General features: G+C 43.0%; 1 protein-coding gene and 2 long non-coding RNA genes across 3 annotated transcripts; 1 reads left to right on the forward strand and 2 right to left on the reverse strand.

Annotated features, from left to right (window-relative positions):
* Positions 1-26,149: 26,149 nt before the first annotated feature.
* Positions 26,150-32,088, reverse strand: LOC311041312 (uncharacterized protein; the record flags this gene model as incomplete). Its single annotated transcript, XM_084086214.1, has 9 exons — positions 26,150-27,009; positions 27,335-27,490; positions 28,452-28,611; positions 28,893-29,083; positions 29,249-29,715; positions 30,144-30,249; positions 30,374-30,562; positions 31,321-31,454; positions 32,069-32,088. The coding sequence occupies 8 exons, from the start codon at positions 32,086-32,088 to the stop codon at positions 27,339-27,341; spliced, it is 1,419 nt and encodes a 472-aa protein (XP_083942340.1). The 3' UTR covers positions 26,150-27,009; positions 27,335-27,338.
* Positions 32,089-33,406: 1,318 nt separating this feature from the next.
* Positions 33,407-36,813, reverse strand: LOC311041306. The gene is made up of 3 exons (XR_014600393.1): positions 36,775-36,813; positions 34,763-34,810; positions 33,407-34,159 (listed from the first exon to the last, which is right to left on the reverse strand). It is a non-coding gene; the product is annotated as an uncharacterized lncRNA (long non-coding RNA).
* Positions 36,814-63,818: 27,005 nt separating this feature from the next.
* Positions 63,819-64,920, forward strand: LOC311041304. Its single transcript, XR_014600391.1, has 3 exons — positions 63,819-63,922; positions 64,192-64,368; positions 64,792-64,920. It is a non-coding gene; the product is annotated as an uncharacterized lncRNA (long non-coding RNA).
* The last annotated feature ends 7,169 nt before the right edge of the window (positions 64,921-72,089 follow it).

The raw sequence follows: 72,089 nt of genomic DNA on the forward strand, positions 1-72,089 counted from the left end.
GGTGTGTCTGGACCTTTGCTTTGCATATTTCCAAGATGGACGCCACCCGAAAATGAGTTTTACTATGACTTTTACAGTGACAGCTAACTGTTATGGCAAAAAGTCTGCTTTTTAAGCAATATGAACACATTTGGTCAGTTTCAGCTTTCATTTCTATGTTGTCAATATGGCTGCAGTCATAAATAATGTATGGTATTACATTTTTGCTCAGATTCTATCTATAGTTGTGGGGATGATTGCAGTGAAAAATCTGAGAAAAAGCCCACAATGTATCCTATGTATCATTTTAATAAACTAACTACAATATAAACAGACACACTCCAAGACTTGCCAAAAACTTCAACTTTAGGGCTATACAAATTAACATAGTGGTATGCATTCAAGTAACATAACAAAATATAGACTACTTAGTGACAAACAGAGTAAAAGCGGATTTGAGGTTGCCTACAAAAGGTTCATTTTGACCTCTATGGTGCTGTCTTGCCTGCTTCTAAAGCCAATGATACTATGGTACAATGCTATTCACTGTCACTGTTGTCACGTGTTGCACTGATCCTGCTGCATCGTGTCTCCAGTCCCTGGCAACGGCATCCTAAGTAGCATGGAATTTCCTTCTTTGCACAGGAACAGTTTTTCTGGCAGCCTTTGATACAGCTGCATGATATTGCCTTGTTCATTGACACTGGCCAGGCTGGCTCGGTAAGGGGGACTGCATTGCTAGCACTGAGAGACCATCCATACTCTGTGAAAGAAGGAATATCCGGCTTGGCGATGTGTGCACATTTATCTATTATGGTTGCTAGAGCAGCTCTTCTCAGGTGTCGGTCAAAGGCATTCTCTGTCGGGGGCAGCAGCTTTAAGAGGGTTGATCTATTATTGAGGAACTTGTACACTCTAAGCTTACTCAGGTCAAAATCCTCCGGGTGGTCCGCTTTGGATGTATATACAGCAATTGTGAGGTCTTGTGCCTGATTGATGACGTCATCTGAGAGGGAATCAGAAGAGTTTTCACCAAACTCCTCAAGTGCAAGGAGATCCAGACACATGCTGGCCTTGAACCATGCCTTCTTCCCAGTGAAGAAGGGATAGCTGGTGGTATCTCTGCCACTTAAACTATGGATAAAGGGCAGGGCACGACACCGTGAGAACCCCAGTGCTGATACCATTTGATGGATAGGAAGGTATGAATTTTGCTCTGTTCTCACCCACAGCTCTGGAAGGCATCTGAGATGGGTTGCTTTATAGTAAAGGCACATGATGGTGATGTCTGTGTCATTGGCATGGATGACAACTCTGTCAACTTTGTCATTCTGGACACTGTACAGGGTGTGGAGTATTATTCTTGTATCAGCCTCCTGTTGTGTGGATTCTAGTGCAGGGACATCTTCAATAGACCCCTACTTGATCACCACACTCATTGTCTCTTCTTTAAACCCCCCCACCCAGGTAAAGATGTGTTGGACCAAGGGCCGACTTAAGTTTCTCATTTTCACACCATTCGTCACAGAGGAAACTCAATAGGTTTGCCTTGTTAGCTGACACAGCAACAAACCCCTGAGGATCTGGAGCTGTGTAATGCATACTGACTTCATATTCCTTGGATGGTTTTGGTCGAGCATATCTGTGTTCTTGCTCAGCTGTCTTAAGACTAGGTCCACTGTACCGGTCACAACAGAAGTGAATGATCTCTGTGCCAGCAGGCACATCATTCAACAGCAGACGTTGGTATCGTTCAGCGATTGTTCCAAATGCTTCACCTTTCAGGAACGACCAATGGCGTATGGCATACATGGCATCAATAACTACTGCTGTTTTTCTGTCTTCTGTAGGCAGGTCAGGGATGCATGCAACTTTGGTCTCCTCTTTCAGGACCTTCAAAAGGCTTGCCTTGGTACCTGTTCTCATCCTGCCATCTTCCTGGAAGAGGGAAGGGGGGGAAGTCACTGCACTCGTGGTTGCCTATAAAGTCAACAAGGTTGAGTTCTCCACCACTGGCTATGATTTGTGTCATGCGCAGGAGGGCAGTAATTTCATTGCTCTTGCCAGGTGCTGAGGTTTTCCCCTTCGATTTTTTGGATTTTGTGTTTTGAGTGTGGAAAGTGTTAAGCTTCATTATGCTTGTCTTCTTCTGATCACTGGACAGTGATTCACACAGTGCCTTCAGACCCAGTTCTTTCACACTCATCAAGTCGTCCTTGACTGTGGAATCAGCACACTGTCCTGTAGATATGTTGATCATGGATGATGTGCTCACTGTAAATGGGTTAGTCTCCACTGCTGCCATGACCTTGACTACCATCTCTGCATCCCGGGTTACACGACTCTGACCAGACTCATGGAGTGGAGGTGGAGCATAGACTTGAGCTCTGCAGAGACAGCTGCAGTGAGTGGTTTTGTGTAGACCCATTTTGTCCGGGCAGCAGGGCTGAGTGTAATGCCATCCAGACCGCTTGCTTCCTTGGCATCAGCATTGTAGGTCTGCTCCAGTAGCATGTCAAGAGCAACACTGTTGTGGCTGCCATCTGCTCGTCTGCCAACAAATACACCTGCCATCAGTGCTTCATGTACCTCTGAAGCTGTTTCTGGTAGTTTCTTCATCTCAGCCAAATACAGAGGTAATGATTGCTGCCCGTACTTGTAGTGGCCTGCTGGGGAGCGTACTCAAGTTCCCTCAACCCTATGTTCCCTCAGCCCTATGTTCCCTCAGCCCTATGTTCCCTCATCCCTATGTTCCCTCAGCCCTATGTTCCCTCATCCCAAATTAGACCCTATGTTCCCTCAGCCCTATGTTCCCTCATCCCAAAATAGACCCTATGTTTCCTCAGCCCTATGTTCCCTCAGCCCTATGTTCCTTCAGCCTTATGTTCCATCAGCCCATGTAATATTCTAATGTTTTGTCTTGTCTGTCTGTCTGTCTGTCAGTATCATGTCAGTATCATGTCAGTATCATGGTCAGTATCATGTCAGTATCATGTCAGTATCATGGTCAGTATCATGTCAGTATCATGTCAGTATCATGGTCAGTATCATGTCAGTATCATGTCAGTATCATGGTCAGTATCATGGTCAGTAGCATGGTCAGCATCATGGTCAGTCATGGTCATGGTCATCATGGTCAAGTTTTCCTTGTGACATAATGTACACGTATACGTACCCCCAGAACATGCTTTCAACACGTACAATTTAAGGTTACGCGGCGCGGCTCCGACGCCCCGCGGGTCCGAAAGCCGAAAACCGGGCTCAAAAAGGGTGGAAAAAGAGCAGATCCACAAGCTTGTAAAAGCCTGTAAAAGCCTGTTGTCGTGGGGCGCAGTACCACCGCTGTCCCTGGTCCATGGTCCCCCAGGGGTCCATGGACCACCTCAGTGCCCGGGACGGTGTCTCCCGGGGCGGGTAGAGCGGGCGAGTGTGAACCCGGCACTATGCCGGGAGGCACTGGGCTCCCTGGCCTTTCCCCTGTGTGAAGGGGGAAGCCAGGGAGAAGGGCCGACTGGTGCCATCGGATAGGTAGGGACCATGCCCAGAAAGAGGCACCTTCCTGGGGGAAGCGATGGGGCTAAGTGTCCACATGGAGCCAGGGACCCCCGGGGGTCCCCGGTCCACCTCCATGCCCAGAGACGGTGGCTCCCGAGGCGGGTAAGGGCGGCCGGCGCGGACCCCCGGGGGTCCCCGGTCGTGGGTCTGGAAAAGGGACAAAGTCCTGCCGTGGAAAAAGAGCAGATCCACAAGCCTGGATAGGCCTGTGGTGGCCGCGGGGCGCAATACCGGCCGTGTCCACAAGGCGGCGCCCACCCCAGTCCATGGTCCCCGGTAGTGATGAGCGGGTCGACCCGTAACCCGCGGGTCAACCCGCGGCGCGGGTGGGTCGAGTCAGAATTTCAGAGGCAATTATGCGGGCTGTGGGTGAGCGGGTCAGCCGCTCTCACACGCAAAAAAAAATAAAATGATCACATGCTCTTGTTTTGTCTTTATTCCTAATAAGAATAAGAATAATAACAATAAAACAGTTTGAATACACTTGGGGATTATTTTCTAACCATGATTTTACAGAATTAAAAAAACATCGCGGGTCGCGGGGCGGGTTGAGCCATAGATTTATATATGGGTTCGCGGGGCGGGTTGAGGCGGGTTGGGTTCCGTCGCGGGGCGGGGCGGGGCGGGTCATGAAAAAACCCGACCCGCTCATCACTAGTCCCCGGCCCACCTCCGCGCCCAGGGACGGTGGCTCCCGGAGCGGGTAGAGCAACCGAGTGTGAACCCGGCAGTCTGCCGGGAGGCCCAGGGCTCCTGGCCTCTCCCCTGCTGGAAGGGGGAAGCCAGGGAGAAGGGCCGACTCGTGCCATAAGATAGCTAGGGATCATGCCCAGGAAGAGGCACCTTCCAGTTCCTGGGGTAGCGACGGGGCGGCGAAGACCCCAAAATCATGGTTCTTTGAAAAATTTCGATTTTTTTCCTAAGTGTCCGCATGGCTCCAGAGGTCCCCGGGGACCCACTGGAGGACCCCCGGCCTAAAATTCCAACTTTTTTTCGGCTTGTCGATCTGCGCTTTTTCGGGCTAAAACGGCCCGTACCTCCCGGTCCGTGGGTCGCTCGGGGCCGGCGGAGGGCTCGTTGGATCTGGGCCGGGGGTGCGCACGTGTCGGTACCCCCCCCCCCCCCCCCCGGGCCCCTGGGTGGCTGCCCGGGCAAACGGTGGCCGAAAAACCCGAAGAAAGCTCCGGAAGGCTCAGGAGCTTTAGGGCTCGCTGCCTCTCCCATGCGTGAAATTTCGCATTGGGGGGAAAGTGGCCACTTGTGCCATAGGGTAGCTAGAGACCATGGCCATGGTGCACCATATTCGGGTGCGTCCCCGTGCCTCGCAGGGCCATGGATCCTGGAGGTTGCAGCCTGAAGTGTTGCAGCCTCAGGTCGCCCTGGCTCTCCCCTGGTGGAGAGGGGGAAGCTACGGACAAGGGCCGACTGGTGCCATAGGATAGCTAGGGCGACGGAGCCTCGCCCGACGTGAGGCTCCGCCTGTGGATCTCCGCGTCGTACCTCCCTGTCCCCTCCCCGTGGCCCAGGAGGCGTCCCGCTCGTCCCTGCCTCCCTCCTGTGAAAAAGTCTCCACGGACCGGCAACCCCACGGTGCGCGCCTCACCTGGGCGCGCTGTCTCTGTGGTGGAACAGGAGGCCTACCTGGTTGATCCTGTAGCATATGCTTGTCTTAAAGGGCGCTGCAGACTCGTCTGAGTTGGGCGCGCAGTCACTGCCAAGTGACCACGCCGGGACAGTAACTGATATGGGTGTAGACAAAATAGGTGGCGCACGCAGGAGTTGAGTAAACCAAAGTTCCCGATTGTGGACCCACAAGGCAAGTTACCTTGATGGGGTTGGGGGCGGGGGAACTTGACATGAACCTGCGAGCAGCTACGTATCTATGTGGGTTGTGCCCGGCGCCGCGGTTGTCCCGCAACTCAGCAGTGGCTGCACCCGAGTTAATCGAACGAGATTCCCACTGTCCCTACCAGCTACCTAGCGAAACCATAGCCAAGAGAAATGAAATCAGCTCAGACCATAGAGGAAAGAAGACAATCTTCAGCGAGGAAACAAGACCCTGCTAATGGGCGTGATAACTATTGCGGCACCCCTTGTACCACCAGGTACCTGCGGTCTGTAGGCCGCGGGACCCCCCCCCCCCCCGACTTATCGCCCGCCGAGGGGTGCTTAATCGTGGGTACGCGGGACCGGCCGGTGAGCCGGGCCCGACGCGCTAAGTTCAGAATAGTCCCAGGGGCGACTATTCTGGTTTGTACCACCAGGTCCCCGCGGTGCTTGGGCCACGGTCTGTAACTTCACTTAACGCCCGCTGAGGGGTGCTTAACACATCGGGTGCCAAACACGGTCTGAACCGTGTGTTTACATAGTGGCGGTTCGGTGCCGAACACGGTCTGAACCGTGAGTTTGGTCTTTTAGTTTTTTTCGTTTTTCTCCGCGCGGGCGGGGCTAGAGCAGCTCTGGGAGCACCCATTGTAATCCTGCGAAGGAAGTGCCAGATCGCTCACCGGAAACAAAACAAAAATTCACATCCGCTTCCTGTCTATTTCCTACTTTGAAACGCCTATATCTCCGAATCTGTTTCCTGTGGGGAAAACCGGTCATGCGCGATGCGCGATCCCCCCCCGTTGTCACTCGCAAGGGTAATGTTATGGTTCCAGGCTGTAGCCAGGCTCATGGCTCAACATGAATCGATGCTTTTTTTCGTGTGGATTTGCTCATCGCGGAGTCTACAGATTTAAACAGTAAAGCGCAGTCAATGGGGAGAATGCTGGCACCCAACGTAAGTTGTTATGAAAAAACGCTGGCACCCGATGTGTTAAGAGTGGGTCCACGGGACCGCCTGGAGAGCCGGGTGTCCGTCGAGGCCTCCCCGGGGGTCCCCAGGGGTCCCTGGCTGTAGAGGCCTGACCCGACCGACAGACCGGTCGGGTTAAGCCTCCGGAGCCAGGGACCCCCGGGGGTCCCCGGTCCACCTCCGCGCCCAGGGACGGCTGTCGGACTGGTGGGCTTTCGGAGCAGCGGGCCGTCGGAGCTGCACCACGTAGCCACAATTTAATGTTGTGGTCACCATCATCATCGGTGTAAAGAAAACTTTATGAAGTCTTATAACTTATAACTTACTAATAATATATCTATATATAGTCTTATACCTTTGGGGGATACCTTGGGGAGCCCGGGGGAACCCAACAGGTGACCCCAACAGCACATTATGGAAGGGCCATATGTGACGCTGAAGGAACATACGGATGAGGGAAGATAGGGTCTAATTTGGGATGAGGGAACATAGGGCTGAGGGAACATAGGGTATGATTTGGGATGAGGGAACATAGGGCTGAGGGAACATAGGGTATAATTTGGGATGAGGGAACATAGGGTTGAGGGAACATAGGGCTGAGGGAACATAGGGACTAATTTGGATAAAATAAATTTGTTAGGGATTGAGGGAACATAGGGCTGAGGGAACATAGGGCTGAGGGAACATAGGCATGACCCCGCCTGCTGCAGTGAGGTAGGGTAGCATTCTTGCTGATTCACAGAGATGTCCTGTCGAGTCACCTTCGCGATCGTAGTAGATAAACCTTTGGAGAATATCTGACATCTCCAGGAAGGTTGCCCAGAGGACTGCAGTTGGTTGCCCATTCAATGATTCCTGAAAAAGCAGCAGCTGCTCTCCTAGGACTGCCATCTCTGGACGCCTCGCCTGGATAGCAATGCAGTCCCCCTCGCATCTACCGAGCCAGCCTGGCCTGTGTCAATGAACAAGGCAATATCATGCAGCTGTATCAAAGGCTGCCAGAAAAACTGTTCCTGTGCAAAGAAGGAAATTCCATGCTACTTAGGATGCCGTTGCCAGGGACTGGAGACACGATGCAGCAGGATCAGTGCAACACGTGACAACAGTGACAGTGAATAGCATTGTACCATAGTATCATTGGCTTTAGAAGCAGGCAAGACAGCACCATAGAGGTCAAAATGAACCTTTTGTAGGCAACCTCAAATCCGCTTTTACTCTGTTTGTCACTAAGTAGTCTATATTTTGTTATGTTACTTGAATGCATACCACTATGTTAATTTGTATAGCCCTAAAGTTGAAGTTTTTGGCAAGTCTTGGAGTGTGCATGTGTCTGTTTATATTGTAGTTAGTTTATTAAAATGATACATAAGATACATTGTGGGCTTTTTCTCAGATTTTTCACTGCAATCATCCCCACAACTATAGATAGAATCTGAGCAAAAATGTAATACCATACATTATTTATGACTGCAGCCATATTGACAACATAGAAATGAAAGCTGAAACTGACCAAATGTGTTCATATTGCTTAAAAAGCAGACTTTTTGCCATAACAGTTAGCTGTCACTGTAAAAGTCATAGTAAACCTCATTTTCGGGTGGCGTCCATCTTGGAAATATGCAAAGTAAAGGTCCAGACACACCTAATCATAAAAATAAGTATTCCGTTGAGTTTCTCATGCTCTGAAACCATGAAATAGACACCAAGTTTGCATTTCTAGCCCATCTGGTTCAAAAGTTATCGCCAAAGCTATTTTCTGATAGGGGCCAATATTGAGGCGGCCATATTGGATTTCCAGCAAAAAATTGACCGGGTTGTCCATATAGGTTGTGATCCTACTGGGTCATAGATATTATTTCTGGTGGCCAACCTTTGATGGCAGGGCAAATGCAGCACACCCCCCTTTGCCCCCTGGGTAACAGGTACTTTCACCAGCTAAGCCACAGTATTGAAATTATAGGTGTCTCATTGTTTAACTAACACTCCCAGTCAATCAAATAGCCATTGTCTGCGCCCGATGTGGGGCCCGAACCCACGACCCTGAGATTAAGAGTCTCATGCTCTACCGACTGAGCTAACCAGGCCTATTTTAGCTTTTACACTGCTTCATTCTTTCACACAGTATTCATTTCGGCGTTGGAATTGAACTTAATGCACCCTAAAAGTGTGTGCAGCGTTGGGCTGCCATTAAGTTACAGTGTCCAAGTTACAAGACACAAAATCCACAAAACACACCAAAACAACACTCTTCAATGGACTACTGAGTAGCATTGATAACATTTACCACACTAACGTTCATAAAGTGTGTTGATAAGATGTTTACACAGCTGTTTCAGTCTGGGCAACAGGTGAGCCCGCCTAGGGAACCAGAGGCCCTGGTTGCCCCAGGTACGATTCCAGGCCAGGCCAGCAAATGTGTCGATGAAATGTAATTTGTCCCTGAGCAAGACACTTAACCCCTAATTGCTCACAGGCCCTCATTGGAAACAAGACCGCAAGGACTTTCATGAATGGACCTGTTAAAAGAATTATCCTATCCTTATCCTTACCTAAAAGTCTTGACACTCACCACCATGGCCTTTGCTGTGAACGCCCAAGGCAACAGCACACCTCCGATGTTCATCTTTCCCCGAATAAAATTCAAGCCATTCATGATCAACGGCGGACCTCCTCGTTGTATTGGCAGAGCCAATGGGTCAGGCTGGATGCAAGGGGAGGATTTCCTCGTGTTTCTCCGGCACGTTGTGAAACACAGCCGTCCATCACCAGAGAACAAGGTCATCCTCCTCCTTGACAACCACGGCTCACACCTGTTGCTCGATGGGATCAATTTCTGTAAGGAAAATGGAGTAGTGCTCTTGTCTTCCCACCCCACTGTTCCTACAAACTCCAACCACTTAACAGAACCGTATATGGGACTTTGAAGAGATACGTCACCGCTGCCATCGACTGCTGGATGAAGAACAATCCAGGTAATGATTATGTATGTAGGCTATATATGTGTGTGTGTGTGTGTGTGTGTGTGTGTGTGTGTGTGTGTGTGTGTGTGTGTGTGTGTGTGTGTGTGTGTGTGTGTCCTGTGCAGCCTATGTTAAAATGCAACTGAAAAACTTGATTTAAATGTTTTGTTTTGCAAGCAAGACGTTTGGTATATATGATGTCCCAGGAACCGTGGCAACTGCTCTGCCATTTGCCGCGACCCCATCTAACATAATGTCCGGGTTCAGATGTTCCGGAGGTCATACCTTCAACCCGCAAGTCTTCACGGACCAAGAGTATTCACCTTCTTCTGTTACCGACAGGCCTGATCCCTCCAGTTCAGTGAGTGTTGTCCCTCTTGCAAATAATGCCCCACCTCCTGGCTCTCCTGCCACTCAGGAGCAGGCAGCTGAAGCTCCATCTCCAACTCTCTACCCTGTGAGTCTGGTCTCTCCTGGCCCAAGTTCTGCGCATCCCACTGGTTCTCCTGCCATTCCTGCGGTGGAGAATTTGTCTCCAATTCAGGTACTGTAGGTCTACATACCGCACTGGATACATACAGTATAGCCTAGCCTACTATGTGTAACTATTTAGATAGGCTAGGCCTACTTTGTTTTTTTTATTAATTGATCTTTCTATCTCTTCCCCTTGCTCCCCCTTATGGAAATAGGCCTACACGATGAAGCTTGCAAAAAAACAATTTCACCCTCTGTTTCACACCTGTAAACCTGTGATTGTGATTCTGATTCAGGAGGAGACAGCTGAGGCTTTCAGTCTTGTTGCCGTTCGCCCTTTCCCAAAGGCTGGAGACAGAAAAGCCAACACCAAGGGAAGAAAGAAGAGGACAACAGCTATTCTAACTGATATTAATTGTGTGTGTGTATGTGTGTGTGTGTGTGTGTGTGTGTGTGTGTGTGTGTGTGTGTGTGTGTGTGTGTGTGTGTGTGTGTGTGTGTGTGTGTGTGTGTGTGCATGCGCACGTGCGTGCGTGCTTCTAGCTGTGTGTGTTCTGAAGCTTAATTATAGGTACAGTAGCTGGTTGTGGGGGGTGATTTAGTCACTCTAATGGGATCAAAAAAGGGGGTACAGAATACAGAATAATTACTATTAATGTTAATCACGATTTGTATCTCTCTACTTGAATCTATAGGTCTTATCTGCTTTCAACTTAGCTCTATCAATGTACTATCTGAGGAACTGAGGACCCCTGCTGCTGTGCTATCGCTCGATGCGCTTAAGGCGTTTGACCGTTTAGAATGGTCCTATTTATGGGCTGTATTAGGTAAAATGGGATTTGGGGCTACATTCATCAATTTGATTAAAGTGCTGTATTCAAATCCGATAGCGATGGTACTGACAGGCAAACTTTGTTCTCCGCTATTTACGATTGGCAGGTCGTCCAGGCAAGGATGCCCCCTTAGTCCACTCCTTTTCGCCATTTCTCTCGAACCTTGGCTCAGACGATTCGACAGTCTAGGGAGATATGTCCTATTTCAATCAAAAACACACAGCATCGCATTTCTTTATATGCTGATGACATTCTTCTGTATATTGAAAATGCCCCAAGGTCAATTACGCATGTTCTTAAAGTTTTTGATCTGTTTAGTGCCATTTCAGGCTACAAAATTAATTTGACAAAATCTGCCCTTCTACCGCTGAATGATGAGATGAGAACTGCCACTTTGCCGGCCGTAAACCCAGTAGTGAGCCAATTTAAGTACCTTGGCATAGATATTTTCCCATCTCTACAAGCTATTGTGAGAAACAACTATGGTGACACTCTTAATAAAATAGGTCTTGATCTGGAGATATGTCCTATTTCAAAATATGAGTGTACAGCATTTTCCGAACTTCTCCCTGCCGACTGCACTTTTTTCAGTTCCCCTCGTACTACTGGTTCTGGTGGGGGTCTGGCATCAGTGTTTAAATCCAATTTACACTGTCAATTGATCCAAGGTTCCACCAGTTACTCCAGTTTTGAGCTCCAACAGTTTCAGTTGAACCTGTCCTCACCTGTGTTCTGTGCTGTGATCTACCGTCCCCCACAGTTTAACACAGCGTTTATTCAGGACTTTGGCAATTTTCTTTGCATAATTATGATTAAATATGATTATGTATTAATCTCGGGCGATCTGAATGTGCATGCATGCTGCCCGTCTAAGCCACTAGTCAAGGACTTTTTTAACCTTTTAGACTCTTTTAACCTAACTCAGTCAGTGGCCGGCCCCACGCATGATTTGGGCCATACTTTAGACTTGATTATATCCCATGGACTATCCATCGCTGTCAATGATATCTGCTCTTCATTCAGGGTATCAGACCACTTCCCAATTTTATTTTCGGTTTCAGTCCCCTGTTTACCACTCAAACCTTGTGCCCCTGCTCGCCGTCAGCGTGTCATAACGTCCACAACGGCCTCCCAGTTTTCCCTCACTTTTATTAAATCCCCTCCTTACCCGTCCGACAGCACTCATAGTGCCGAGGAACTGTATCGCCTCTTTGTTGCCACATGCTCCACAACACTGGATTCCGTCGCTCCTTTCAAATTAAAGACAAAAAGCACCAAAGCACTTTCAGAGCCTTGGCTCAATAGCTCCACTCGCTCTCTCAGATGCGCCTGCCGGCGTGCTGAGAGAAAATGGAAAAAGGATAGGCTTCAGATCTCGGTTGAAATCCTACGTGGCTGTCTCGTTGACTACCAGAATGCAGTTACATTGGCCAAGACCAACCATATCTCCGCATTAGTCTCCAAAAATAGCCATAAACCCCAGGTTCTATTTAATATTCTCAACTTCAATATCATCATCAATCCCAGTGAGCCCTCTCCTGTTGTGCCCTCACTCGCCCTTTGTGAAGATTTCCTCACTTTCTTCACTGCTAAAATCATCACCCTCAGGTCAGCTCACACCCCTACTAGTTAGGGAATTTTAGCAATATGTGTGGACCATCTGTGAAAAAATTTACTACCAATAGCTTTCTTCACCAATGTGTTCTTATAGGTGTCTAGAATCACCTCTCAATTAATGCAAACCCAAATCCTCGTGGAAAATCCTGGAGAGCCAATCAAAGTTAAGGAGCCCAGAGGGCTTGGGTGAAAAATATTTTAAAAAAATAAAAGTCTAAAATGAACCTGTGAGGTGTCTAACTAGGGGTTTTCAGGGGTGCTGAATCCATTCCAACCATTATTTTTGAGTAAAAATGTCTCCCTGGCCATCTAATATTGGTATATTGGTTATTGTTAGTGTATAATCAATGGTAAGGGATTGGGGTGTTGTTGAATTGATTCTATTCTGAAAAATAAGATAAGAAAATATTGCTAAACACTTGATAAGAGTGTACACCTACTGTGCACATGCTCAGTGGGATACACTGTCTGCATGTGGGGAAGGAGCGGGAGTGTTGCATCCTGGCAAATATGTCTGGACGATTTTAAGGTACGGTAGTTTATCTACTTTTTGGCATTTATTTTCCTCTGCTGGCAAAACTTTTGATTACTGTGAATTTAGATGTCAATTTTCTCTAGCCTATTGCTTACATTGAACAACCATTAGTTAAACAATCATGACACTTGTCTTTTAGTAGACAGCATGGAAGAGGATTCTGTAGCTTGTGGCTTAAGGTGCTTCATCTGTGGTGGTCCTGAGACTGAGATTCAAAAGTCACCCAAAAAGGCTATGCACATGTTTTGTCTTATTCTGAGAGTGTGGATGATGCAGCATTAATCAGAAGACTTCATGAGGACTGGAAAAACTGAGATGACCCCAAACTAAGATACCATTTGGAATGCAAAACCGAGCTATTGCAAGAAGTACAGTATATCCACTGGATATCGTAAGTTTTTTTTCATTGTGATGAAAGTTGCCACTTGCAGATTTCAATCCTATTCTATGTTGTGAGTGACATCATAATTTAATAAAAACTTTAAACATAATCTATTCTTTAGAGCAAGATGAGCAAGTCCAACGGCCAGACAGGAAGAAAAGACGCAGGGCATTGTCTGGGTCAAGTAGTTCAAGTGCTAGCTGGCACACTTGATCTACCATAATACTTGCATCCTTTGCAATGAAGGTATCAATGTTGGCACATTGAAAAGAAACCCTGGTAAGTCTTTTGTATGTAAGATTCAAATGAATTTTGATAATTGTTTTTCTTGCTCCTCATTGTAGGCTTCCACTCAAAGTCAAATAATTTAATCATGCACATACTGTATGTGGCTACCTTTTATCCAGACAGACCTTGGCAGTTGTATCGTGCACCTGATAATGTCTACCAGGACCGACTGAAAAGGAGTTTGATGCAGAGAGCAAAGCGACGAGGTGATGACTGGGGACTTGAAGTCGCTGGTCGCCTGGTGGCAGAAGAGGCAGTATATCATATTCGATGCAGAAGAGACTTTGAGAACCCTGTTACAAAGTCTGAGGTAACATTATATGGATACACAATACAGCTGTACAATACAACTCACATTTCTTATCCTTTATTAGTCCCCCTCATTCCTGGACCCATATCAATCTTGCAGAATAAATTCTTTTGAAGTCAAAAGTTTCACTATTAAAAATTATATTTCTTCCCTCAGGATAAGAAATGTGAGTTATATTGTACAGCTGTATTGTGTATCCATATAATGTTACCTTAGACTTTGTAACAGGGTTCTCAAAGTCTCTTCTGCATCGAATATGATATACTGCCTCTTCTGCCACCAGGCGACCAGCGACTTCAAGTCCCCAGTCATCACCTCGTCGCTTTGCTCTCTGCATCAAACTCCTTTTCAGTCGGCCCTGGTAGACATTATAAGGTGCACGATACAACTGCCAAGCTCTGTCTGGATAAAAGGTAGCCACATACAGTATGTGCATGATTAAATTATTTGACTTTGAGTGGCAGCCTACAATGAGGAGCAAGAAAAACAATTATCAAAATTCATTTGAATCTTACATACAAAAGACTTACCAGGGTTTCTTTTCAATGTGCCAACATTGATACCTTCATTGCAAAGGATGCAAGTATTATGGTAGATCAAGTGTGCCAGCTAGCACTTGAACTACTTGACCCAGACAATGCCCTGCGTCTTTTCTTCCTGTATGGCCGTTGGACTTTCTCATCTTGCTCTAAAGAATAGATTATGTTTAAAGTTTTTATTAAATTATGATGTCACTCACAACATAGAATAGGATTGAAATCTGCAAGTGGCAACTTTCATCACAATGAAAAAAAACTTACGATATCCAGTGGATATACTGTACTTCTTGCACGACTGTATAGCTCGGTTTTGCATTCCAAATGGTATCTTAGTTTGGGGTCAAATCAGTTTTTCCAGTCCTCATGAAGTCTTCTGATTAATGCTGCATCATCCACATTCTCAGAATAAGACAAAAAATGTGCATAGCCTTTTTGGGTGACTTTTGAATCTCAGTCTCAGGACCACCACAGATGAAGCACCTTAAGCCACAAGCTACAGAATCCTCTTCCATGCTGTCTACTAAAAGACAAGTGTCATGATTGTTTAACTAATGGTTGTTCAATGTAAGCAATAGGCTAGAGAAAATTGACATCTAAATTCACAGTAATCAAAAGTTTTGCCAGCAGAGGAAAATAAATGCCAAAAAGTAGACAAACTACCGTACCTTAAAATCGTCCAGACATATTTGCCAGGATGCAACACTCCCGCTCCTTCACCACATGCAGACAATGTATCCCACTGAGCATGTGCACAGTAGGTGTACACTCTTATCAAGTGTTTAGCAATATTTTCTTATTTTATTTTTCAGAATAGAATCAATTCAACAACACCCCAACCCCCTATCATTGATTATACACTGATTATACACTAACAATAACCAATATACCAATATTAGATGGCCAGGGAGACATTTTTACTCAAAAATAATGGTTGGAATGGATTCAGCACCCCTGAAAACCCCTAGTTAGACACCTCACAAGTTCATTTTAGATTTTAATTTTTTAAAATATCTTTCACCCAAGCCCTCTGGGCTCCTTAACTTTGATTGGCTCTCCAGGATTTTCCACAAGGATTTGGGTTTGCATTAATTGAGAGGTGATTCTAGACACCTATAAGAACACATTGGTGAAGAAAGCTATTGGTAGTAAATTTTTTCACAGATGGTCCACACATATTGCTAAAATTCCCTAACTATACAGCCTCTACGCCCCCCCCATCTATCTCCTCCCATCGCCACCCTCAGCCAATTTGACCCTGTCTCTCTAGCCCAGCTCGCTGAAGTTATCTCGCACCTGCGCACTACAAATAGCCCCTCTGACAGCATTCCCTCTAGTCTCCTCAAGGATGCGTTTGACACTGTTGGTCCAAGTATCTTGCTGCTTTTCAATACCTGCCTCCGCACAGGCTCAGTTCCAGCTGCCTTCAAACAAGCCATTGTGCAGCCTCTCCTCAAAAAGGCAAATTTAGATCCCTCCTCCCTTTCCAATTTTGGGCCAATTTCACAACTCCCGTTTCTTTCCAAAGCCCTGGAAAAGGTAGTATACCTTCAGCTGCAAGTTTTTTTTTAACCACTCACGGTATTCATGACATGTTTCAGTCCGGTTTCAGACCTGGACATAGCACAGAAACTGCACTCCTAAGAGTCCTAAATGACATCCGTCTAATTACTGATACAGGCTGTCCTGCAGCCCTGGTGCTCCTTGATCTGTCAGCTGCTTTCGACACAGTGGATCATCGGATCCTGCTGTCCAGACTGGAGCACCACGTTGGCATTTCTGGCACTGCTTTAATTTGGTTCAGGTCTTATCTCACCGACCGCAGTTTTAAAGTTAGACTAGGCGATTTTAACTCCAGCGTGGCCCCTCTAACCTGCGGCGTCCCTCAGGGCTCCATCCTTGGTCCCATCCTCTTTCTGCTCTATATGCTCCCATTAGGCTCACTCATTAAACAACACAATCTATCATTTCATTTCTACGCTGATGACATCCAGCTTTACTTACCGCTAAACACGACCAGCACCGACCCTGCTCAGCCACTGTTGAAATGCCTCTCTGAAATTAAATCCTGGATGAACACAAACTTTCTCACCCTGAACGAAAGCAAGACCGAAGTCATCATTTTCAATAATAACCCTAGCTTACCCATGACCCCACTCGGCCCCCTCAGCGTTAACATCCGTTCTTCAGTCAAGAGTCTCGGTGTCATCTTTGATAACAACCTCAAATTTGACAAACACATTAGTTCTGTGGTCAAGGCTAACTTTTTTCAGCTTAGGCTTTTAGCCAGGGCAAAGGCCTATCTACCCCGTATCGACCTTGAAAGAGTCATCCACGCTTTTATCTCAACTAGATTAGATTATTGTAATTCTCTCTATGCAGGCATTGACCAGTCAGCCATCAGACGCCTTCAGCTTGTCCAGAACGCCGCCGCTCGCCTCCTCACCAGCACTAATAGGCGGGACCATATCACCCCAGTCCTCGCCTCCCTTCACTGGCTCCCTGTCCGCTTTAGAATTGATTTTAAGATTTTAGTGTTTGCTTTTAAAGCCCAACATGACCTGTCCCCTCCGTATTTAGCTACATTGATTTCTCCGCACGTCCCAACAAGAGCCCTTAGATCGGCCAATCACTCTCTCCTGATTGTGCCCGACACACATTTCAGGACCAGAGGAGATCGTGTGTTTGCCGCGGCCGGTCCCAACCTCTGGAATGCCCTGCCGTTCCATGTTCGTTCTGCCCGCTCTCTGACGACTTTTAAATCCCTATTAAAGACTCATTTTTACTCTATCGCTTTCAATTCAATTTAATTTGTAGCCTATGACGTAGATGATGTTCCCATGTATTGTTTATTGTATTTAACATGTTGCTCTTTTATATATTGTAGTAATGTAATGTCTATGTTATTCTGCTCTGTAATGTGAAGCACTTTGGTTCGACCTTGGAAGATGTAAATGTGCTATACAAATAAAGTTTGATTTGATTTGATTTGATCTGGGCAGATGGTCATCACTGCCCAACTCTCTTCAAGCTCGAGTATCAATCATAAAGATGAACGTTCTCCCTAGGGTAAATTTTGTAAGTTCTATGCTTCCATTGCCACCGCCACCACAGTATTGGACTAAGCTTCACTCAGCTGTATCTAAATTTGTATGGAATGGGAAACGTCCACGTCTTAAACTTTCTTTATTGCAGCGAGCCAGGGCTGATGGTGGTCTTTCATTGCCCGATTTCAAATGATATTATTGAGCCTTCACCCTTCGTCCCCTCTTAAAATTGTTTGACTCGGCAACTACTGTTTCATGGCGAGAGCTTGAGGAGAGTTTAGTACATCCTATTGGGTTGAGAGATCTTATCTATTCAAATATAACTACTAATCAATGCAAAGTTCGCTTTGGGCCAATAATATCTCAGCTGGTGGCAGTGTGGAGGGCAGCAGAAAAAACGTGCAGGATTGACTTGAAATGGAATCTATTTTCCCCAGTGTTTAATAATCAAGGACTTTTGCTGGAGGGACGTCCCATTCGCTTTCCTAGATGGAGTTCAAAGGGGATTCATACGTTGGGTGATCTATTTGATGAGAATGGTTTGTGTTCGTTTCAGAATTTATGTGACTCATTTAATTTGCCAGGGAACTCATTTTTCTTTTATTTACAACTGAGAACAACCATGAGGACTTATGGAGTTCCGTGGCAGATTTCCCTTACAATGCACCCTTTACATAGACTCATCTGTGACGTTAGTAGATCAAGAGGCCTCGTTTCCGTATTGTATGCATTTTTATTAGAATCTAATTATGGGTCCCTAGCTGTGGATACTTTGTGGAGGAACGATATAGGGAATTTGGATCCTGATTTTGATTGGGACTCAGTTTGGTCTAATATATTGCTGTCTTCTAGGAATCCAGATCATCAACAGATTCATTTAAATTTTGTTCACCGTACATATTTGACTTCCCGTAGATTATGTGCTATGAGGTTTATAAATGGCCCCAACTGCACATTTTGTACTCCAAATGTTATTGGTACCTTTTTTTCACATGGTTTGAGAATGTCCAATGGTTTCCTCTTTTTGGGTTGTGGTTGCTGCTAAATTGTCATTACTTTTGGGAGCTGATATTACACCTTCTCCATCTGTATTTATCTTAAATGATGTGTCCCTGCTACACCTGAACTGCACATACAAGCGCATCTTCTTCGCCGGCTTAACAGCTGCAAAGAAAAAGGTAGCTACAAGGTGGAAACCTCCTCATACACTAACATTTCGCCAATGGGTTTTAACGTTTTTGGATATTGTTTATTTAGAACTGTCAACGGCGAGGTTACATGGAGCAAGTGAGAGGAACATTGATATGTGGTCTAATGTTGCAGATAAGCTTAAAGATTTGGTTTAAGTGTTGTACACAGTGTTTTGACCTTGCACAGGTATAGGCATGGTGTTTGGCACTTACATTTCGAGAAATTGTTGGTCCGGGGAGGGGTGGGTCGGTTTATTTTTATTATTATTTTGTTTTAAGTTGTTTGTATCTTGTTTTTGTTGAAAAATGTATTCATGTGAATATAATTGTATTGTCAATTTGACAATAAAAACAATTGATAACAAAAAAAACTTAGATAGTACAGAATAAAGATTATTAACGATAATCTGGTTATTTGGAGTTATGGAATCCTAAAATTGAGTTGAATACTGAATTCTAACACTTGAATCTTCTGTCTCTAGTGTATGACTATACCCAGCCAACATGTCCATCTGGGCCCCATGTGGGTTTTAACATGGGCAGATGGGCATGGGTTACATCTGGTTTTGCTCCTGGGTTCCACCAAGCACCCACATGTGTTAGCCCATATGGGCTTAAGTGGGTTTCTAACTGGGTCTGAGGTGGGGTCCAAATGGGCAAATTTATGTCGGAACCATGTGGGTGCCACTTGTGTTTGCCTATATGGGCTTGAACTGGGATTTGAATGGGCCTTAAGTGGGTTCCAGCTGGGCAAATTACATGCAACCCATGTAGGCCACACTTGTGTTGGCCCATTTAGGGCTCCATCTGGTTTTGCTCCTGGGTTCCACCAAGCACCCACATGTGTTAGCCCATATGGGCTTAAGTGGGTTTCTAACTGGGTCTGAGGTGGGGTCCAAATGGGCAAATTTATGTCGGAACCATGTGGGCGCCACCTGTGTTTGCCTATATGGGCTTGAACTGGGATCTGAATGGGCCTTAACACTGGCATGACTGAGGTTACATTATCCAACACACAGCCTGCAAAACGGTCATTTTGAACAAGAAATCAAGCTCTCCTATTCGTTACTGTCTCACCTCTGTGCTCCAGACTAGCTGACACCTTCTCACCCACACAGTGGGGGGTTCCATTGTCTTCTAAATAGCCATTAACATCTCAATTGCACTCTGCGCAGTCAGTGAGCCCACATAATGTTGTTGTTGTAGGCAGACACAAACATTATAAAATTAGGCTAACTTGTAATGGTAACTGCAGATTCTGTATGTAAAATTTTTCTTTAAAAAAAAGCGTATAAAACAGCGCGATCTGTAGCGTCACACATTAAAGTCTTCAGTGAAACATGGAGCCTATATGAACCACTGAAGCCACTGTCTAATTACGTGACTCCAGGGTTAGGGTTAGGGTTAGATTACGTGATCTCCATTGTGCAAAACACATGGATATCTCTTGACAAACCAATATTATATTATATAATATTCACATTATTGTCTGAGCGTAAAGCTCTCATTCTATCAGCTGTTCACGCTGATGAGAAAGCGTCTCCTCTCCTGTTCCTCTCATCTCCTTGTCAGCGTAACAAGTGAACACATCGCTATATGTTCCACAAATGTGCTCATTCCTGCGCTAAATATCTGATCCTAAAACATGAAACAATCGCTGCCTGCCGAGCCATATGCTTGTAGATCACATCTGTTGGCACAGCATTTTAAAACAGCGCGATCCAGTAGCAAACACTGCAGTGAAAGGGTTGCCAAATTTTGCGAGAAAAATAAGCACTCAGGTCTATGAAAATGTTACTGCATGCATTGTGCCCTAAGAAAACAGTGAGGCATGAAACCATTGCATTGTAAATGGGGTTTATATCCGAGGCAAATTTGCAACCCCAGTCCCTGGTTAGACCTTTCTATATAAATATTGACCTAATAAAAATTATCTACTAAAGGACATGCATGAAGCTCTAATCTAAACAAGTATGAAAAGATATTTATATCTGCAAAGTAACTAGTAGCCTAACTAAAGTTTTCAAATAATTGTAGTGGAGTAAAAGTGCAAGATTTGCCTCTGAGTTGTAGTGGAGTAGAAAAGTATTACCATTATAATGTAATTATATATATCATTATAATAATAATAATAATAATAATAGAAAGACGCCCAAAGTCGCTTATAATAAGCAGACATGGCAACATAGAATAGTTGCGCAGCAGCAAGTCTGCTGTCTACGGGCCGCTCTGTGGGGGGTCTCGAGGTGTAAAGTGCTCTAGGGAGGGGGAGAGCGATCAATTTAGCCAAAATAAAACGGCTGGGATGGGATACATGGTATGTATTTCATATTTATAATGAGTTTAAAAAATAAAAAAAAACGGAGATGGTTTGAAACATATATTTAGGAAAAGTCATGAAAGGGGAACTTTCTCAGAGATTCCTGAGAGAAGTTAAGCCACTTTCAATTCTCAAAATCGGTCCCATTGATTGCTTAGTCACGGAAGTGTTAAGTGGGTTCCAGCTGGGCAAATGACATGCAACCCATGTAGGCCACACTTGTGTTGGCCCATTTAGGGCTCCATCTGGTTTTGCTCCTGGGTTCCACCAAGCACCCACATGTGTTAGCCCATATGGGCTTAAGTGGGTTTCTAACTGGGTCTGAGGTGGGGTCCAAATGGGCAAATTTATGTCGGAACCATGTGGGCGCCACCTGTGTTTGCCTATATGGGCTTGAACTGGGATCTGAATAGGCCGCAGGTGGGTTCCAGCTGGGCGAATTACATGTGACCCATATAGGCCACACTTGTGTTGGCCCATTTAGGGCTACAAGTTGTTTTGTACTCGGGTTCCACAAAGCACCCACCTGTGTTAGCCCATATGGGCTTACCTGGGTTTCTAACTGGGTCTTAGGTGTGGTCCAAATAGGCAATTCTATGTCAAACCCATGTAAGCCTCACCTGTGTTAGCCCATATGGGCTTAAGTTGGTCCTGACTGGGTCTTAGGTGGGGTGCAAATGGCCAATTGTATATCACACCCATCTAGGCATCACCTGTGTTTGCCCATATGGGCTTGAAGTGGGATCTGAATTGAGACCCATGTAGATCCCACTTCTAGCAGCCCAAGTGGGTAACATCCGGGGCCTTTGCCAACATGGGTTTCAAGTTGGTCCTGAAGGGATTAAAATAGGAGAATTTAGCAGTATATTGACAAGAACCATGTTTAACTACTGCAAACACAACTTAAGATGTAATTTATTTATTTTTAGCAAATTTAAGTTTTACCAGGGTGAAAAAACAATATCAGACAATATATCTTTTGAGGCCTACTGGTTTTTAATTGTAAAAACAAAAAAACAAATACAAAATGCTTCGGTATTTTTAAAACTAAAATATAAAATGTATAAATGAAAATAAAGTGCAAAAGCTTTCAGAAATTGTAAAAATAAAACAAAAACTAATAAAATATATATATAAATGAAAATAAAGTGTAGACAATAGTTTTCGGCTAATGTGCATCTTAAACTTTCAAAGGTAAACAATCCCTAACTCTCGTAAATTATCAAAATAGAACTCGTGTAAACAATCAGTGTAATCACAGTGCAAACTCTTAATAACAATTGAGAAATAACAGTGCAAACTCTTAATAACAATCAACTTAAATGTTCTGGACACAAACTAATGAGGAACCAATATCTCTTAACAACTTCAACAAAAGGAGGGTTCTTCTCATGAGGTAGTTAAATATTCCAGCAGAGGGCTATTTCAGCCAACAAATCCTGAATGAGAAACACACCACAAACTGTGTGTGTGTGTGTGTGTGTGTGTGTGTGTGTGTGTGTGTGTGTGTGTGTGTGTGTGTGTGTGTGTGTGTGTGTGTTGTGGAATATAATTATAGACTGGTCTTGGAGCCTTTAACATCTGGAGGAGTGAAACCAAGAAATGACTGTGCGAAGGAGGAGAGGAGAGGTTCACAGCAATTACAACATAAGGAATTTTCTTGTTTGACTTCTGTAAACGTGTGTGTGTGTGTGTGTGTGTGTGTGTGTGTGTGTGTGTGTGTGTGTGTGTGTGTGTGTGTGTGTGTGTGTGTGTGTGTGTGGCCTATTGGGCCTCATTGTCCTGTGTGTTCACTGAGTTGTCCTGTGTGTTCACTGAGTTTTCGAGGGATCTCCGAGCTCGTAGGGTCCGGTTTCCACCACGGTCCCGAGCTCCGGTGAACCATTTGGACACCGCCACCTCTGCATCCTTCTGGTTTATATGCTGCGTGGCGGCGTTCTTCTTTATTGCCCCTAAAAATAAATGACAAGAAGCCAACTTGGTAATGCTGGCTTGATTTTTACATTATGACACCTTTTCAAAAGTTTTATATCGCTGAGAAATGTGTATGCCTTTTAAAAACAACCGAGTCAAATCTGAGAACAGTTCATGAGTTGTACTCCAAGCTATTCACACGGCCAAGTGCTACAGGAAAAATGCAGGATTATGTATAGAACCTGACAGCTAAGGTGGTTAAGATGTTCTGATGCATTATTGAGGATTCTTTGCTGAACAGAAAAAGAAAACGGAACAATAATTTTAAATGTCTTGAGCTATGGTGGCAATTTAGTTTTCATGTAGAACAACAAAGTTCAGGTGGCACCATAATATGTTATGGAAATAGCACAAAATCTAATTTACCATATAGAACGTCAAAAATTCCCAGTCCTCGGAACTCCTTCTTGCCATTGCGCCCGCAAAGGTTATACTCGAGTGCCAGCTTATTGGTCAGGAGGAACCCCATCATCCTCCTGACACAACGGTCCACGGAAGTCCCCCCAATGTCTGCAACCATGGCAATCTGAGTATGATAAAAGTCACAGGAAGGAAATTGTGTATTAAGTGAACAGCTAAGATGTCAATGCCCGTTGTGTGCATGCACTCAAAGGGCAGGTTAACAGACTACCAATGTGATTAGAAAATACAAGTACATTTTGAAGTGAATAATAGATTAGAACTTACAACTGCAGACTTAAAGTCAGGGTCACCCAGCTTTAAGTTCATGGAATCGAGATCTGCCACCGTGTCCAGCGGGAACACAGCTCCTTCAGGCAGCTCGAGCGCTGGCAGAGATTCTTTCTCCTTCATCAGCATGTTCAGCATCTGCCCATGGACCTTCTGAGTGCTCTTTACTTGCTCTAGGAGTTTCACGAGCTGGGTGAACATGTGTTCTCCCATGCCTGGTGCTGGACTCTGGCTGCTCATTGGGGTTCCAGCTGTGGGTCGTCTTATTGGGGGTCCGGCTGTGGGTTGACTAGGGGTTCCAGCTGTGGGTCGTCTTATTGGGGGTCCGGCTGTGGGTTGACTAGGGGTTCCAGCTGTGGGTCGTCTTATTGGGGGTCCGGCTGTGGGTTGACTAGGGGTTCCAGCTGTGGGTCGTCTTATTGGGGTTGCGGCTATGGGTTGACTCAGGGTTCCAGTGGGTTGGCTCATTGGGGTGCTAGCTGTGGGTTGACTCATAGGAGTTCCAGTGCGGTGGCTCATCTGGGTCCCAGTGGGGCGGCGCTGTGTCACAGTTGATAATAATAAACTTTATTTGTAAAGCACCTTTCATGACATGACATGCAGCTCAAGGTGCTTACAATTACAGTAAAGTAAAACTAATTTAACGATAAAGCAAAAAAAGAAAAGCAAAAGCATAAAACAGCATTTAAAAATCAACCAAAAGCTAGAGTGAAGAAATAGGTCTTCAGCTGTGCTTTAAAGCTATTCACAGAGGCTGCCTGCCTTAGGTGTAATGGGAGTTTATTGGGGTGCTCACGTTTGTGGGTTCAGTGGGGCGGCTGATCAGGTTTGCAGTTGGGCGGCTTGCTCTTGGTCTTCCAACTGGGGTGTCCACACTCTGGAATCCAACAGGACTGGGGGTTCTTCTGGGACTCGGGGTTCCTAAACATAATGTAACATTTCAAGATGTTAAATTCTCTGTATATTTTATAAAAAATAATAAAATCTAATTCCATACTTTACATACTTGTCTGAGAAGAGGGAGATACACCAGGGCTGCTGCTCGGACTGCTGCTCGGACTCGGACTGCGGCTCCTGTGTCTTTTGGGGGCGGGCGGGCGGCTCACTTTCCTGGACAGTGCACGGGGAGGTGTAGGTGGTACTTCGTCATCATCGCAAGCTTCCGATTCCTCCTCACTCGTGAGCGCCTCCCTCTGTTTTTGCGGTGGCCTACATTCAGTTAAAAACATACATTTTAGCAAACATAAAAAACTAACTTTAAGCAGTAGTTCTCAAAATGGAGTTCCGGGGACCCCCATGGGTCCTTGAGGGGGTTCCAGAGCATTCCTAGCAAAATGTATTAAGAAATTACAAGCAAGAGGGACAAATCAGTTTAACCATGCATACATCAACCATTTGAAAATTGCTGATCTACATGCTCACAACATGTCGCAATGCAAGACGTGGTGAGCTTGTAGATCGGTTATTTTCATTTCTTTTGTAACGATGAAATAGGGCATTCATTTACGAAAAAACAAAAAGTTGAATTATGGAGATACAAGGTTTCACAACAATATCATGAATACCAGTGAACACATTAAATAATGAGTTGATATTTAATTTATACAATCATGCTGTTTGTTGTGCATGGTGAGGGCTTGCATGTCAAACAGCTCATATATGAGAAATATAGCATGACATGACATGGAGGAGCGAGCGAGCAGGAGTGTGAGGAATTGGAATGTGGTCGTCAGTCTAACCTGCTTGCTTCCTCCGGACTCGCATCTAATCTTCACCTCCTGGCTCGGAGGTGGGACTAATGCGTCAAATAATTATAATGGGTTAGATACAGGGGGAAATTACAGGTTTCAGGGGTCCTTGAGGGCTATGTTTGGCTGCAAAAGTATCGATTTGCATTAACAATGGAAGGGTTAGGGGCTATACAAATCTTTTGGTTTGTGTCCAAAACTCACTTATAGGGGGCGGCTACACCGCCCCAAAAAAGAAAAACCTTGACATAACACTTGTATAGGGTCCTTGGCACAAAATCTTTTCAGATGGGGTTCCGTGGCCAAATACACACCCAGGTAGCCAAAATTGTTTGGCCCAATTCCGGCACAGATCCGGCAGGCCGGAAGAAATCACTCGGCCCGGGTCCGGTTGCCGGACTTGGGCCAGATCTGTTTGGAATGACGCCCCAGAATCGGCCCGAGTACACTGGGCCGAGTCCGGCTGCCGAAACTGAACCAGCATTGCCAGTATTGGGCCGGAATCACCCCAATAATATTGCCATAACTGGGCCGTGCAATTTTTGCCATAACTAGCCCATATGTAAGCCAGAGCTACTCCAATATCTGCCTATGGATAAGCTTGTTCCAAGCTCAGCCATAGGCAAATATTGAAGTGAAGCTCAAACATCAATAAAACAAGTGACACTCAACTATAACATTTGTATCAGTTTATTACAAATAAACTTTCAAACTTTTTCCACGCGGCACCAGGTCTTAAAAGGTTAACGCCTGCCAAAACGAGGCTTTCACAGCATTGACATTCATGCTGTTACTATACAGATACTGTAACGTTATTAATGCCTGCCAAAACACATCATGTCACATAACCAAACAAATGTGTAACATTTAACAAGAAACTCAGTTCCAACCCGAAAACATGAATACTACCCAGGCTTTGTAGCATGTTGGCATGTTAACATTCTTACAGAAACACTTAAACTAAAGGACAACTTCGGTTTTTTACAACCAAGGTTTATATTTTAGCTTGTAATTAAAGTAAATAAAAGATGCGTGTTATTTTATTTCATTTACTGTTTTTTATAGTTTTAGCAATTTTCATGATATTTTTTACAGTGGGCGGGGGCATTCTGTCCGGTGGCTAAATATGCATTTTTTTACACAATAAAAAAGGTCCTGTGGTCTTTGATGGCCAGATGTGAGTTATTGGGGGCTAGAAGAGCTACTGTAAATAATAATAAAGAAAACAGCAGGTTATTATGTAAAAAAATACATATTTAGCCACCGGACAGAATGCCCCCGCCCACTGTAAAAAAAGACTGCGAAAATTGCTCAAACTATAGAAAGCAGTACATTTAAAATTTTTAACACTCATCTTTTATTTACTTTAATTACAATCTAAAACATAAACCTTGGTTGTAAAAAACTAAAGTTGTCCTTTAAAGCGAACAATTACAAAGTGAATTGTACCACAGTCGACTTTGCAAGTCCTTCAACACAGTCGACTTTGCAAGTCCTTCAACACAGCCTCCTCGTCTGGCTTTTCCTTTCTCGTCAGTCAAAGTGCAAGATCCGGGAGAGCGGGGAAGGTCTGGGAGCTGTACCGCATCAAACATCACTTTAAACCCCGGATTTAAGCTTAGACAAATAAAGGTCATATTGTCTCAAATGAAGACAGCTTCAAAAAAAAAAAAAGTTCAGTTGAGGGCTCCAATATCCTCCATGCTCCTCCTTGCTGTTGCAGCTGTTTCACCAACGAATGCCTGTGTGGCACGAACCCCCCTCCAATAGTGTCCTGTGAAATAAGACAGGTACAACTCGTCAGTTATTTGAATTTGGTCTATACACACAGACTCACAGATTTCATTTCTTTGCTAAATAGTTACTATATCGATTTTAAATGATGGAATCGTATCGTCATGAATAAGCCAATATCGTGCCCAACTGCCCACAACTACTGTGGACTAGTGTAGACTAGGACAGACTCTGTCCAATAAAATCAGGGGAATTATCTTTTAGTGTATCAGCTTTAGACGGTCCGACAGATACATAGTCAGATTGACAGACCGTCACATAGACAGACGGGCACTTCAGACAAGCACTTTTGGAACACGACTTACTTAATTAGCGTCTCTCGGCTTGTCTCTCGGCTTGTCTCGCGGCCCGGCGACTCCTTCCACCGTTTCGGTCTGATGCAAGCTGCAGCCACCTTTTGACATACGCCTCGATTTCGCCATCCGATGCATTTGCGGTGCTTGGATTGCGCCGCACAGCTCCTTAAAGAACACACACACCAAAGAATAGGCAGGTTATGGCAATTGTTATCGCTGCGAGCGTTTGTGTGCAGCCAGGGATGAAGTCAATTTGTGACCGTCGCAGATCAAAACATCTGACGCTTCCATGATGCACTGCATCGGATACGTTTCCTGTTGGCACCGTAACTCCCATGCTGGATGAGTGAGAACTTTCTCAAACTAAATGAGAATAAGACAGAGGTTCTTATAATCGGTTCTAGTGAGCAGAGAGAATCAATAATAAGTAGACTCGGTAACCTGGCTGAAGAAAGTAACACCTCAGTCAAGAACCTTGGGGTGATAATTGATTCTGAATTGAATATTAATAGACACATTAATCATGTCACCAAGATTGCCTTCTTCCACCTTAGAAATATTGCGCAAATGAGAGACTATCTGTCGCTGAAAGATGCAAAAACGCTGATCCACGCATTTGTCTTCTCTTTTTAACTACAACTAAGATGAGAGAACACATTACTCCATTCTTAGCTTCACTACACTGGCTCAGAGTTGTTTTTAGGATTGATTTTAAAATTATTTTACTTGTTTATAAAGCTCTCAATGGTCTAGCACCTTCGTATCTCTATGACTGTCTGTCTAGATTTGTTCCAAACCGCACCCTCAGGTCTTCTAGTGCTGCCCTGCTCAATGTGCCTACAATGACATAAAAAATATGGTGAAACAGCATTCTGCTTATACGGACCGGCTTGGAATAAACTCCCATTACACATACGCCTTTTTTTGGTCGTTTTCATGCTGAGGTTTTAAATGTTTTTAATGTTTTCATGTTTTTCTTTTTCTGCTCTGTAAAGCACTTTGCGCTGCATTTTCATGTCATGAAAGGTGCTATACAAATAGTTTATTATTATTATATTATTAAGAAAGCAAATGCTTTAGAAAATTAATAAACTATATTACTATATTATATACTAAAACAACTTACTCAGGAGAACATCCTTGATGGCAAGTGGCTCAAAGCCAGACTTCCCATTGACCCCTCTCCAGTTCATAGTCTTGGCCAGGTCATTGGTCAATAGTTTTGCCATGATTCTCCACACGGTTTCCATTACGGTCAAACCGCCAGCCAGCCCAAGAAACGTGATCTGAAAGACAAAATTGTTCATCGCAAATGTCACTATTGCAAATGTCACTGCCGTTTTTTTCTTTTTTTTTTACACTGATCAGGCTAAAAAGGCCCAAAGTGAAAATCAATCTATAAAAGGTAATTATATAAAGTATAAAATACAATTGTACTTTTCACTGTAGTTTATCGCCCACTATGCCTCAAAATCCTGGCCATGAATATCACAAACAAGATCAGTGGAAAGATAGAAAGATAGTAAAAAAAAAAAAAGAAGTGACATTGTGCGACAATTTCGCCTACCAGTCTTTCTTTGTTTTCCTGTGTAGCAATGCTCTCCTCAAGGGTCCTCAGATCATCCAGTGATTTCAAAGGAATGCCAAAAACCTCTGGCACCACGGTTGGCTGATTAGAAGACCGTTGTAAATGTAGCAAAATCGTTTGCTGGTTTTGCTTTAGAATCTCAAGGGACGTTAAAACCTCACGTAGAACTGCTGTAAAATACAACACGACACACTTATCAAGTTAATATCTGAGATGTGGAAACACAGTGACATCACTACAATAAAAAAGCCTACAAAGCACTAAACACAAAGTTAAGGCTGGAGGTATTTGGTCACAGACAGAAATAATGGTCATAATTGCTGTCAGACACTTACAATCACACACGGGCGGGGGCCTGTGATGGCTAGCGGCTGGCATGGCAGAGTTAGGACGGCTAGGCGTAGTCATCCCCAGGTTAGGACGGCGAGGAGTTGTCATCCCCGGGTTAGGACGGCTAGGCACAGTCATCCCCGGGTTAGGTCTGCGGAAACCTGGAGAAATGTCAGACAGATGGAAGGGTCTGGTCACGGTGGCAGCCGGAGCAGGGATGGCTTGTCTGATGGCGACTGGAGCAGCAATGACTGGTGCAAGTGCAAAAGGAGATTGACCTCTGGTAGCTCTCCCTCTGGGTTTCTCATGACTTCTGGGTTGCGCAGGGATGGCTTGTCTGATGGCGACTGGAGCAGCAATGACTGGTGCAGGTGCCAAAGGAGATTGACCTCTGGTAGCTCTCCCTCTGGGTTGCTCATGACTGCTGGGTTGCTCTTCTTCACTACTCGAGTCAAGGAGTCTGCTTGCAGCTCTATTAACAAAAATTGTGTTTTCATTACTAGCTATACAAGCAAGCAGTACTAAGACAAGTCTCTACTTCAGAAATGTTTTATCCAATACACAGAAGTGCACAAATTCTAAGTTAAGTTATCCGTTATTTATCCCCACAGGGAAAATCATCCTCTGCATTTGACCCATCCTCTACTTAACCTCACGTAGCCTGGCTTACTCATCTGCAAAGAGAAAAGCCTGGTCACGACCTAAGGCAGAGAGTGGCTAGAGAGGTGGGGCTTCCGCCGTGTGAATTTTCCCGGAAGTTGTCTTTTTTTCAAAGTGCGGTGTTCCTGCAAATGTATTCCCTGCTGAAAAAAGGATCTGTTCTACTTCTCCCACTCATTCGGTTGTGCTTGCAATAAACAATATCCAAACAAAATATGGATTCTGACAAAGTTAGATTACCTTCGCTTCCTTTTTTTATGGGCTGGGCGATCGTCGTGCTCATCGTCAGTGAGATCCGAAGTAAGCAGGGCCCTTGGGAGCAGCAGCCGTGCCTCGTTATATGTATCTGAAAATAAAAGTTAACATTTAATTTACTAAACGCTGAAATCAATACTTTTCTCTGTTTATGGTTACCCATAAATTGAATGTGATTTGTGGTTGCCAACCATGAAATTATAATTAAAGCATACCTTTTGACGCCCTGATCCTGACCCTGTAAGTTGTCCAAGATTCCTCTGGAGGGTCTTCTCTCACTATGGCCCGGTTGCATCTGTCCCTGGAATCGTAGGGAGGCCAAAAGCTTTTTCCATCTTGCACCCATGAGGCTGGAACAACCTCCGTCCAGGAATTCCACAATGTACCACATTGTGGAATATTATCTTCAAATTGAAAGGGATAAAAAATACAGAAATTTAACGTTTACAGAAAACACATTTTGACAGTATTATTGTATATACTGGGAACTAGGGATATATCGACAACCATATTGTATCAGCCCATGCTGGGGGGTGTCACGATTTAGATTCTCAATCGAAATTCGTTCGAAAGGAGCATTCGATTTCGAACGTTGTACTTAAAAACAGGATCGCGATTCTCCCAGACCAGTGTTATTTCTGCCTTTCCACCCCACTTACACGAAGGCGAAATCCAAACAAACACTTCTATATATATTCCAAAAAAACACGAATACAGTAAATAATCGATAATCGCAGTGACCTTAAAATGTAAAGTCAAATTGAATTTGGAGAATCGTGACACCCCTAGCCGAGGTCAGTCATTTTAGCATTGGTGCTGCATTGTTAATATTGGTTATCGGTATCAGCCAAAATTTCCACAGCCCTGACATTGACATTTTCTGGGAAACTAAAGGTCAGATCATGATACCTATAAAGGACAATATATTGTCTTCACCCTGAATGCAACGCAGACACCCTTGAGTCTCTACGAGAATATAGAGCCATTTAACACTTATTGTAACACATAAAATCCTAAAAATAGCCTACTGCAGCTTTAAGGCTTTAACATTGAAGCAGAAGGCTGAAACATCCGTTTTATACTGCTGTGTCGGATTAAACCTTTTGAAACATTACCTATGTGTCCTGCCATTTCACCTGACTCTTCATGACGGGTAACTCACAGTTAGTTGTCTTCTTGTTAACCTCCCGCTGCTTGGCGTGGGCGTTCAAGCCGAGATATGGGACACTCGCTCCACTCAGTTCTGTTGCGTGGCTTTCGGCTTGGAACACTTCAAGCTTGGTCCAGGTTCTGATTCTGCAGTTCAAAGGATATGAAAGACTCTCATTTTCAGTGATGATAATAAGGTCTGATATCTTGTTATGGAAAAAAACGTTCACTGTGGGCTTGTAGCTAGCAACTAGCATTGTCCACCTAGCAATATCCAGGAAAAAGGTTAGGTGCCTCTTCGCTTTCTAACAGCTCCACGCGTGTTACATATAATCCAGTGTATTCATCGTCCAGGCATCTGCATTAGTTCATGGCAGCTGTACCATGTTGGCTCAGTGTCTCTGTGAATTAGTCTCACCAGCTGTAGTCATTGGCAGCCAGACTATGCTGGCACTTGAATGAAATATTTTTCTCAGTGCCAAGTAAATAATCAAAGGTGTCGTAAAATAATAATTAATACATTACATGTGATTGACCAGAGGCAAATCTATCACTTTGAAAAACATGTCAGTCTCAAAAACACAAAAAATTACAATTAAAATGGAAAAGGCTCAATTTGGAAAAAATAAAAACATTTGGAAACAATTCAAACAGATTTCATATGGCCCAAAAGGATTGAAGACGTGCTCAAATTAATCTTTTATGACAAATGGAGAAATGGCATGCCCACAAATTTGTTTCGGAATGGAAGGAGTACATACTTTGTCACAGTCTCATCCATCCTAATGCATTTGAGTTCCTGAGACAGGTCTGCAAGAAGGAACACTCCCAGTTGGCATGAATTTATCGGGTAGTCAAAGAAGCTTGAACAATGGGTAAACTCATTATACACCAAATATGGATCCTCATCAACCACAAAGATATTCCGGACGATGCCAACTGTACCGTTAGAACATATGCAGTTATCACCCGTGAATACCTTGACACAAAATTGTGGAAGACTAATTTCTTTGTACTGCATGGCTGCACATGTGATGTGCGATGGCAGCGGACCCTCACTGTGTGGCTTTCTGAATTTGCTTTCATTTTTATCTGAGTAACAAACTGCATTGTCAGACTCTGACATTCGCCTCACAACTTGCGCAACTGGGAACTGGGGGCTGCGGACCATTTTCTTTATTTGACCAAGATAATTCTCAAAGGGAAACCCGGATATGTTGTCCAAACATTCCCCATGCTCTTTTACATCATCGCTGAGATGTGTAAGGCCGTGCACATTGTACACAAGATTTTCCCTGCCATAAAGCTGTCCAAAGTGTTCTGCAAAAGACACAAGCAAAGTTTGAGCAAAATCACTGAAGAGCACACACAGCTTTGGACATGCCAATAGCGATATGGCAACATATAACAACATGAAATTGTTGTAGACTGGTGTGCTAACGACATCAAGTAGTGCAACTGGCCCAGTATACAATAGAAATTGTCTGTATTCAGTTGCCTTCCATCTATGTCTCTCTTCAACAGATCTGGGCTTTCGAGCAAATTCATTGGGCATGTGACTTTGAAAGACAAAAGTCTTTCTGACAACAGATTTACTTTCACGGATGGCAAGCGGTAACTAAGACGGCCCTTGCTGCCTGCCCACAGCTCTAAGAGCTTTCTTGTGACTCCGAGGCAGACAAGATGCATATAATCATGGGGAAACATAGAAACCATTCCGATGCCAGTCTCTGTAAGTGGGGAGATGCCTCTGTGATGTTCCTCATCCAATTGAAGTCTGAAACTTTCATCTGTTCTAGCAGAGCTTTTGGTGTCTGGAAAAGTCATTCTGCCAGCTACATAAAGCCCATGTATTGTGCACTTGTCACAGCCTGCATATCCAGTATGAGATTTTATAGCTTTTATATATGCTCGTGCAGGAGCATCACACATTACTGATGCAATTTTTATGAACAGTGTTTTTCCTTTAAATGTAAAGCCGGCTGCTACGATTTGTATCTCTGTCACTAGATCTCTCAAGTATTCTCGCAGAGGATGTGGTTTTGATCTTCCACTAAACAAGCCAATCAAGCAAGGTTTGTTTACACCAAATCCCTGCACTAACCCCAAAATTGGCCATAACTGGATACCCGAACTCTTAAAAAGAGGGAGCCCATCAAAATTTAGTTGTAGTTTGATTGTGTGCCGATCTGGAATTTTCGACCAAGTCTTGTTCAAGAAACATGACAGAGCATTTACAATCCCAAAGTAAAAGTAGGTACCACCCGCAACTTGTTTGATCACATAATTCCTGCTGGTACGGAGGAGTGTTTTAGCATCCTTAGGAAGGGATGGGTGGTGATGCCTCAACACTGACAACAAGGCAGTCAATGCAACCAGAGTGATACTATATTCCACGGCCCAGTTCATCAAGCTAGTAGCTAGAGTCGGCTGTTGAATTTCATCATCATCGCTCTCAACCCCATTTTCAAAGTCCCCCACTGTCTCAGGATAAACCTCTGCTGTCCATTCAGTGTCCATAAAATCCACTTCCTCTGAATCCTGACCACTGTGATCCCCATTTTCAACTTGATCACCACACTCGGCACCTTGTTCAACTAAATTAGGAAGTTGATGACCACTTTCCACAGGATCAGCACATTCAGCCGGTTCATCTATAGAGGTGTGAATATTTGCAGAATGTGGTTGTAGACGTGAATTGACTGCAGATCTCGCCTTTTTTCTCCGATTTGATGACTTACTGTACTCCGAGTAACGCTCAGTCATTATGGCTGACAGGTACGGAACAGACCCCGAATTTAAGACCCCGAAAATCTGCAGAAGTCCCTCAGATCACCACTCCCGGGAAAACACTGTAAACATGGAAAAATGGACTGACATACGTTGCAATGAAAACATTCAAATACACCACAAGTAGGTAACAATGTTTTTTTTTTAGGCATTCAAACTGGCCAGTGTGATCACCATTTCCATGCTTCCAAAACACCCCCTCATACAGACCAGTTTAAAATCTTTGTGAAACCAGTCCCACTGGGGTGAATTGTAGACTAGCACACGATGGCTGCGACATGTGCAGTCGGGGTCCACCCGCTGTACCGACAGCCTGCGGTGCCGACGGGGTCCGCTTAGAGAGCCTGTGATGCAGGGTTAGGATCCACTCAAGACCGCTGCCCGTGAAGTTAGGTTTAGGCTGAGGGTAGGGGGTAGAGGTGAGGCTCTGCCACCTGGGAGGTTAGGTTTAGGATGAGGGGTTTGTCTGCCCAAGGTAGCGAGCCATCGGCACTGCAGACTGTCGCACCACGGCCCATTGGCACACAGATGCTGCCCCATGCAGTCACCACTAGTATGAACAGTGCAAATCAGATAAAATCCATAGACCCTTCTCACTTCACTGCAAGAAAAATCTAAACCTAGGATCAAAGGGTACATTGAAATCTAAATGTGTACATACATACCAGCCAAAATGGGCCCAGGATCAGGTGCATTCCCCACCAGAAGTGGACCTGGAAAGAGGGAGAGATTAGAACAAGCTAGGTTAACATTGATTAAACAGACAGAAAACCAAATTAACATGATTTTGCAAATGTATTTTAGTGAATTACTGAACTGTTGCATATCATTGGGTAAAGTAAATTTTGCCATGTTGGCTAGCATTTGAAAATGTCACCTATGAGATTTAACATGGCCTTTTTGCTTAAATGCATAAAATAAGGTCTGTGGTTAATAAAACGTCTCTATAACACGCCCCCCAAATACCTAGCAAGCATCTACAAGCTCACAACACTCACTAGCACACTGTAGATCTGCCATTAAAAAAATAGAATTGATTCTATGACATTCAAAGTATACCATCTGTAAACATCTAAAGTCATCATTGTGAAGGGTGACTTGTGAAGGGTGACTTCACAATGAACACAGCAGCAATCAGCCTGGCTGCTAATTGCAACCTGCTACCTCCAGCATTATATGCAATTTAGAAACAGGTGGTACACAGGACACTTCCAAACAAAATCACATGCACAGCAAAGTCTATTCTATTGTATTCTATTCATTTGACAGAAAGTAGCTCATTTTTTTCTTTTTCTTTTTATCGAAACACTTTGCAGATAGAAAGAGGACCATTTAAGCTTTCATACAGCTACAATGCTGTTTAATACAATAAGATAGGACTTTTCTGTTTGGATGTATGGGCTGTCAATGGTTGGTGTTGAAACTCTGTTCAACATTCAATCGTTTGTCACTACCAAAAGCAGTTGTTAAATTTAAGTCCTACACACTTCATGACAAATAGTAACCTCACAAAGCACTGTAAATCTGCTATTAAAAGAAAACAAAACGTAAGAACTAGCCATCTACAAGCTTACACACTCTGATAGTTTGACATTGTAGGCTATAACACCACATTATGCCATTAGGTTTAAACCAGTGGTTCTCAAACTTTTTCATGTCAAGGACCCCCAAAATGATATGTATTTGGCCGCGGACCCCCATCTAAAAATATTTTGTTCCAGGGACCCCCAGAAGCAAAGATTTGAGTTACAAATGTTTGCTTTAAAAAAAAAAATATATATATATATATATTCAAAGATTTGCACAAATGTACACGATTTTTCAAAAATAGCAGATCTACAAGCTCATAGTGCGGCACTCGGTGCCGCGCTATGAGCTTGTATATCTGCTATTTTTGAATAGCCAAAGTATAAAAAGTAATAATTATTCTGATGCTATATTTACACATTTTGCTGGGTACCCCCTGGAACACCCTCAAGTACCCCTGGGGGTCCCCGGACCCCACTTTGAGAACCAATGGTTTAAACCATAAACACTATGAGTGTATTAATATAAAAAGGAGAAACACTTACATATATGGGGCTAAAAGAGACGATTTGCGAGCTCGTCAAACAACGTGATTTGTGTTGGTGAAAAGCCTTGTGTCTATTCAACTTTTAATGCGTCCTATCCGGTCTAAAGCCCGCGTAATCAAGAACTGTATCCGGCCCCATTTTCACATACACATACACGCACGAACACATTCTATTTCCGTTTCCGATACTAGACAGGAAATAACAGTCTAGCACCAAATAGGCCCCGTTTACAATACTTTGTACAGGGAACTAAACTATTAAACAAACAAAACTATCACAACACACAACAAGTTACGAGCCAACTCACGTCTACACCACTAAACCAATTTAATACACAAGTTCTCATTCACAGCACGCACCGTGCCGTGCTACAGACAGAAATTCTGTGATTCGAGCTACCTATGCGAACAGCTATGCTAGCCAATGCTAGCGTTAGCATCATCCACGCAGCTGTAAATGTCAAACAAGTGAACCTTAAAATACTTTGCAAAAACTTAATTTCAGTAAATACTGGGGCATGCATATAAGATATCCGACGCTGCGGCCACAGTTCAGTTTAATTCTTAAGTTGTGTGAGTGATATGAATTAAAGTCATTATTACCGTGCGAATGTCCGTCCGTCTTGTTAGCAGTTAGCAGCAAGCAACACAGAATGCGCGCTCTCTGGGCTGACGCTCTGACGCTCTGACATCACGCTCTGACGTGATGACGCATGGATACGATACAAATCCCGCCTGTGTGTGTGTGTGTGTGTGTGTGTGTGTGTGTGTGTGTGTGTGTGTGTGTGTGTGTGTGTGATAATGATGATTATCACAATCATACTCATAACAATAATGATGATAATAACGATACTAGTAGTATGAACAATATATAATAATATGAATAAATGATAAACAATAATGATGTTGATTATAATAAATTGAGAGTATGTTTAAAAAATATTTTTTATTTTGCACATCAAAAATATAAATAGTTTACTAATGTACAGTTTATTTTTATGTTGTCCCATTTTAAAATTAATATCACATAACATATTGAAGGAAATATCAATTAGTTAATACAGAGAATGGAAATCAAGTCTATTTAAATCTATTATTTTTATGTGCCAATCTGCCAGAAGTTGGCCAAAATCGGGCCGATTGCACACATCCAAAACTGGGCCAAATCTGGCAAACAGATCTGGCCCAGATCTGGTTCACTTACGGCCTACCGGTGCCGATCGTCAGCCAGAACTGCCGTAACTCAGCCGGAATCGGGCCGAGTCGGCTGGCTACCTGGGCACCTTGACAAGAAAACATTTTAGAACCATTGCCTAACAACACCTATTTTTAGTTACCTCCTCTGTCGCTTTTGGGTAGCATCGTCACCATCAGTCGCTATGTCCGATGACGTCTCTCCCCGCTGGAGCTTCTCTCGAGCCACTGCGTACTGTAGGTCTCTTCAGGAAGAACACAAAAACAGGGGAAGGGGATATTAAAGCAATTTTTCAAAGTTAAAGCAATATATATTGCACACATCTTCAGACTTTTCCTCCCCCCCAAAAACATGATATTTTTTTAGGGTTAGGGTTAGGGTTACCTGCAAATCCGATGACACGCACCCTGCATGTTGCCCATGACGGATCTGGCTCTAGTCGCTGCTTCACTGCCTTGGTGATACTGCTATTGACCCCCACTGGCCAATAGCAGTCCAACTGGTCCTCATCAGTGAACCAGCAACATGGAATTATGTCCATCAGAAGTTTCCCATCCTGGGAAACCTCCTCTGGGAACTCCACAATGGAATACTCGTACATGCTGCAAAGTTCATAGATCACTGGTCATGTAACTGAATGAAAGCCACATTCCCCTCTTCCAGAGGAAGCAGTATTAGTTTTTCTGTTAAGTCAGTCACAGCCACACCATGCAGCTCTTCAGAGAGTTGTGTCACTGTTTTGATCCCCACACGAGATGAATCAAGAGGATAATTGTAGAAACACCTTTGTCTCTCGTAAAACTGACACACAGCCAGCATAGCTCCTCCTGATAACAACTCCACAATGTTCCTCACTACAGCAACTCTTCCCCCAACAGCATAACAGTTGCTGCCATTAGAGCAGGAAATCATTTGTCCCTCTTGCATGTACTTCTTGTACTGCATACGCGCATGTAAATGTGGGAGAGTTGGACCACATAAATGTGGTTGTTGTGGTCCATTCCTCCTTTCCTTTCCTTCAACAGAGATAGGCCTTTGTTTTTCACCTACACGCCTTACGAGTTGTTGAACAGGGCCTTGTGGCCTTCTTACTAACTTCTTTAATGTCCCGTGATGATTTTCAAACGGGAAACATGAAACATTGTCTAAGGCCCCAAACCTTCTTGCATCATCAGCCAGATGTATAAGAGAATGGGTGTTATACACTACCTGCTCTGGTCCATATATCTTCGCAAAGTTATTCACATAACATTTCAATAGTTTGTCTGCATAGTCACAGTTTTCAGAACACAGAGCTGGACTGAGAAGAATTCTCATTGATATAGACAAAAGCATAAAGTTTTTGTACCACCGTGTAGGTAGCCGTCCTTTTAGAACCACAGGGCCTGTGTACAATAAAAACTGCCTAAATTCAGTGGCCTTCCATTGTTTGAATTCACTAAGTGACCGTGGCTTTCGTGAAAAATTACGCGGGATATATTCTCTGATTGATTGCAAGTGGTTAGAGATAGTTGTGATGGTGGATGATGAAAGCCGACACTTTAAAGGGCCACCAATCCACAGACTTATGACTCTCCTAACATTTCCTAAGCAAACTAAATGCATGTAATCAAGTACAAAGCTCGAAACCATCCCTATGCCAAGCTCTTGTAGAGGTGAGACCTGATGATGATGTCCTTCATCGCACCTACGTTCAAATGTTGAATCTGTTCTAAGTGGTGCTGTCAAATCAGGAAAAACAACCTTACCATTCAGGTAAATCCCATGCTCTACACAGCGCTCACAGGCACTGTAACCTGTATGACCTTTGATACATTTCAAGAAGGCACGGGCAGGTGCATCACAGATGAAGGCATCCGGAAGAGCGACATTATAATGTTTTCCATTGTAATCTAAACCCTCGGAAGTTACTAGTTTCAGGTCCTGAATAAAATCCTTCAAGTATTCACCAACAGAAAGAGGCTTTGAAGGGTTTTAAACAGACCAATGATAAATACATTGGATCTCGGAATTTCTTTGATCTTGGCCAGAATAGGCCATAACTCATTTCTAGAGCTTTTGGAGAGGGCTAAGCCATCAATGTTAACGCGGAGGGTTAGAGTGTCTGCTACAGGAGGTGATTCACGAGACAACTCTGAAATAATAGCATTTGAGACACCAAAGTAGTAGTAGCTTCCATTTCCCATTTCTTTGACCTCACAGTTTTTTAAGGTTGACAGAAGGGTTCTTGGATCTTTGGGTAAGTCCAGGCCACACTGCCTTAAAATAGTTAATAGATCTGACAAGGCACATTGTGAAATATTGCGTTTTACCGCCCAATCGGCTAATTTCCATTTAGCCTCACTACATGGATCAGATCCTTCAACAATGGCTGAATTAGTCTGATAATGTATTGCTTCACTGCAGTCATCGTAAGCCATCTCAGTATCAGATGCTTGGTCTATTTCGTCTGAGTCGATTTCCTCGGAGTCTGATATTTGGCTCCTTTCCTCAGAAACGTATTCTTGGTCTCTTTCTACCTCACAGTCCAACTATTCATTAAAATTTCTAAAGCCCTGACTGTCCGTTGTATCGACCATATGAGACGCCAACTGTTCATTAGGATTCTCGAAACTCGAGAATCCTCGAGAATGTCTGTCCGTTTCAAATGCAACTACGTCCTCATTAGAAGCAACGTCATTTTTGAAGGCTTCCAATGTCCGCAAGTGCTCAGCAACTTTGGCATGAATTCGTCGTCGTTTGGTCCAAATGCTACCACAGAATGCATCCATTATTATTTTAAGAGTCTGTCTGGATCTGTAACGATAAAGATTTGACACCTTAGAGAAATGTTCACACTTGCACTACATACTGACAATTGGACAGGGGTTTCCAGGGCAGCTAAAGCCTTATTTTTATACTTAATCAAAAACAGCAGATCTACAACCTCAACACATTGAACGTTTGCCTATAAAGCAATGCTATGAAGTTAAAAGCTAAAAGTTAGTCCAATGAGAGTGATAATGACTATTTAGAGTATAGGCTTTACTCTGTCAGTGCACTCAGTGCCGCGCTATGAGCTTGTAGATCTGCCTTGTTTGAATAGCCAAAGAAATCAGAATGACAGCGATACGTTTGCGGTTTAGACTCACCTTGTCAGTGTGGAATGTCAAGGACTCGGTTCCACTGGCGACTGTCACTCACAGCAGTGTCACTCCAAATCTATTGGGGAGAAGATTTTAGAATCAGCGTCATTTCCTGCAACAGCTAGATTTCTACAGGTCACATGAAGTTAAAAGCTAGAAGTTAGTCCAATGAGACTGATAATGACTATTTAGAGTATAGGTTTTACTCTGTCCACTATCATCTCCCCACTTACAGATGCACGCACACATTTTCTTACTTTTCTCCACAAACTTTGAATATTAACAATACAGTACACAAGAACACACTTTAACACTTCTCTTGACTTTTTACTTACGTTTTTCTCCTTGAATGCAGCAAAACCGCAGGGTGTGCTCTGTGCAACCTACACACACACACACACACACACACACACAAACACACACACACACACACACACACACGCAACATCTTTTAGCTTGATTTTGAATGAGCAAATCTCTAACTTCCAGTAAAACACATAGCAACCAAAGGACACAGTTTCTTACTGGGTAGTTTAAGATGTTCAGCTGTTAGACAATATAACTGTGAGAGGTATGTGTGTGTGTGTGTGTGTGTGTGTGTGTGTGTGTGTGTGTGTGTGTGTGTGTGTGTGTGTGTGTGTGTGTGTGTGTGTGTGGTTGGTTCAAAATAATCAGCTTTGAGGTCATCGCACACACTCACGCATGCACACGTGTTACATGTTTGAGTTACAGGTCTGTAAAGTGTACACAAAGTGGATATAGTTTTTGGCAGCACCTTACATGTATGTCAAATATGTCAATCTTTCCCTCTAAGATACAATGTCAGGAGGAGGAAAACTTGAGAAAATATTCCATTCAAACAGATTGAAAATAACTTTAATACTTGGCATTTAACCACTTAAATTCCAGCATCCCTATTCTGGAGGGATACATTCAGCAAAAATAGCCGATCTACAAGCTCACAAAACACGTCACAACTTGACGTTTTGTGAGCTTGTACATCTGCTATCTTTGAAGAGAATTGTTGTACTGTAGGCTGAAAAAGATTGCACCAAGTACAGTGCATCTCAGGCCCGTTTCACAAAGTTTAGAGGGGCTAAGTGGTGAAACTGAAGTGACATTGATACATTCCAAATATTATGAAAGTATTCTGAGGCACCCCTGGACCTAGAGAATCCCTGACATCAGGTATGATGGTTAGTATTATATAGTCCTAGTACCTCCTCATGCCCACACCTGTTGTGTTATGATAATGAGGGGGAGGGTATATTTCTACTGTGTCACTAAAGTGCTGTTTTTCTATTGGCACGTTTGACCCTCAAGGTTTCAGCCTCCAGGTAGAAACTCAAAATAGTAGCTTAATGAAGTTCTATCAACCTCATAGACACATGAAAAACAGAAAAAGTGCAAAAACATGGCACCATCTCTTTAACCATCTCTTCACTTTATACCTCACTCCTCACGCTCTCTTCAATCTCTCCTCACTCCTCACGCTCTCCACTCCTCACGCTCTTGTTCTCAGGTGTCTGTGCTCAACCCACACACACACAAATATACACACACAACACATTTTAGCTTGATTTTTGAATGAGCAAATCTATAACTTCACAGACTACCATTACTCAGAGTAAATGGCCATTTAAGGTCCATTTGGTTTAATATACAGGTCAGGTACTGTATTATATCACAGTTAATGTACAGGTCATAGGAAGAGCAGAAAATACAACAATGCAGGTGATCTTCTATACCCCAATTGAATTCATTTGACAGTGTATGTAGGCCATTGGTTCTCAAAGTGGGGTCCGGGGACCCCCAGGGGTACTTGAGGGAGTTACAGGGGGTCCCCAGTTAAATGATGGATAGGAACCAAATGGACCCTTATGGGTGTGTGTATATATATATATATATATATATATATATATATATATATATATATATATACACACACACACACACACACACACACACACACACACACACACACACATTATATAAAAACTGTTCTTTTAAATTGAATTGTAGATAAAACATTACACAACTGTTGCCCAATTTTTTTTTCCCTGATGAATTAATAATTATGAAAATAAATAATAAACTAATCAAATAAAACAGTACAATGTAAATTAGGTTTTAAACTGATCTCTTCAATTCAACAGCACCACGTGCAGAATGCAAAGGCTGAGCCTGCTTTATACGCCTTATATGCCTTTATATGCCTTAACATGGAGGAAGTCGCTCCATTGTTCTCTATGCAGACGCACGGTTAGCCGCGTTAGCATGCTAACCCCCGTTCTGCTGCAGTTAGCATGCTAGCTGGGCTAACTAGCCCCGTCTGTCGTCCGTCACGCTGCAGTCGTTGTGCTAGCGAGGCTAAACAGTCCGTCGTAACGGACGTGAAGTGGCGTTAGCATGCTAGCGAAGCTAACCGCAGCACACGGTTAGCCTCGCTAGCATGCTAACGGCACGATAGGAATGAATAGACCCGTATGAGTGTAGCTGCAGTTAGCCTCGCTAGCATTGCTAACAGGCTAACGGCACCATAGAAATGTAAGTGGAGCTGCCGTTAGCCTCACTAGCATGCTAACAGCATGCTAACTGCACCATAGAAATGAACAGAAACGTGAGTGGAGCTGCAGTTAGCCTCACTAGCATGCTAACAGCGCCATGTCAACCTGAAACCTGTGCATGGTTTCGTCACAGGAGTTTCACATGGTCACCCAATTCTACAGGTCACATTTTTTCGCTAGAATTGTCCTCAAAACACAGATTTCGATATTAATAAATAAAGTCCTGGCATGGGATAACGCTTCTTGTTCCCATCATCACTTTATTGCAATCAAATTGTTTGTGTTCATCCGTCCTTTCACATTCATTTGATTTTTAGCCAAAACCAGGGAGAAACTGTTTTTTCAAGATAAAAAAAGAACCGGAAACGGCTGTCGGACATTTTATCATAGGATGAGTTGAAAGCGTCACCATAGAAAAAAAAAATCAAGGATGGTACCGAAATGTACCGTGATCGTTATTAAACCACATAAAAAGCCGATAACGACATATCTCAGTATAGGCGGGTGGATTTAATGTGTTTTAATATGTAAACACAGGACGTGCACGTTAGCAGGTTTCAGCTAGGCGAGTGCTAGATGTGTGTTATGTTATACAACAGGCCGGATTTATGCTCCGTGGTATCGCGCGCAAAAAAAATGCAAATCTACAAACATCTCTGCTATTCCAGATGCTGGCCTTGTGGGCTTATAGATCTGCTACTCACTATACGCGGCAAAAAGCATTAGCTTAGCCACTATTAGCACAACGCAGGCATATATAAAAAAAACTCTTGGGACATGGCAATGGCCTTAAAAAACACGACGTTTATTTAATGCCATATATTTATTTAATGCCAATTGAGGAGCCGTGGGCTTATAGATCTGCGACTCGCGCCAAATACATATTATTAGCTTATAGCTAGCATTAGCCTAGCCTGCATACATATATTATATGTATGCAGGCTAATATACTGTAACGGCCGAGAACTGGACATGACCCCTCTTAATGCATTAAAAAACACCAGACATTTAATGCCCTTTAGATGAACCAAGTTATTCATTTTAACGTACTTTTATGAATGTTTCTTCCTTTCTCCGCTCCGGCTGCGTCTCTCTCATCAGGGGACAGGAAAATGAGGAAATGGCTGACTGCCAGGGTTGCCAGATCTGATGGAGAGTTTCCAGCCCAAGCATAACTTAAAGCCAGCCAATTCAATTGGTACTTTCTTTTAGTTTTTAATTCGGTTATTTATTTAATTATGCGTAGTCTGGTGACACAAGGCTATAATAATAACCCACCAAATATGTTTATTTTTTAAAATTAATTTAATTACATTTGGGCTTGTTTTTAACTTAACAAGGCCAAATTTGATGTGCCCGCCCAAGGCTATTTATTCCATCCCAATGAGTTTTAAAATAGCCCAATCTGGCAACACTGAAGGACCCTTCTAGAGACTAGCTGACTTAGAAGTGCCTGACCGAATAAACTAAATAAAAGTACTTTTACTCAACAATTATTTGTAAACTTTAGTTACCAACTTGCAGATATAAATACATTACATTATAAAACATATAGGCTATTTGAAAATAGCCGATCTACAAGTGTGAACAAGGCATTGTGAGCTTGTAGATCTGCCATTTTCAAACATTAGTGGAAAGTATTTAGTACTCAATCACTTTTAAATACCGATATATACTTTACTCAAGTAAATTAATTTCTGACTTTTACTTAGATATAAGATACTTATACTTTAGTAAAACATTAAGAGTACATTTTCTAACAATCACGTAGGTATTTTGCAGTCACAACAATAATGGAAGCAAAGTTTTTTCAACAGTTTTACTGTAAAAGTAATACACTCGTACAAATACACTCGTATCAAATACACTCAAGTACACTCGTACAAATACACACTTGTACAATTAAATTCCGGAACAACGGACCTCGGAATTAAAAACAAACTTAGAAAAACTTAGGCTAGCGCCATATAAAACACAAACTTAAAGCGCCATATAAAACACAAACTTAAAGCGCCATATAAAACACAAACTTAAAGCGCCATATAAAACACAAACTAGCGCCATGCACACAAATAGCGTCCACGTGCGTCCTTTTGATAAACATAGTGCTCATCGGATGCACAGCACAAACACAAGTGGTGAAACATGCGGTAGTTCCTCTCCTCCACGGAAATGGATGACTGGGTCCGCACCCAGTCAGGCGGGGGGTTGGTGTTGCAGCCAACGTCTCGGGTCTCGGGTCTCGCAGTGCCCGTGGCTGCATCGGGCCTGGCCGTCATGTTGGTCTGCATGTTCGCCACCTGCCGGGTGTGGCGAACACTGGCCGTGAGCAGATGGCCTGTTTGAAGGGGAAAAAAGCACAGGATACAAGTCAAATACAAGGTCTGAAGAGGAATTTAAACCCAATAAATAATTAAGCCCATGGTCCTTTATTAGCTAATGACAAGCACCAAACAATTTACTTCCATTTACAGCGTTTTCTCATAAATAAAGTGCATCATCATCTCATAGAAAAAAAAATATATATAGACCTACCTATGGTCCCAGTGTGGATCCTTAGCTCACCGGTGAGCTCTGCAATCTCGTCACGCATGTTGCGGAGTTCGTTAGCCACCGTCCCCTCGAACATGTTTGATGCCATTGTAGAGTGACTCGTGAGAGAACGCAAGTGATAACCACTGGGCATTAAATAGACATGCACTAATTAGTTGTAGCTGCGTTACACAGGTGAATCCAATCTCATCAATGAGCAGTGGTGTAAAGTAACTAAGTACATTTACTCAAGTACTGGCGCACTTTGAGGTATTTTTTACTTTACTGACTATTTCCTAATTTCAGTACTTTTATTCCACTCTCAAAGGAAAATATTGTACTTTTACTAGCTACAATTATTTGAAAACTTTGGTTAGTTTGTAGATTTTGATTATTATTACAAAACATATCCCTTATTTCAGCCTTAAACTTTGGCTATTTGAAAATAGCCGATCTGCATAGATCTGCTATTTCAAAAGGTTTTTAGACATTTGAAAACTTGTGAAATGGGACAAGATGTACTTTCTACTTTAAGTACATTTTGATACCAATTGTACTTTACTCAAATACATTTTGATACCAGCATTTTACTTGCAAGTATTGATACTTTTACTTAATGAATTTGGGCTAGTGGGGCTAAGCCCCCCCTATATTATTGAATACAAAATGAGGAATTATTATTAAAATATATATATTTTTTTATTTAAAATATATATATTTTTTTTTAATTTATTTTTTATTATTAAAATGTTATTAAATGTTATTAAAATGTTTTAGAATAGATTATTTTACATGCTGGTGGAACCTAGAGCAGCAACAGCATCAAATAGTTACAAGAAAAACACTAAATATGTCAAAATGGGCTGATTTCTTTTAGCCCAAATCAGCTTCCATTGGCTTTCATTGAGTTGAGTGATTGACAGCTGACATGACACGCCTGCTTGATTTACTCACCATTGGGGCTAACTTTTCTTAGCCCTCAAGCTCCGCCCTCAAGCTCCGCCCTCACTGGCTTTTGACCAATGAAGGTGTACCTGCGTTTCTGTGCTTTGTTCTGGGAAGGTGTGTGTGCGTGTGTGTGTGTGTGAGGGAGAGAGAGAGAGAGAGAGAGAGAGAGAGAGCGAGAGCGAGAGAGAAAGAGAAAGAGAAAGAGAAAGAGAAAGAGAAAGAGAGAAAGAGAATTCAACTGCCCCTAGCGATCTAACGCTAAGGCTGACGGACATGGCAGTGGATTTGTTGGATGCAGCTTAAAGTGAACTTTACTCAGGCATCTAGTTTGTTGCCGTACGACCTTCCTAGCCAGCGTTATTAAAGAAAAACGGGCACGATGGCCAAAATTCAATCGAAAATCCGCGATCGAAAATCGGCAAAAGTGGCCGTTTTCAAGATGTTTTGGCCATTATCTCTGGAACGGAAGGTCCAATCTGCTCAGTTCAAAGCTTGTTTAATGCGTGACTTTGAGGACATTAATCTCCTAGCGACACCTTTACGGGGTTTTGGGGTTTTTGGGCCTAAAAGTATGGTAATTGTTCAGATAGGCCCAGTAGGGCCCAGTTAGGGCCAGGCCTTAATTTTCAGGTCGAGAGAGAGAGAGAGAGAGAGAGAGAGAGAGAGAGAGAGAGAGAGAGAGAGAGAGAGAGAGTCTGACTTTATTGATATCAATGCTCAAATGCATTAATATCATGCTCAAATGCTCTCAGGCAGGATGCTATATGTGCCATCACTAGTTGTTGATGTGTGACTGGTATACTTTTGTCAAATAAAAGTATATTTTCCTAAATCTGGATATGTATCTATACAGATTATTACTGTGCACATGTACTATATAAGATATAAGACTTTGTGATTGAGCATAAATTTTTATTTTGAGAACCCCAAAAAATTCAGCCCTCCCACCCAAAATTCCCACCAGCCGCCACTGAATTTAACACTTTTTATGGGATACTTTTTTATCCCAATAAAAAATAGAAAAAGCCAGGTGCACTGGAAGTCCTTGGCTATGCATGGGGGGGGGGGGATTTTGGGGTGTTTTCTGTTTTTTTCCCCACACAAAAAAAGATAGCGCAAACACATGCATGTTGAAGTTCATCCATGACCGTAACAGACATATGATCCATGGCTGGCGTTTGTTTTCATAGATGCAAATTAGCCATGCGGTCTTCCCAAATTGTATAGCAATGCACAACAACAAGCCCGCCTGAAAAACAACAGCACACTGAAGAGAAACGATGATTTAATATTACAATCACGTTATGATTAGGTACGCTATACAGACTGAAACTGCACAGCGGCAGACAACAATTGCACTTGCAAAGAAAAACTTCAGCTTTAACATGTCCTGCGCTCCTTGTTTTGCACAGCAGCATTACAAGAAAAAAAACTAATATGCTATTAGACAGACAACCTGAAACTGCAGCGACAGACAGTGTCAAAAGCATAAAGTGTTTCATTATAGGACCTTGTGTGTGTGTGTGTGTGTGTGTGTGTGTGTGTGTGTGTGTGTGTGTGTGTGTGTGTGTGTGTGTGTGTGTGTGTGTGTGTGCCTGCGTGTCACGCCCACGCGGGACCCATATGGTTTCAATGGGGGCTACTTCGTACCAAGTGGCATGGGCTTGAACTGGGCAAATTATGAGGGTCCCACATGGTCTGCATATGGGCTAACTGGGCACGGGCTAGAACTGGGCAAGCCCATGCTGGGCCCACATGGTCTGCATATGGGCTAACTGGGTGTGGGATGGAAGTGGGCAAGCCCATGTGGTTCCCACATGGTCTGCATATGGGCTAACTGAGAGTGGGGACGGAAGTGGGCAAGCCCATGTGGAACCTACTTTTGTGATACCAGTTCTAACCCTCTAATCGCTTTAAAAAATAATCAAAATATATATATATTCGAACTTGCTTTTTGACGCTGAATCCAACGGTGCCAGTCTCAAAGCTGCACGACCCCTAGGGTCCAAGATAATCATAAATAACTGTCTCAAAGGCTTGGAAATGTCATTTTTCAAAATCAAACACCAGATTCCGGGTCAGTGCGTTACCCAGAACGTGCCCATATAACTTTCGTCATACACAGCGTACGGTTCTCCTCAACTGGCTGGGGTCAAGGGGCTATCTTCTGCGCGTTATATCTCAATAACAATGCGTTTTTGGAATCCGCCTTTTGGATATGTCGTACAGCTCATTAAGGCACACGCGTGGATGCCCTTGGTGTCCCGATCCGACATTCCTACGAGAAATGTGTTTTTTAAAGTTTGCATTCACTATGGTCTAAAGGTCTAACACTCTATGTAGGTCCCTGAAAGTAGAGGACTCTGCGTGGGAGTGTCGTACAAGAAAAACGAAGACATCAACGCGTGCGCCTCTGCAAGCTTTACAACATACCCGAAAGGCGGATTCTAAAAACGTATCGTTATCGAGATATTACCCTTTATTGTGCATTCTAAGTCGACATTTGACCCTAGCCAAAATAAGGAAAACCATGAAGCCGTGTGCGAGCAAAGTTGTATAGGCGCATCCGGAGAGACGCGCTGATATATAATCTGGTGTCAGAACTTGTTTACGCTGTTTAGTTTTATTAGCCCATATATAGCCCATATGAGACCCAGACATGGGTTACTAGTTCTAACCCATGCCCTCTTAGCCCACACATAACCCTTATGGGACCCAGACGTGGGTGACCAGTTCTAACCCATGCCCACTTAGCCAACACAGAACCCATATGGGACCCAGACATGGGTTACTAGTTCTAACCCATGCCCACTTAGCACACACATAACCCTTATGGGACCCAGACATGGGTGACCAGTTCGAACCCATGCCCACTTAGCACACACAGAACCCATATGGGACCCAGACATGGGTGACCAGTTCTAACCCATGCCCACTTTGCCCACACATAACCCTTATGGGACCCAGACGTGGGTGACCAGTTCTAACCCATGCCCACTTTGCTCACACATAACCCTTATGGGACCCAGACGTGGGTGACCAGTTCTAACCCATGCCCACTTTGCTCACACATAACCCTTATGGGACCCAGACGTGGGTGACCAGATCTAACCCATGCCCACTTTGCCCACACATAACCCTTATGGGACCCAGACGTGGGTGACCAGTTCTAACCCATGCCCACTTTGCTCACACATAACCCTTATGGGACCCAGACGTGGGTGACCAGATCTAACCCATGCCCACTTTGACCACACATAACCCTTATGGGACCCAGACGTGGGTGACCAGTTCTAACCCATGCCCACTTAGCCAACACAGAACCCATATGGGACCCAGACATGGGTTACTAGTTCTAACCCATGCCCACTTAGCACACACATAACCCATATGGGACCCAGACATGGGTGACCAGTTCTAACCCATGCCCTCTTAGCCCACACATAACCCTTATGGGACCCAGACGTGGGTGACCAGTTCTAACCCATGCCTACTTAGCCAACACAGAACCCATATGGGACCCAGACATGGGTTACTAGTTCTAACCCATGCCCACTTAGCACACACATAACCCATATGGGACCCAGACATGGGTGACCAGTTCTAACCCATGCCCACTTTGCCCACATATAACCCTTATGGGACCCAGACATGGGTGACCAGTTCGAACCCATGCCCACTTAGCACACACATAACCCATATGGGACCCAGACATGGGTTACTAGTTCTAACCCATGCCCACTTTGCCCACACATAACCCTTATGGGACCCAGACGTGGGTGACCAGTTCTAACCCATGCCCACTTTGCTCACACATAACCCTTATGGGACCCAGACGTGGGTGACCAGTTCTAACCCATGCCCACTTTGCTCACACATAACCCTTATGGGACCCAGACGTGGGTGACCAGATCTAACCCATGCCCACTTTGCCCACACATAACCCTTATGGGACCCAGACGTGGGTGACCAGTTCTAACCCATGCCCACTTTGCTCACACATAACCCTTATGGGACCCAGACGTGGGTGACCAGATCTAACCCATGCCCACTTTGCCCACACATAACCCTTATGGGACCCAGACGTGGGTGACCAGTTCTAACCCATGCCCACTTAGCCAACACAGAACCCATATGGGACCCAGACATGGGTTACTAGTTCTAACCCATGCCCACTTAGCACACACATAACCCATATGGGACCCAGACATGGGTGACCAGTTCTAACCCATGCCCTCTTAGCCCACACATAACCCTTATGGGACCCAGACGTGGGTGACCAGTTCTAACCCATGCCTACTTAGCCAACACAGAACCCATATGGGACCCAGACATGGGTTACTAGTTCTAACCCATGCCCACTTAGCACACACATAACCCATATGGGACCCAGACATGGGTGACCAGTTCTAACCCATGCCCACTTTGCCCACACATAACCCTTATGGGACCCAGACATGGGTGACCAGTTCGAACCCATGCCCACTTAGCACACACGTAACCCATATGGGACCCAGACGTGGGTGACCAGTTCTAACCCATGCCCACTTAGCACACACATAACCCATATGGGACCCAGACATGGGTGACCAGTTCTAACCCATGCCCACTTTGCCCACACATAACCCTTATGGGACCCAGACATGGGTGACCAGTTCGAACCCATGCCCACTTAGCACACACATAACCCATATGGGACCCAGACATGGGTGACCAGTTCTAACCCATGCCCACTTTGCCCACACATAACCCTTATGGGACCCAGACGTGGGTGACCAGATCTAACCCATGCCCACTTTGCCCACACATAACCCTTATGGGACCCAGACGTGGGTGACCAGATCTAACCCATGCCCACTTTGCCCACACATAACCCTTATGGGACCCACTACAATTGCCCAGTTCAAGCCCATGCCCGCTTAGCCCATATATAACCTATATGGAACCCACTACAATTGCCCAGTTCAAGCCCATGCCCGCTTGGTACCCATGTAGCCCACATGTGCCCCACATGGGGCCCAGGTGGACATGTTGGCTGGGTAGATGTGACGTCATGCTGTGACGTCACACTGGCATTGTACCAGATTTGGTGATGTCATGCTGAGCACTGTGTGTGTGTGTGTGTGTGTGTGTGTGTGTGTGTGTGTGTGTGTGTGTGTGTGTGTGTGTGTGTGTGTGTGTGTGTGTGTGTGTGTGTGTGTGTGTTCTCCCTATGTGTGCGTTAGTTTACATATTTGCTAAAGGCAAGGCCTCCCCAGGGTGATGGGGTAGGAATAAAACTTGAAAAAACACTTCCAAGTATACAAAATGAAACCTAATGGTATAAACCAGCAATCCAAATAAAATAAAAAATAGAAATGTGTAGTACCTAAGTAGTGAAAGGGTGCCATGAGTTATCAACCTAGAAGTCTTTCATTTAATATTGACACAATGAAAAAATAAGTTTAACTTTTGTATACTTGATTTTCTGAAGGGACAAAGCAATGGTGGATCTGAGGACTGGAATGGCGCTATCAATGGCACTATTCACAGCACAAAGCAGAACGAACAATTTCATTCAAACGTACGTGGGAATTGAAATGTGGAAGCAGTGGCTGCAGTCAGAAGGTGATCCGAACCCTCAAACACATGGGTGTGTCGATTGGAATTAAAGGCACAAGGACAGCCGTAGATACATTACGACTAGGCCACGATGGCAACATCAAAGAATGGGGAAAAAAAAGCAGAGGTATCCACACGTCTAAGTTACGATAACAAATGAACATGTTATTATAGACTTATAACTATTTAATGAGTTTGTGAAAAAAGCCCTAATAACTGTAAGAGAGCATTTGAATCATGTTTGATTTAACATTCGATTTAATCATTGCTATGTATTTTGTGTGCAATAATACGTTTTACAAGGTAGTGTACCCTTTTCAGAAAGGGTAAAACTGCCAGAAGGAGGCTATTGATGTCTGGTTCTTCACCGAAGAGCACCTGTACATACTCGGTGACAAGGGACAATGTCCAGGTATGTTTGAAATACAATATATACCAGGGCTGGACTGGGACATAAATTTGGCCCTGACCTATTACAAACCTGGACATAATAAGTAGAGTACTATTCGGAATGGGTGAAATATTAACATGATCACATGCACATATGAGTCTTTGCATGCAATCAGGACTTTGACTAGAACCAAGAGGTAGTTAATTTATTTTGATTTTATACTGAGAAATAATACTGCTTTCATTTTGTTTGTTCCCTAGATGTTTGTACATGGGAAACATCAAACCATAGACCATGCCAACCAGTTCTTGCTGTGTGCACTAACATTTGGACACCAAAATAAGGTCAACAACAGTCATCTTCCAGGACCCGGATGCCGAGCCATTGAAGTTCCACCAAAGAAATTGCTGCCAACACCTGAGGTGAAAGAGTGAATGAACAAATTATTCAATTCAATTCTAACTTTATTTCAGACACACAGGGGGTCCATAGAGCACATACAAATATCACACAATAAACAAAAATATATCTAGGGAAATTAAGTAGTATCCTCAAGGCATCATTATAGGGCACCTTAAGACTCCACATGCTACCCTTCTTGTACTATGTGCACCTATTACATGGGAGTGCAGAATGCTTTAAAAAATGCACACTTGACAGGATCTGAACACATACTGAACAATATTGCCACACCACCAGGTATTCTACCCCAAGTTATTTTGTAGCTGAGGTCAGTGGTGGACTCACCAGCATCATGAAAATGTACATGTATTGAGTTCAGTTTATCCAGGTGTTGCTTAGAGAGCCGTAAGCACATTAAGTCGCACTCTTCTAAGAGAGAGTCAGCAACCAAGCGTCTTGCTTTGTCAGCAGCAGTGTGTTATGATGAACTATGTGATGCATATTTTATCTATTGATGCTATGTTTATGATTATTAGATATTAAAATAACATTCTGTCCCCTCTTTACTAATAGGTGTTCAAAAGATTGCGTGAGTGCATGGTCATTTTGGTCATGAGGATTTTGGTTGAGAACCTTCCTGCACTCTCCAAAATCCGACACGAGGTGAACCAGCACATTCCACACCAGCACACAGAGGAGATGAGCAGCAAAAGCAACATTGTAAGATATGACCTAATGAGCTCAATTGAAATTTGAAGGATGTTAAATCTTAAATTCAATTAACATTTAACTCTGTCCTGTTACTGTCACATAGGTCAACCTTGGTGTGTTGTCATCCAACCCCAGCTCAACCAGTGGAGTAATTGAAATAATGAGCTTCCTCCATAAGTTTGTTCCCGTAGTGGACGGTTCACTTTTGCCCATACTGTGTTGGGGGATGGGCTGAGTGTGGAACATATGATCCACTGCAAGAAAAGCCGGAATGGTGGCGAGACACCTTGCGATCGCTTGGATGGACTGATCCCTACACCACAAGAGTTTCACAAAGAAATTATTTTTCTGCAGGTTAGTTATGTTGATGTTGATAGAAGCTTTAAACATGTGAAATCTAAAATCAATATGTTTCAAAGTTTACATTTCTATAACACATTAGTGAATTTTAGTGAGGACATTGTGTCCCATCCCAAATATTTATTTCTTGCTTGAAGTCAGCTTGTTTAAATCAAGGCAAATTTACAACGTTTACCTTGCTAATAATATGTTTTTTTGTACAATAGGAGACTTGGGATCAAATGTTTATCGCTGAAAGTGAGTTTAGCAGAGGGACCATTGCACTTTTGAAGCATAAATTCAATCGCAAGTCTCTGAAGAAAAGGCAAATGTCCAGCATTCTTGGGACATGATGGAAATGAGTAATTACAAAGAATACATTTTTTGAATAAAAATACAATAAAATATCTAGTTATTGATGCTGAATTATTATGAATTCTCCTAATATTTATAAAATCAGTTTTCCTTTTTATAAATAGTTTGCTACATCTGCCTATGTGACTCTGCTGGCCACAACAAAGTGTGTCATGTCAACGGTTGATGAGGTCCCAGCACACCTGCCCAAAACAAAGACGGAACATGGCTCCAAAACCTTGCCACTACCTCGTTCAATTTGCCTGGATGCCTCCTGATCCAAAGCAGATCGACCTGGTTGTTGCTGCTTCAGTTAGTGCAGTAACAAGGGATGAAGAGGACTTTTTCCTTTACTGCGCCTGCGGAGAGGGTATTACATTTTTTGAAATGGTACCAATACCTATTTAACAGAAAATACTTTACATGTAAGGCTTCTCTGCACATGTACTAAATAAACATGTATTATTCATATTCTACTATAGACATAATGGTTCTGTACAGAAGACTGTGTAGTTGCTGGGCCAGGGGAAGACGAAGAAGACTATGTCCGGAACTACTCGAAGGCCGTGATATGGGAGGGATTGAACCATCTGGCCAGAAGGGATGCTGTTCGCGAAGGTGATGGTCCAGCCATGGTAGACAGGTGGAAGATGGACCTAATCCAATTCTGGCAGAAAAGTCATCCAAAGTACTTCATAAATGGGCACTACATACTAATGGGTAATACTTTTATTTTTCTGTTGTACCATTTACAAGTGTTTGTTTTGTTAACAAGTTAACATATGTTTTACCTTTGAAATAGGACAAAAGCAATTTAATCTGTACGTTAAAAATCTATTTTTTGTTTAATGTTTTTCCTTACAAAGACAAACTAAAATACTCTCTGTTGTCTGAGTTGGTAGCTAAATGAACATTTTATATATTATGTGATTTTCTTTATGAAGGAATTGGAGGCTGGCATCCAGAAAACCTGCAGGAAGTCCTCACATGGAACCGAGTTGCGAACCTCACAGGAAGACCAGGGGGAAACATTGGCCTTGATCTTGTCAACGAGTTTCTCAACAATGACTTTAAAGGTAAAATAAAAATATGAGAGCATGAATACATTTCATAAATTGATTATATTTTAAGAGACTTTATAGATGTTAAAAGATGAAATGAAAGATTGACTGAATGCAAAGTTTAAGAAGAACTTATGTTGTTTAAAAAATGATGAAAAGATCCCATGGCAGGTACACTGAGAAAGAGGTCCATAGGTGTGCAGAAATGGGTGGATCCTTTGGCAAGGACATAGACAAGATCCTAACCAATGCGGGAGTGGTGTCCGTCACTGACTTGTCTCGAGCGATCAATGTCAACGAAATGTCCCTTGGTACCCCTATATTGACTTATTAGTCTTCACTATACTTACTTATGATTTGTTACTTACATACAAAATGCATAAGACAAATTTTAAGATGTTCTAGTTTCAAATATTTTTATTGTGAAGCACAGGATACAAATATGCATTTTCTGTTCACATATATGGGTTTCTTTTTTTGGTTTATTTTTTTTTTCAAGAAACAAACAGACATACGCACACAATAAACATGTACAATAAAAAGAAATAGATGTCAAAATGTACATTTCCTTAGAACAAGAATAGCTTATATTCACAACCAAGGCTGCCTTTATATTCAAAATGTGTAAGTTTAAAGATGTTCTTAACACATTCCCTGCCAGAGTTTTCTACAACAGGCTATTCCCACTGCCAGCCATTTTGACCAGTCTGACTCTTTTTCATGGGCCCATAGAATATATTGTGCTATGACTATGAACACATGGAATATCTCAAAAGAAAGCTTAGAACCTCTTCTTTCATCTGAAAAAAAAGTGAGTTGATAGCATGTTCCGTCTTTTAGCTAGAGGTAGTTGAATACAGCTTGGTTTCACCAAATTCTGACCTTTTTCTTTAGATTCAGAGTTATGAGTGTTTTAGTGAAAGGACACACTTTAGAGGCATAAAAATGATTTCAGAAGTGTTTGATATTTATTTTGCGCCTTCATTGACATCAGTTATGTAAACAATACTTGTTTATAAAAAAAAAAAAAAAAACTGCTTTTGACTTTACATTTATCGCTCCATTTCCAAAGTGCAAGCTTATTTCGGCTCAATTCAAACAACATTTTTTCACTGTATTTGTTTTTTTCAAAAATGTTTTCCTCAAAATAATAATAATAATTCCAAGTTCAAAGTGCAACATCAATACATTCATCGAGAGCTTCCTTTTCCAAACTTTTTGCCAAAGTCAAAATCTCAAGCCACACCTGTATTCATAACAAATAGCAGATCAACAAGCTTTTACTAAGCTTGTAGATCAGCCTTTTTTTTCCTTTTATGCCATTTATGACAATTTGTGAAAATAAATAAATCAAAATAAGTAAACCAAGTAAAGCATATCAACTCAGGGGACTCAATGAGTCATGACTCATGATGCACAATGTGCAGTGCATGGTGAGTGAGGTTGGTAGGTTGAACCATCGTATCACTACAAAGTGCAAGAAGTCATTTGAAACTAAATGTAACTACATCAAATAATAAATAATAATCATTCAAAGATCATCAATAAATTGGTGCAATTAGTGCAAAATAAATAAATACAAATAAGTAAACCAAATAAAGCAGAAATCACATGAATGACAAAATAGAGATGAATGTGAACAGACTCTGAGTCTCAACAGTGCATGGTGAGTGACTACTGAACATTCGTTACAGTTTCACTGTAAAGTAAATTCAAACTAAATGTAATTACATCAACTAACAACAAATAATAATCATTCAAATAAATAAATTGGTGCAATTAGTGCAAAAAAATAAAACTAAATAAAGTAAGGCAGGTAAGGTAAGGCATGAGGTACTGGTTCAGGTTTTACTTACACATACCTGTAGTCCTGGAAAGTGTGGTACCGTAAATAACAGTCCCCAAGATGCAAGGGAACATGACATGACCTGCACTCATAACTAGTCTCGCTCCGTTTTCGGTTTGATCTGCTACACACCCTACAAACCCTTGTTGGGTGCTTCTTACCCCCAAGAGCACCTGGGATTTTGTCCAGTGTATGGGGTAGAGCTCTATTCAGCCTGCTCTGTGGGTCCACTATTGGTGGCCTTGGGTGGCGAGCAGGTGGTCCGGGGTCCACTCTTGGTGGCCTTCGGCGGCGAGCAGGTGGTGCATCCGGTGGAACGGGGCCATCCTCGGGAGGAGGGGCCTCAATCCCATCCTCCCGAGGAATGGCCTGATCCTCTTCCTGAGGAGGCGGGGCCTCAATCCTACCCTCCTCAGGAGGGGCCACACCCCCAAGGTGCTTTCGGCGGCGAGCAGGTGGGGCATCTGGTTCAGGGTCCACTCTTGGTGGCCTTCGGCGGCGAGCAGGTGGTGCATCCGGTGGAACGGGGCCATCCTCGGGAGGAGGGGCCTCAATCCCATCCTCCCGAGGAATGGCCTGATCCTCTTCCTGAGGAGGCGGGGCCTCAATCCTACCCTCCTCAGGAGGGGCCACACCCCCAAGGTGCCCCAGATGGATGGCCTGATCCTCTTCCTGAGGAGGTGGGGCCTCATTCCCACCCTCCTCAGGAGGGGCCACACCCACAAGGTGCGCCCGACGGGTCCAGGACCCGACTATTTCGAGGATGAAGGAGAAGAGGGTAGAATAGCTGCCATTTGGGTGCCTGGCTTTATAGAGGACAAATGAGTTGTACAGGGCAATGTTGAAGAGGTACAACACAAACTTCTTTGTCCACTTCTTGGTCTTCCTCGTGCACATATAGTAGGACAGGTTCTGGTCCAGCCTGTCCACCCCATTCATGTACAGATTGTAGTCAGCCACACAAACTGGCCTCTCTTCGACCACCTTCTTGCGTTTCCCTTTCTCCCTCCGTGGCACGGCCCGCATTTCGTCAGGGTGGAGTGTGGTGATCATAGTGACGATCTTTGTCTTTTTGGCTCGCTGTGCCACCACCATCACTCCATCACTATGGCGTGACATTGCCGACCCCAGTTTCAGCTTAGATTTGGTCAGCTCGGCGATGTCTGGTGGCTGCCCTCGGTTTCTGCGCAGGGTCCCGCAGACGTGGGTCTTCATGGCAAGGAGGAGTTTGGCCGTGTCCACCTTATTGTACAAGTTGTCCATGTACAAATGGTACCCAAAGCCTGCTAAGTCCCCCAGTAGGTTTGTAACAATGTCCGGAAGGGTGCCCCCCACGCCACAGTATGGCTGCATACTATAGAGGTAGCCTGTTGGAGAGTCACATAGGATGTATGATCTGATGCCGTACCTGATCGGCTTTGAGGGGGCATACACCTTGAACTCGAGGCGCCCACGCCACAACAGCATGCCCTCGTCGATTGAGATGTTCTGGCTCGGCATGAACATCTTCTTGAAATTCGCCATCAGGGTATCAAACACCGGGCGGACTCTCCAGAGCTTATCTCCTGTCTCTCCAGGCTCAAGGACAGGGCGGGGCACGGAGTTATCGGTGAAGTGAAGGTTGCTGAGTATGGCCTGGAACCGGTTCCTCGGCATGTACTTGTTGAAGAAGGGCGTGGCTAGACGCTCATCAGTGGACCAGTACATCTCTATCTCCGGCTTTTGTTGGAGTCCGGTCAAGAAGAAAAGTCCCAGAAAGATCTTGAGCTCGCTCTCACCGACATCCTTGCATACATTCTGCCTGGAATACTGCAGATCCTTGTTCTCCTGCTGTTCTGCATAGAGGTTTGTTTGCTTGCAGATCTCCTGCAGCAACTCGTCAGAGATCAGCAGCTCCAGGAAATCGACCGGGGCATCAGACTCCAGATCAGCAGCCTCGTTCTGGGGACCCGGATTCCCAGTGAAGGGGATGTCCCGAGGACACCAGTCTGTGGCATGCCACACAGGAGGAGGAGCCTTACGTTTCCGAGGCCTGCCACCACCTGTGAATTATAGAAATAGATAATTACCATAAAATATTTGTTTTTGACACACAGAGTGTGTGTGTGTGTGTGTGTGTGTGTGTGTGTGTGTGTGTGTGTGTGTGTGTGTGTGAGAGAGAGAGTGTGAGTGTGAGTGATCCTCCATATTCCTATGTGGTTCAGTGGGTGCTAGGCTGTTACAGTAGGTTTTATTTTACCTGCTGCTGACGCACAAATCTAGTTTCTGATGCAACCCAGAGTGGATTGGTTATCACTGGTTCTGATAAGATGGATTGATTAGTACTACTCATCTGTCAAGTTGTAATGATCTCATTAGAAGAGGTTCTTTCTTACCTCGTCCACGACCAGCCGATGCTCCACCCATGTGGCCCTCCAGATCATCCCCAACCATGTCTGGCCCTGCAATAACACATCAATTCAATTTAGGCATTTAGCATCGATATAGATCACATGCATATATATACAGAATAAATAAATATGAGAGAATACATATACATCGCCCTGTGGGGATTTAGCATTTTTTTTTATTCCTGTGATGATAATTCTCACCTCTACTACCACCGCCCAGAGCTCCAGCTCCCTCCAACTCCTCCTCCTCCTCCACACCAGCCTGTGACCCTAGAATAACATAAAAATATACTTTTATAATCTAGGCAGGCATTTAGCATCAACATATAGATTACATGAATGCATATATACACTGAATAAATAAATATGAGAGAATACATTTACGTCGCCCTGTGGGGATTTAGCATTTTTTTTATTCCTGTGATGATAATTCTCACCTCTACTATCACCACCCACAGCTCCAGCTCCCTCCAACTCCTCCTCCACACCAGCCTGTGACCCTAGAATAACATAAAAATATACTTTTATAACCTAGGTATTTAGCATCAACATATAGATTACATGAATGCATATATACACACTGAATAAATAAATATGAGAGAATATTTTTACCATTGTCTGGTTTTAGCATTTTTTTTATTCCTGTGATATAATTGTGACGTCTCACCTCTCCTACGGTCACCAACATGTCTTCTGACACCTCCATCCATGACTCCCGCCATAGCCTCTGCCTCAGAGTCAGAATCTAGAATAAAATTTCAAATACTATATTATGCATTTAGCATACGCAGACAGAGTGACTTACAATAGGCACACATGAAATAACATAGTACATCTTTCTGTCATGGGAAAATTACAAAGGCAATTTCTCAAATGCTTTGTTGAGATGACCCGATCATGACCTGACTCACATCAAACGCTTCATTTGAGGTCAGGACGAAAACAACAATAACAAAAAAAACCTTGATCCTGCAGGATCAAACAGTTTTGTTGTTGTGTTGTTGTGGTCCTGACCTGACATGAACCCCCTGACCTGAAACGAAACCTTTGATGTATTTTGTTATGATAACAATTATGTGCAGAGGGAGGGGGGGGTTGGGTGCACCTGTTATTTCCCCCCAAAAAAGCAGAATAAAAATAGCAGATCTACAAGCTCACAAGCTTGTAGATCTGCCATTTTATAGCACCACACAATACATCAGCAGAGCCTAAAAAATGTCATCAGCAATGCATACATGCGTTGTTGTGAGCTCAGTTGTGGTCGTGACCCACATGTTGAGAACCACAGACCGACCACTGAGGGCCATGACGTCTAGCGTTGCCAGGTTGTGGGAGAGAAATAAGCAACCAGGTCTATGAAAACGAGCCCAAAAGTTGTGACTAGCCGACTAGGCCACATGAGCAATTCAAGCCTATCTGAACATAGCCGATTTACAAGCTCACATGAGCAGGCAATCACCGTGTTTTACAAGCAACTTCACAGAAAAACAAGGCCAGTGTGGCTTATTGCAAGATATACAAACTCATAGCTATAATAAGCAGACCTGGCAACACTGGCTTACGACTCAACACACACAAAACCGCTGGATTTCTCCATGACTCAAACTACGTAACACACAAAACACGATCAAATAAAATACTAACAAATAAAACAAAACAATGATCACACAAGCAGATCACAACAACGACTCGCGTTGCGAGGCGTTGTCAGCAATGCATACATGCGTTGCTGTGAGCTCAGTTGCGGTCGCGACCCACATCTTGAGAACCACAGACACCAACCGCTGCGGGCCATCGTTGCCAGGTTTGGGAGAGAAATAAGCAACCAGGTCTATGAAAACGAGCCCAAACGTAGTGACTAGCCGACTAGGCCACATGAGCACTACTATGGAAGCGAATACGTGCCATAATTAAAGTGAAATTGCAAATTGGAAAATGCAATTGAAATAAGAGAAATGCTTTTTACTCTTCAGGAAATTAACGCATTTTGTGAGCCAAAAATAAATGTAAAATGCAATAGCATTTGCATTTAATCTACAGGTGTGCTCATTCTATGACAGAATTAAAATGATAAATAAAAGATCATTTGATTTTTAATTTTCCAAAAATGCCCCGCTAAATAGTGGACAATATTAAAAGGAAAATGCAATGTTGAAAATGAAAATGCAATATGAGAAATGCGTTTTAATCTTCAGATAATGAACGCATTTTGTGAGACAAAAATAAATGTAAAATGCAATAGCATTTGAATTTAATCTACAGGTGTGCTCATTCTATGACTGAATTAAAACGATAAATAAAAGATCATTTGATTTTTAATTTTCAAAAAATGGCCTGCTAAATAATGGACAATATTAAAATGAAAAGGTTATTTAGAAAATGTATATTAAATAAGGCAATTGCTTTTTCATCTTAAGCTAATAAATGCATTTTTTGAGACACAAATGAATGTATAATTCAATAGCATTTACATTTCATCTCCAGGTGTGCTCATTCTATGACCGAATGAAAATGCAAATGCAAATGACATTGCTTTTTCATTTTCGAATCCTACCCTGTGCAGTGCCTGACAGAATTCAAATGCCTCCTTGTCTATCGATGGCGCGGGTAAGTGACGTCATTGGACGAATCCTTCAAGATCTTCTCCTCCAACCGTGACATACACAACCCGGTAAGCTAGGTGGCAGTATTCCCCTGCAGGTAGTCTGCTATCTTCAGCTGCATCCTGGCTTCCAGCAGAGCACAGCAGGCCGAGCATATCGTGTACTCACACCGGCCCAGGGCTCCAGCCTCCAGGCATGAAGTCAAGTCTACTTCGGGAGCTATGAACCAGCGAGGAGACTCGATGAATGTATCAAAAAAGAAATGTTTAATGGTATGACCGTATGCACGCACAATTTCTAACTACGCCAGCCTAAAGCTGGTTGCAATCCGCTTTGGAGCAGCAGCAAGAACAACTGTTTACCTCCGTACCTTAGGCCTAAGGTAAAGAACATTTTAGCTAACGTTAGCTTTTAGCATAGACGCTGCGCTAACGCTACGACACAACAACATTGTTATTAGCATAGTATAGAGTATTTTTTTGCAACAAACTAATATGTATGTTTTGATTGTGATGTATGTGCTATGGTTCACCCTGTCTTGTATTATGTAACGTTATGGAAAGTATATATGATTATTTGGTGCCAGACACCCAGTGGTGGAAAAAAAAAATGTTTTACTCAAGTAAAAATATCAAAACGGCAATGCAGAAATAAGTACAAGTCCGGAATTCAAACTTTACTTGAGTAAAAGTACCAAAGTATTGGCATTAACATGTACTTAATTTCAAAAGTTTTCGAATGGTTTGAAAATAGCAGATCTACAAGCTCACAGTGCATTGTAGATAGGCCATTTTCATATGGCCGAAATGTATATAGGGCTGAAGTGGTTAATGTATGTTATGTAATAATAATCCAAATCTACAAAGTAACTAGTAACTAAAGTTTTTAAATAATTGAATTGGAGTAAAAGTGCAGTATTTGCCTCTGATGTGTAGTGGAGTAGAAGTACAAGTATTGGAAATACTCCAGTGAAGTAAAAAATACCTCAACATTGTAGTAGTACAGTACAGTAAAGTACAGTACTTGAGTAAATGTACTTAGTTACTTAACACCACTGTAGACACCCCCATAAGAGTGGCATATGCCAGACGTCTTCAACGTTTTTTAGGTCAAGAACCCCTTAGCTGAGAAAGAGATGAAGCAGGGACCCCCACTACATATTGTATAAATGTGTTGCAAATTAAACTTTTTCATAGATTTCATCGATGGTTTCATAGACTTGTTTGACAGCACTATCATCAGTGTTCATGTTTTTTTGTTTACACATGATCTATTCATATTTTGGATTCATGTCAATGTATATTTCCAGACATTTAATGACTTGAACCCTCAATACATGGTAAAGTTGACCTTTGGCTATGTGCTTGGCCTGTTTTTTTTTCCATCTACACTTCACTTTTAACAAAGCTACCTTCGCGTGTATGCACTCCTAGAATCAACTTTTTTTTTACAATTATGTTGATTTAATCAACCATCAATAATTCAAACTTTATGGTTTAGTTATTTTAATTGGTTAATCAATGTCATAAGGCATTAATTATATTTGATATTTATATGTCTAACAGAACTGTGACGTGGGGCAAGGAACATCACCAGAACCAGGAAGGAACCATTTGTGGAGCGCGTATATTGTGCAGAGATAATTGCCATGTCACTGATGTAAGACCACGTTGATATTTGTGAAAAGTAAGACATAAATATGTCATTTCCATTTATAAAATTGGTCTCACACATCACATTAACCTAAAACATCAATGGGCACAAGGTTACACGTTTAAAAAAAAATCTGCAATATTCCTCTGCTATACCACCATTAACACACGTCAAAAGACCCAATCACTCGTTCCTGTAGTTTCACATTATAACATTCAAAGTATTAGACCCTTCCTCAGCACAGCTCCTTATCCAGGCATCAGTCATATCAAAACCTGACTATTGTAACTCTCTCCTTACAGGCCTGCCGGCATGTGCACTTAACCCTCTCCAAATGATCCAGAATGCAGCAGCACGCTTGGTCTTCAACCAGCCAAAATGTTCACATGTCACCCCCCTTCTCCTCTCCCTCCATTGGCTCCCAGTTACTGCCCGCACAGAGTACAAAACACTGACGTTGGTCTACAAAGCAACCAAAGGTATGGCACCCCCGTATCTTCAAAGCCTGATCCAACCCAACAAGCCCTCCCGCTCTCTCAGATCAGCTAACACAGGGAAGCTGTCAGAACCTTCGCTAAAACATCCGGGACAACGCTCCACACGTCCCAGACTCTTTTCCCTTCTGGCTCCCAAACTATTGAATGAACTCCCCATTGCAATTAGAACTGCAGACTCACTCCGTAATCTGAAGACTCGCCTCTTCAGATTCCACCTTAGCCCTTAGCACTTGCCCTAGCTAGCCTTGATGACCTTGAAAGATTATGCAAAGGCTAAAATATAACTTGGAAATAAGATCTCAAGCTTTGTGTTATTTTGACAGATATATAAAAATGATGAGGATGTTAATCAATGTCATAGCTTTTTAATGCATTAGCTATATTTTATATTTATTTTTCTAACAGAACTGTGATGCTGGGGAAGGAACATCATCGGAACTGCACAGAACCAAGAAATACACCAGGCAGCTCAGAGGGAACATCTTCGGTAGACCAGCCTTCAACTTCAGGGTACGCCCACGCTGTCATACAGAAGAAGGATGCTGGAGAACTCGCAAAGCCCGCACCTCCAGCGAGCACGCCTCAAGGAACCCTGAGGGTCCCTGAACCCCACTTTGAGAACCACTGCATTACAACGTCATCCAGGCTATACCTGGATTGTTATAGCCTAGTAACAGGCTCTGTGCTAACTTAAGTCCCAGGTTTCCAGTAGGTAGCATCCATTTCCTGCTGCGGTCCATTGTCCCATAGCCTCGTCTGATTGAGTCGACAGCAGATTTAAGCAATATTGACACCTGTATGTGTGTTAACCGTTCAAATCTGCTGCCGAGCCAATCGAATGATGCTATGGAAAAATGCCACGTTGTAATGTGAGATTATAGTGTAGGAGGAAATGCTATATCTTGTGTAATTCAACACACAATATGGAAGTGTATGCCCAATGACATGAAACATTTGCATCATTAGGTGTACATTCCGTACAGATTTAGGTCCCAAAAACTGAGGTTTCCCTTAACTACAATGTCATCTGGAAGAAAGCTTTTACACAACTATGTGGACTGTCAATACTAATGGTGAAAAAAAAGCATTTGTGTGTTGAAATGTTGTCATTTTAAACGTAGTAGAGTTAAAGCCATAAAACCCCCAAAATAGTATATTATAGTACCTTTTCCAAGATCTGCAGCACAAGTGATAGACCCAAAGGTAATTTTCTTATTACTGTACATTAGACTATTAAGCACTATACATTATGATTTCATACATTATGACTTCATGTCCTGGTACATATTGCAATGCAAACCTTTGTAAATATGCATGTTATTCTGTGATGTTTTTGGGGCCTTTAGGGAAAGGTCCAGTATAGATGTTCTGTCAAATGTGGAAGACACAGATTCATGGTCCAACACATGCTTAAAAATGAACTGCTTTGTTAATGCATTTTACAGTGCAGGCTAGCATTGTTCCATCCATAGCTTTATAAAAAGTTGATGTGTTTTACCATGCAGGCATACTACTGCACATAGTTGTATATTTACTTTTAAAATGGTTTGACTTAATGTTACCACACCCGTTTTATGAATGTTTACAGCTAGACTGAACTTAACGCGCACTATGCTGTCCCTTGAAAAATAGTTACACTTGATGTTTACCAAAGATTTACTCTAGTTTCAGGATATACACATTTAAGCTGTAGATATAAGATGTCGTTTTGTCAAGGAAATGTAATGCTAGATGTAGTCATAAAGTAGTCAAAAAGAAATAATACTAAATCATTGTTGTGCTATCTGCATTCTTATGTCTGTCTTACTCACCTCTTGGACCTACACTATCCTACCCACTATCCTGACTAAGAATCAACCTGGGGACTGTAGGTTAAGATAAAGACTATTTTCTCCCTGTGTCACAGTTTTGATATTCTTGGCTATTAGTAGAGTACAGTCTGATGTCATTTTCTGTCTAAAACCTAGTCCTGAGTTCTTCAGGTATGTCAGTGTGGAAAAAACTGTTCCCACAGAGAGATGTAGTTGCAAAAAGATACAACCTGGTCCCTGTTAGTGATGAGCCAAGACTTTGAACCATCAGTAAGGCCCTGCCCGAGGATCTCGGGTAGCAAATAATACATACTTATAAACAATTTACATTCACTGCCATTGGCAAAGGAACATGCTCTCTAGAACTAATTTCTAGACTGATCCAGTCTAGAAGCAAAACAGTCTAAATGTGCTGTTCTTTACCAGAGACGTAGTGGTGGCAACCGCTGGTATAAATCTACGGCTGACAAAAGCCCTGAGTTTACCATCAACTCAGAACCCATGTGTGAGACATACACCTACCTAGGTCATACATTTAATATTGCAGGGGAATGGAAAGAACAGGTTGATTACATCACAACTGAGTTTACAGCTAGGCTGAATCTAATCAATACTTCAACACTGGCACTGCTGATTGATTGAATATTTTATTAGGCAAAAATGTAAAACAGCACAATTACATTTAAAATACTTTGTATTGTATATTGCTGGTTCGCCAATTGTAGTCTATTACAATAAGGAGAAGAAGTTGAAAGGTCCAGACCAGTAATGTTCCTCAAGTCGATTTGGACAAAACAGAGTACAGAGCACCAGAGCACATGTCAGCCTTGCTGCTACATGGTGTGGCCGGAACAGAACAGAGCAAGAAGAAGGAGGGGAAGGCAAGAAGGGCAAGAAGGGCAAGAAGGCAAGAAGGAGGGACGGTTTCTTTCCCCTCACAGTATTTATATGCAGACTTCACATGTGTGTGTATGTGCTTGCATACATTGGATGTGCACGTCGCTAGGTGTGTGTGCTACATCTCTTGTGTGTGTCCATTGTGCATAAGAACAACACCCCAAGATGCTAGAGGTCAGCTAAGGTCAGATGCCCTCTGGGAAGCCTCCTTTGAACTGGACATCTAGTGTTAGAGCAACCACTCTGGAATGTGCACTGTCGACCACTCAGTATCCAAACTTAAGTCCCTGTGTGTGTGTTCAGATTGGCTCTATAAGTCCATAAATGTGTATCAATTTACCACATTCCCCCCTACGGAGGGCCCTATTGGTCCTTCGTAAACAAGGGTACAATGAAGAAAATCAAAACACAAGTAAGAAAACCATAATTCAAAAACATACTCCTCAAAAGACAGAACTCATCACACCACAACATCTCATAGGCCCCCCTTGATAGAAAAATTACTGGGACACAATCAGACTAACATAAAACAGGCATTAAGATTACACAGTATTGTCATAAGGTGATTCACATTCAATTTCAAAATAAAAATAGACAAACTGTTCCACAAATCATGCAAGAATATCAGTATTTAGAAACGTGTCGGCTTACGATCACTGCGTAGCCATGGATCACATGACGCTCGTCTGACGATAACCGGCAACACTGGAACTTATTTCCCAATAAAACAAGCTTAAAAAGAAAACAACTCAGAAAATCTTATTCACAGAAAATACATAGGATGCTCACGTCGCATCAAAATGCATTCCCCTTCCAATCAGTGTGCAGGTCTCTCTGTTCCTTAAACTCTAGGAAAAAATGTTAAACATATTCACAACATCACAATGAACCATGTGCTCTCTAGGGACTTTCTACCCTTTCTAGTCACCATGTCCATATGTACTCTCTAGGGACTTTCTACCCTCTCTAGTACTCAACTCAACAACAAAAATAAAAAACTCCACATTCAATACAAGAGACCAGAGAGTGAAACAAAATCCTTTACAACACTGCAATAAAACGGCAGCCAAACACTCCGCAGTTTAAATCACCATTATCACAAACATATAACCAACATACATTCATTCAACAAAACACTAGTTGATACAGCTTCGTCTTCACTCACTTACAGAATAATAGATCTGCTGGTTTGTGTGTAAAACTCTCCCCAATCTTCAAATTTAGGACATGTAAGATAATACATCTGTTTGTACTTTAAATCTCTGTTTTCCAAGGCCAAGAGCTTCCGAACCTCTGTCGGACCCGCTCAATTGAAATGTTAAAATGCCAGAGGTTAGGCCATAAAAACAAATAATCTTCACATTCGTGGCAAATACCTTGTTGACTCTTTTTCTTTCACATGTCAACTTTCCTCTAATACTCCTCATGTCAATTTAGTCAGCTAAATATCAACAAACATATAACATCAACAAACAACCTGTTGAAAAGACAGACAAACATTGAAACATGTTAAACCTTCCATCCAGTCCACAAACACAAAGTCCAGTCACACGGAGGAGAGATGGATCCTGTGGCATAGGCAAAGAATGGGTGGGGGCCATATGTGCCCCTCAGTGCTGAGTGCTGTTCCCTGGTTGCATCCTTGCTGCAGCTGTCTGTGCAGCTAGCAAGCCAACATGCTGCTGTCCTCTGTCCATACTACTCTGAAGTTTTCCTGTAACCCTCTTTTTACTTCTTTTCTTCCATGTCGTCACAGGGGTTGATGCTGTGAGGTTGAGTTCTAGTGTCATCACAGGGTTAGCGCTGTGAGGTTCCATCGTAGATCTGTTGAAAATCAGTTCTTGTCAATTTCCCATAGCCTGCTCCTCTGGTGGGTCTGCATCTGTGTAGGAAGATGGTCTGCATCTGGTCCGGATGTTCTTTCAAAAAAATCTTCTTCCCAAAAGAAAATCACAGCTTGTACTCCTCTTCTCAAGTTCTTCTCGTGTGGAACGATCACAGACACTCCAGTGTCCAGCACTGTTGTCTGAAGAAGACCAAACCATTTACACGTCCTGGCTGGTTCGCCAATTATTGTATATTGCTGGTTCGCCAATTGTAGTCTATTACAATAAGGAGAAGAAGTGGAAAGGTCCAGACCAGTAATGTTCCTCAAGTCGATTTATTGGACAAAACAGAGTACAGAGCACCAGAGCACATGTCAGCCTTGCTGCTACATGGTGTGGCCGGAACAGAACAGAGCAAGAAGAAGGAGGGGAAGGCAAGAAGGGCAAGAAGGGCAAGAAGGCAAGAAGGAGGGACGGTTTCTTTCCCCTCACAGTATTTATATGCAGACTTCACATGTGTGTGTATGTGCTTGCATACATTGGATGTGCACGTCGCTAGGTGTGTGTGCTACATCTCTTGTGTGTGTCCATTGTGCATAAGAACAACACCCCAAGATGCTAGAGGTCAGCTAAGGTCAGATGCCCTCTGGGAAGCCTCCTTTGAACTGGACATCTAGTGTTAGAGCAACCACTCTGGAATGTGCACTGTCGACCACTCAGTATCCAAACTTAAGTCCCTGTGTGTGTGTTCAGATTGGCTCTATAAGTCCATAAATGTGTATCAATTTACCACATTTGTCTAAAAGGTCTGTTCAAAAAAGTGTTTCCAGTGAGGTCCTTGGACTCCACGATGAAGTTGGAGGCTATTAGGCAGGTGGCCCTGTCTAGAATTCAACACCTCTTCTCCAACGTTCACCTAGAATGCCAGTAATACTATTGCATTATATTTCATGACCTCAGATATTGCTTACATAATTACAGAAAAAGGGTCAAACATGTTCAGATGGCAGCTCTCAATATGAAGCTTAATATGAATATGAACCGTTTATTTTGGATGTTACACCCACACCACCAGAGACATTATTTTGCAGTCCAAACGGGGGTGGGTTTGGCGTCCCAAACGTGGAGTGGACAACGCTGGCTCACTTGATGAGCATGCTGAACAGTGATGACAAAACTGTCAGGGAACTTGCTAGATCTTCTCTGTTTATAGATATGAAACGGCGTAAAGTGCCCCTGGAAACTTTCCTGGGGTTCAAAAGAAAACCTAAGCTTAGAATGGACACATATGCTAGTGGGTTCTGTTAGGTTGGCCTGACCTCAATGACCTTTGTGTGAGAACAGGATTATCCCTGCACTGTGTACGACCTGACTCGGTCACTATAGTTGCCTCTGAGGAGGACATTATTACCAACTGTTTGATCTCAGTAAGGGCTATTGCAAGTGATACAGAACACCATTTATCACCAGCTAATGCACAGAGGTATCTTGTAATGTTACAACAGCAAAAACAACACTGGACTGGTTTGAAACTACAAAGAAAGCTAACTTGCCTTCCTGCTGGAGATCACACCGTGTCTCATACACTATTCAAAGATTATGCAGTTGATGAGGATATAGTCATCGTTAAAGTCAAAGCCAGATGAGATTACAGATCCTTCGAACCACACTCAATCTTTCTCTGTGGTACCCTATTATGTTTCCTCCTCAATGTCTGCACCATGACCATAATCCGGTTACTTAAACTCTGTCACATATTCTGAATGGCTGCTACTGTATGTATAAGGGAATGTATATTGCAGCACGATTGTGGATCTATTAGTTAAGGACTTGTGAGTTCATATGTTTCATCATGAGTCAAAATGTATAAGCACTCTTGTGTCTCAACTGCCATGTTCAAACTGTGAAATATCTGAAAATTATGCCTTTTCAGATGTTACAGCTAATACAGCAGATGTTGTTGATGGGTTGTACATTCGACCACAGTCAGAGGAGGAATTCCTTACCAAGCTGCTAAAGTAGGCCTACCAACGTCTTAAGGATGCTATTATACAGCTTGGTTACACATGTAAACTGTTGTGTTCATATTTGGAAGCCTGGTAATGTCCATACTCCATATATTTGTTGTGAGAGGCCTGCAGATTGCAGAAATGCCCAAGCTGAGAGCTAAGGCATTGGCTATCTTCTGATTCTGTGTCTGTGATAATTGGCAGTCGCCATACATGGAGGAAACTATGCTTCCATGATCTTTAACCTGAAACACTTATTGTTGAGTTTCCCAAGTTTGTGCATCTACTACTGTTTGTGTTCAAGATTTTTTTTGTTAAATGTGAACTCAAATAAAGATGTGTGTGTATGCGTGTGTGTGCGTGTGCGTGTGCGTGTGTGTGTGCGTGTGTGTGTGTGTGAACGTGTAGATAGGTAGGTAGGTAGGGTATCTAATACTGTATCTAATAATGTACAAACTGTATGTATGTTCATTGTATGTAGCATGATGGGACTGACCATCAATAACCAACACACAGGTAATGTGTCCGATGGGCAGTTGTGGAAAGTAAATAAGTATTTACTGAAGCACTGCACATAAGTACAATTTTGAGGTATTTGTACTCTACTGGAGAATTTCCCATTTTCAATAATTTTACTTCTACTCCACTACATCTCAGAGGCAAATATTATACTTTTACTCCACTACATTTTTTTGAAAACTTTAATTACTAGGTAGTTTTTTGTTTTTGATTATTATCACAAAACATACATTAACCACTTCATATACATTTCGGCCCTTTGAAAATAGCCGATCTACAAGCTTACAATGCGTTGCGATATACTTTTTTCAAAAGATTTGTATACATTTTATACATATTCAAAATCTTGTGAATGAAGACTACCTGCAGGGGAATACTGCCACCTAGCGTACCGGGTTGGGTATGTCACGGTTGGAGGAGAAGATCTTGAAGGATTCGTCCAATGACGTCACTTACCCGCGCCATCGATAGACACGGAGGCATTTGAATTCTGTCAGCCACTGCACAGGGTAGGATTCGAAAATGAAAAAGCAATGTCTCTTGCTTTTGCTTTTTCATTCGGTCAAAGAATGAGCACACCTGGAGATGAAATGTAAAGGCTATTGAATTATACATTCATTTGTGTCTCAAAAAATGCATTT

Source organism: Gymnoscopelus microlampas (assembly GCF_963454915.1).
Source record: "Gymnoscopelus microlampas genome assembly, contig: SCAFFOLD_26, whole genome shotgun sequence".
Lineage (NCBI taxonomy): Eukaryota > Metazoa > Chordata > Actinopteri > Myctophiformes > Myctophidae > Gymnoscopelus > Gymnoscopelus microlampas.